The sequence below is a fragment of the Corapipo altera genome, unplaced genomic scaffold (assembly GCF_003945725.1).
Source record: "Corapipo altera isolate COAL_440 unplaced genomic scaffold, ASM394572v1 61411, whole genome shotgun sequence".
Taxonomy (NCBI): domain Eukaryota; kingdom Metazoa; phylum Chordata; class Aves; order Passeriformes; family Pipridae; genus Corapipo; species Corapipo altera.
Genome location: NW_020884875.1, coordinates 15,717,198 through 15,788,884, shown reverse-complemented (window position 1 = coordinate 15,788,884; position 71,687 = coordinate 15,717,198). Strand labels below are relative to the sequence as shown.

Below are 71,687 nucleotides of genomic sequence, written 5' to 3'. Positions count from 1 at the left end.
TCACAGAACCAAATCTCACTGTCTCTTGAAGCTGTGACAGTTGACAAGTACAAAGCCTCGGTTTGAGTGTTAGAATCATCTCCTTAAAGAAAGAGAATGAAATAGTATTAGTTTAAAAATTTGCAATAATTTAAGAAAATAAATAACCTATTTTAACAGTTGAGTGGTAAAGAGTGAAAGCTCTGTCTTAATTGTATGTGAATTTTTCTGGGCTGTGCTGAAGTTGCAGTGGCTCCTTAAAACTGTCATAATTTACGAAGACATTTTGTTCCAGTCTTTTCTGAGGTAAGAACTATCTCTGTCCCTCTCTTTTCTGTGGTCCAAATTCTGAATTTTCTATTACATCAAAGTCATCACTGACTTTCAGCCATATAAATGAAATAACAAAACTGGAATCTGGTTAGAGAACATCCGTGGAAATGCTTATCAGTAAATCTGTGCATCTGATTAAAAGTGTGCAGAACTAGGACTTCAGTGATGAGGTCAAACGTCCTACATATTCAGTTCTGATTTAGCTTGAGCTGTAAGTTAAAACTGATAACATTAACAAGCCCTGTTCCCGTAACCAGAGCCATGTGGGTCATTTCCAAGGCTCTCTGGTAAAGCATCTGTGGCTTTTACGTTTCAACTACCTACCTACTCATCATGGAAAAAAGGTTCTTTCCAGTGTTTCTTAAAAATATGTGATGCTGAGAAATATAAATATTTGTCATCTGACTTACTGCATGTTGCACAAAGCTTTCGGTCATTAAAATGAAGAAGTAAAACAAAACCACAAAGAGCAGCCTCGTCTCCTTTAATTTCTTCATTTCACTAAGTGCACAGAGGAGGCTATGGCCTATATAGTAAAAAAATTCTACAACAGTAATACAAAAAGCCATGGGATGCCAGGGTATCCTCAGATAATGTGCACTGGAATTATGCCTGGACATGCACCAATGCTGTCCTCCAGAATGCTACTTGCTTTAAGCCTGTGTTCATTTGTGTGTGGCATAATGCCACTAAGGTTTCACACCATCACGTGAGAGCCTTTGACTGGAGCAAGTGCTGATTTCTGAAAGGTGAAAGTGTCTTTCTGAAAGTGTCATTTTGACTGTAATATCTAGCGATGGCAGTGGATTAAACATGCAAATATGACAATATAAGATGAATTGGGAATCAGTGAATTCATGCCTTCTTTATCCAATCCCTAGTTTTCACCTACAAAAGTTATTTTTTAAGCTGATGACTTCTTGATGTATTGTTTCAGTAGTCAGAAACATGGGCAGATTCTCAAATAAATCCTGTCCTTGGAAAGGCCCTGACTTGCCTGTTTGTCCAAAAGCTGATACGTATTGTTTCTTCAGGCTGCTTGGCCAGCTGTATCACAATTTTGCTCCATTTTTGCTCACTGGGAGAAATTCATGCATATACCTGGAGCACATTAGGCAGCCTGAGGGCTGACCTCAATAGGCTGTGTTAGGGTCTGCTTGGACTACAAGGAATTACAGCTTAATCCGATACCTCTGTACCTAACACTGGCCACAGCCTCTCTCCTCACAATGCATTAACCTGTCAGATCTTTTATTTATAGGTAACAAAAATTATTTATGTAACTAAATGCTTTAAGAGCTTTCTTATCATATTGCTTTATAGTTTTTTATGGTGATTTCTTTTTTTCAGTTCATTTTTAGTACAGATGCATCCTGACAGTTTTTTACCTTCCTTTTGCAACGTAAAAATTCCTAGGGATTTCTAGGGAAGTCATATGCTCCTAAAATGAGAAGTAGCTCAGCACATGATATAATATTCCAGATAAATGCGGTATCATTTTATTTGTCGTTAAGACCTGGAGCCTAATTCAAAATATAACAGACTATTACCACCAAAATCTTGATGCCTTCCAAAACAATCAGCTTTCTATGTGTATCCTACTCAGCCAAGACTACTAGAACTCCAGTTAGTATACAGAGATGTATACTGAGCTATATATGCAAGTTATCTCAGTAAAAAGGAACCAACATCCATAAATTTTTACATTGCCTGTAAGAAAGTCAAAAACTTTAGATACTATATTTTTAAAAAACTGAGGGAAAAATGAATTTAAATTCAAAACTATCCTCTATTTTGATGTAACATTATCAAGCTGCAATCTACATTTTTTTTTACAATTTTAGATGTAAGAAAGAAAAATCTGTAAGCATAAATACAAAAAACCCTAATGACTTACTGTTCTCATCTTTTGGGTTAGGGTTCAGTTTTCTTTTCCTGCCTGTTAAAGTAAATATATACAAATTTAGCTTAAACATTTCTAGGCCTGAAAGAAACAATACTATTTAAGTAAACTTTAGGTTAAACTGAGCTTTAAACACATTCAAGTTTGCTATTGTCATAGCAAATACATAAATTTTTCTACACTTCTTTTCTTTTACAAATCTTGAGCCAAACTCCGAAGTCATAATGTTAAGACTTTCCTTTCATGACTATAAATACATTTGTCTAAGTTTACTGGAGTCTATTCATATGCAAGAAAATACTAAAATAATAGCCCATTTGCTTTATTGCTTTAGCACTACTGCACTTGCAAACAAGGAAAGAAACACTGTTTGTGATAGTCTAGGATGGCACACCATTTTAGTTACACAGCCTTAATGGAGATGGAAAACAAAAATTCTGTGTCATATGCTGTAGCTACAATGTCTGCATAGCTATGAAGAAAACACCATTCAAGCTATGCTTTTACAGCCCTCCTTATTCAAGGCAAAGCTTGTTTTTACAGAATACTAGATAGTATTTACAGAATACTAGCTGGCCAGTTTAAAAAATGTATCTTTCCATGTACCTTGTCTCACATAGGTAACAAGATGAGGAAAACAAAACCCAACTCAAATGATCCAAGATCTCATTTTAGAACATCCTTGTCATCTAGAAATAAAATGTAACCAAAGTCACACAAGTTTGCCTAGTTACCAAAATTTCCTACATGTTGTTCATAGGAAAAATAAAGAAATAGTGAAAAGATTCACTATCTGAAGTAAAATGTACCTTTTCTGGATTGCCCATTCTTGAATGATTTTCTCTTCTGAAATATTATTAGTGCAGAAAGAAGGACCGCTACAGTCACACATGTGGGGATGATAAATGACATCAGGGATTTTTGTCCACTGTTCTGTGTACTCATTAAAGCTGTCAAAATCATGAAAGGAAAGTAAATTTATAACTTACAAAACAGGCATTGTTTATGAAGTTATTGGTTCTGTTTCTCCAGAGTCTTGTTCTGACTGAGCAAAAGATTCTTTAAATTTATCAATGTAATGTTTTACACTGATTTTATGAATACTTTATACTCCAATATTTTTGTAAAAAGCCCTACAAAAAAAGATTCAAATCTCTCATTTCTATGGCATGCAAGTGAGCTCTACTGCAACTTATCTGTATCCCACTTCACAGACTCACAGAATCACAAAATAGGACGGGAAGGGACGTCTGGAGATCATCCAGTCCAATCCCCTTGCCAAAGCAGGGTCACCTAGAGGAAGTGACACAGGAACACATCCAGGTGAGCTTGGATGCCTCCAGAGAGGGAGAGTCTACAACCTCTCTGGGCAGCCAGTTCCAGTGCTCTGCCACCCTAAAGGTAAAGAAGTTCTTCCTCATGCTGATGTGGATCTTGTTGTGTTTTAGTTTATGGCTGTTACTCCATGTTATGTCACTGGACACCATTGAAATGACTCTGGCACTATAGTCTTGACACCCAGTTTTGAGATATTTTATATGCATTGATGAGATCCCCTCTCACTCTTCTCTTCTCTTCTCTAGACTAAACAGGCTTAGCTCCCTTAGTCTCTCCTCCTAAAAGAGGTGCTCCAATCTCCAACTCAACTTTGCAGCCCTTCGCTGGACCCTCTCCAATAGCTCCTTGTCTCTCTTGTCCTGAGGAGCCCAGAACTGAACACACTCCAGATGTAGCCTCCCTAGGGCTGACTAGAGGGGGAGGATCACCCCCCTCGACCTGCTGGCCACACTCTTTCCGATGCACCTCAGGATACCATTGGCCCTCCTGGCTGCAGGAGCACACTGCTGGCTCATGGACAAGCACACTGCTGGCTCTTGTCACCTACCAAGACTCCCAGGTCCTCAGCAGAGCTGCTCTCTTTGGGCAGCCCCCAAACTGTGCTGGTACTTGGGATTATTCCTCCCCAGGTGCACTTGCCTCTGTTGAACCTCATTAGGTTTCTCTCCACCCAACTCTTCAGCCTACCAAGGTTCCAGTGAATGGCAGTACAGCCTTCAGGTTATCAGCCACTCCTCCCCCCGGTTTAGTGTCATCAGTAAACTTGCCGAGGGTACATTCTATCCCTTCATCCAGGTCATTGATAAACTAGCTGAATAAGACTGGATCCAGTACTGATCCCTGGAGAATGCCACTAACTCCAGGCTTTCAATTGGACTCCACTGATGACAACCCTCTGACCTCTGCCATTCAGCCAGTTCTTAATCCACCTCACTGTCCATTCACTTAATTTACATTTCCTGACCTACGAGGATGTTATGGGAGACATTTCAAGGTAGACAACAAGATAAACCAATTAATTAGGAGTCTATCAAGGAAGACACCCATGCAGCTGAAAAAATTCCCTCTGTACTGGCAGACAAATAAGAGGAGCTACCCTAAAATTAAAATTAGAATATATAGAATACAGACTGGCTTGTTGAACTGTAAACTAGCTGAGACTTCACAGACATCAGTAATATTGACTTGTTTAGTTTCCCGAGCATCAATATTACACTGTTTTCTAGAACTGAATTCCAGTAATGGATTATAGAACATGATATATGTATGAATACTCTCTGATCTATACAGGTTAAAGGTGATGCAAACCTGAAGTGGAAATATGAGCTGAAGTTTCTCCATTCAGTTCTTTATTCCAGAACACACAGCTGTAGTTCTCACTCATATTTGGTTTGAATGTCAGGATGCTGGTGACGTTGTAGAGGCCATCTGCAGTCAATGTATAGGTGGTATTTGCAGGTCCACTGAGATTGAAGTTCTTCTCATTTTGCCAAAAAACCTCCGCCAGAGGAAAGCCTTCTGACTGGCACATAAAAACAAACATGTCTTCACCTGGTTTTCTCATTACTTGAGTGTTTATTCTCTTGTAGGATGCTGCATAAGAAGTTGTTGAGTGAAATTGTTGTATGCAACAATAGTCATTTTCCCACTTCACTTTTCTTCCTTCCCTTTAATGCCACATATTGTCTATGGCTGTATCTGAGGGAAACTTATTTAAAGTGATGAAGGATGTTTTGTATAGCAATGCAGTATTCATTATTCAATCCTTACCATGCCTACAGCAGCAGAATGTACTCCACTACTTTATACAAGGCAGCTGTTGACACTAAATTTATGATTTTTCAATATGGAGGACACAAGTGAGGACTCATAGGACTCTATATTCACTTTTTGAATATGCCACTTCAAGAAAAAGGCTGATTTTAATGTTTGTTTTACCACAGCTTATAAATAGTGTGATATTCTCATTATATTAGAACAAAATTGACTTTTCAGGGAAACCAATTGGGGTTTTAAGAATGACTGTGTCCATTTTTGCATTTGACAAAGGTTGTTATTTAGATGTCTGGGTAGGAAATTAATGCTGCCTTGTGTCACATGGATATGCATGGAAAACACCAGAGGTCTTTCAAAGGACTGGTCTCTCATGCTGTCCAGTAATATCTGCCTTTATTACTAATGTCCATTTGGCTTTGATGAACACAGAAAATCACATGCTCTTGCTCTGGGAGCTGCAGTCACTTAGGGAATTCCCAAGCACTTGGGTAGTTGCAGCAGTGTTCATAAGTGTATTAGAGCACCTCTGAGAAACTTTTGGGAATGGCCCTAGGTAGCCCAACAAGGCAGGAGATCAAATGGGAGGTGATGACACTGGAGAAGAGGATGTGGAAAGAAGGAGGAAGGATGAAGGATAGATGGAGAACACCTCTCTGGCACAGGCTGCTCCTGGAGAAGCTCAGCTGGCCATTGAACCAAAGACTAGTCAGCAACAAAACAACTGCTTTGGTTCAGCTGAGGGCTGAGCACAGGGTCTTTGTGAGAGAATTAGCAACAAATTCCTTCAAAGTAATCAATTTCTACAAGCTTGTAAGAATTTAGTAGACACATCTCAATGAATATGTACTTACATTCAATTCAACCACTAACCTTTTACTTCCAAAGTAATATACTTGTAGTCCACACCCCGGTAGTTAATGAGACAAAGATATGATCCCGCATCTGTGATCTTCACGCTGATGATCTGAAGGATAGCTCGTCCCAGCTTCAATTCACTCTGCAGAAGTGATGCTCTTCCTATGTAATCAGGATGTTGGGATGGAGGGACTGCCTTCCCATTGCGGAGTGTATAAACCTCTTTTGATTTCAACCAGCTGGGCCTTTTCTGCTCCCAAACAACAGTTAGGAGTTCTAGATTTACTGAGCCATTCACAGGGAATCTGCATTCCATAGTCACATTGTTCCCATACTCTGCAATGTAGAGCTGTTGAGGAACTTCAACTGTAAATAAAGCTACAAGAAAAAAAGAAAACCATTTCATTTGTTGTATTAAAATGTGTTCTGATTTTCCTTAAATTTGGGCAATACTCTGTCAGGTAGTCAGGCATATGGTTACCAGTTTGACTGAACACTTTAAATATTTTTTGTTCATACTCACATTAACATTTTTAGTTAATATAATTACCATATAGTAATTATAGCAAATTATCTATATTGGTTACAGAATCTGAAAGATAAGGAGAAAATGAGAAAGTTTTTTATTCACATTTTATAACTAACTTCAAGTTCAGCCAGTGATTACACAGGAAACACTTTTATGATACTATGATGGTCTCTTATATGTCCTAAGATTCTAGTAAAAACAACAATTAATTGTGGGAACAGTAAATTTAATTTCATTATCCTTTACAAAAAGAAATACTAATGTAGTTCCTGTGAAAGATACTTGCACTGGATAAGCTTGTGCTTAGAAGATCTGCTATGTAGCAATTACAGTCTCCTACAAGCCTGAAACCATGTGAATATCATTAGATCCCACGCTATTTCTCAGATACATGCAACAGTATTACAGAAAATATATAAAAATAATCTTTGCCATTCACCCAATATGAAATACATATTTTTATGAATAGTTTACCATTTTAAGGTGTACTTGATAAAGCAGAGTTATTTACAATACATCATTCAAAATACGTTGTTACTACTTTCTGTATTGGATGTACTATATATTGGTAGATTTAATTCAGAAGCACTTGGAAGTATTGATAACATTCCAAAGAGAAGACCATGCAACTGTTTATGCATTCCTTTTATTGTATGTGTTTGTGAAATAGTTGCAGGGAAAACTTCAATTCCTCTTATAAATGTTTGTTTATTCACTCTAATACAACTGTAATGAGGGATAAAATTATATGAAAAATATGAAAAAATGCCAAGACCCTTCTGAGTTTTAGCCAAGCTGCTCCTCCTACAGGCATGCACAGGGGAACATAGGTGGTTTGACTTCACTTTGCCTCACACTGAGGTTGTTCTGTTTCCCAGTGGGTGTGGGTTGCTTTGGTCATTCTCCCTCTCACAGCCATGGCTGCTGATGCTGGACACCTCAGCTGTCAATATGCAATACGTTAAAGAAGCTTGATTGTGGAAAGTGATGGACATCTGTCCTGTGCTCAGTTAGTGCCAGTGCCTTCTGTAAGACATTGGAAAGCAAAGGCTCCAGACATTACTGGCCACTCATGCAAGTATTGTTGGAGGTGCTGAAGCCCACATACTAAGGGCTGCATTGATTCTGCTGATGGAATTGAAAGACAGTATCTCTCTCACCTGAAACCATGGAGAGCTGTGTATCCAGCAACAGAATTGTGAGGATCTGAAACATTTTCTCAGGTGGATCTGAAACAAAAGTAGGATGGCATCAGAACTTGTAACAACTACCTGTTCCTGCTGAAGCAGATCGGAGACATGCTAGCCTTCAAAACCCGTCACATTGCTCATAAACAGCAAAAATAGAACTAAACACTAGGCTACCAGTAGAAACAAGGAAAATCCTGAATAAAGCAATCCATGCACACATGCAGAGTATGAACCAATGGCAATGAACGAGTAGCAACAAGGGCAAATAAAACATTTCCACAACTTCATCCATGATGTTTTCAGAATCTGTAGCTTGCAGGCAGCCTTAAATAGTCTGAGAGGGCAGTGCTTTTACATGTTTTACTGCTCGCGAATAATAAAAATCAATTGCAATTAACATCTCACATGCTGGAGAGCTTCATAAACATGCACAGGGGGATTTTTTAACTGTCTGCTCTAACACCTGATCAGTTTACAAGACCGCTAACCCCAATTTTGTTTCAACTTTGCTTTGCATACTTTTTTTCAAATTCTTATTGTCTGAGTTCTTTAACCTAAAGACCAGCAGATACCTGGAACCTATTGTGAGGTAGTGGAAATCTCAGGATGGATAAATTACAGTTTGCTTCAGAATGGATTGGAATGAAGACTTACTGTTGCTAATTCTTTCACTTTGCACATATCAGTGCCTGATGTGTACAAAGTGCCTTGTGTTACTGATAGTAAACCCACAGGCCTGGAATAATGCAAAAGGACAAAGTACAGTTTTAGAGTGAGTATATTCCTGTTCCAGTAGCAAGCAGACTATTAACTATTTTTCATACTTTTGTATGCAGATCAACATAAGTAAAAGGAAAAAAAAACCGAAATAAACAAAAACCAGAAGAAAAATTTCTAACAAAACTAATGAGATAATAGAAAAGAAGGAAGAACTACTTTGAATAAAGTGTGCTAACATACAGTATAACCTGAAAAAAATAGTGAAGAAGGTCCAGAAATAAGCTGTAAGGAAGTAAAGAAGAGAAGGAACACTTTTAGACTTCCCCAGAGCTAGACTAACTGGAGGAGGGGTTTAAGTTTACTTCAGTGTTCTTTTATGGCTCAGCTGGAAACATCCTTTTTCCAGTCTTATCAGGTGCTGCATTTCTCTCATTGTTTCTGCCTTTGAGCTCTCAGTACCTCAGAAAGTGAGGCTCAAGTTTTAGAAAATTAGCAAAATGATCTAGTTGATCAAGAGAAGGCACTTGATGTAATCTTTTTGGATTTCACTACAGCTTTTGGTATGTGTCTCACAGTATCCTTTTGGACAAAATATCCAGGACACAACTGGATAAAGACATCATGAAGTGGGTGAGCAACTGGCTCATGGGGCAAGCACAGAGGGTAATAGTGAATGAGGTAACATCAGACTGGTGACCTGTCACTAGTGGGGCTCCATCTTGGGCCCTGTGCCCTTCAATATCTTCATAAATTATTTGGATGCAGGATTCAAAGGGATACTAAGCAAGTTTGAAGATGACACAAAACTCAGAGAAGCTGTTGACTCCCTCAAAGGCAGGGAGGCATTGCAGAGAGACCTTGACAAGTTAGAGGACTGGGCAATCATGAAGTGTATGAAGTTTAATAAGGGAAAGTGCTGGATTCTGCACCTGGAATGGGACAATCCTGGATGTCTGTACAGGCTGGGGAATGAGATGCTGGAAAGCTGTGCTGTGGAAAGGGACCTGGGGATCCTGGTCAATGGCAAGTTGAATCTGAGTCAGCAGTGCCCTGGCAGCCAGGAGGGCCAACCTGTCCGGGGGGGGCATCAGGCAAAGCGTCGCCAGTCGGTCGAGGGAGGGGATTGTCCCACTCTGCTCTGCACTGATGCAGCGTCACCTTGAATATTGTGTGCAGTTTGGGGCACCACAATGTAAGGAATATATTAAGCTCTTAGAGAACCTTCAAAGGAGGACAATGAAGATGGTGAAGGGCCTTGAGGGAAAGCTGTCTGAGGAGTGGCTGAGGTCACTTGGTGTGTTCAGTCTGGAGAAGAGGAGACTGAGGGGAGACCTCGTGGCAGTCTACAACTTCCTCATGAGGGGAAGAAGATCTATTCTCTGTGGTGACCAGTGACAGAACCCAAGGGAAAGGCCTGAAACTGTGTCAGGGGAGGTCTAGGTTGGCTATTAGAAAAAAGTTCTTCCCCCAGAGGGTGGTTGGGTACTGGAACAGGCTCCTCAAGGAAATGGTCACAGCACCAGGTGTGTCTGAATTCAAGAAGCATTTGGACAGTGCTCTCAGGCACATGGTGGGATTCTTGGTTATGGTCCTGTGCAGGGCCAGGAGTTCAACTTGATGACCTTTAGGGTCCCTTCCAACTCAGCATATTCAGTGATTCTGTAACTTTTTTGGGAAATTTAGACGTAGTCATTTGATGTCACAGATAAAGGTGGATATGCAAACTACCATAAGCAGACTTATTATTTGTAAATGAAAGCTAGTTACTTTTATCAGAGGACTGACTGAGTTGCCACTACTTAATGTGTGATGAATGGTAATTAGCTGTATGAGAAAGGAGCTAATAAACATTATCAGTATCAGTATCTCAATTTTCTGGATGCAGAAGACTTTACTGCCCTGACAGCCAGGTTAAATTTCACTCATGGAGCCACCATAGGAAACTATGGTTCACACTTAATACTATAAAGAAAATTAATGTCCTCAGTCTCCTGTTATGCTCACTTCTCTATACAGCTTACCTAGAAGCAGGTGGACATAGTGGGAAGAACTGAATGAAGAATGAAACAATATTTCACATCAATATTTAGATCCCTGAAATAGCCTTATGTGAGACATTTGAGGTAATCCACTCCCTTTTCATAGCTTGAAGTACATTGAGAATGCAGAGTGTGTTTATTTCATAATGTAGGGCATAGGACTTTTTTAAGTATACGTATTACTGAGAGTAAAATGATAGAACAAAAAAGAGGGGCAGCATAAACAAAGCCCCAGCAGATAGAAATCATAGTTATTAAATATCAAGTAAATCTTACCTAACCAGACAGATTAGCATGAGAAGAGCATTGCACATAACATAAATAAATAAAAGAACCCAAATGCAAAAACATTTTCATTTGTGATACCAAATGCAGAGTCATGGAGATCAGAAAAGATCTCCATGCTTATGGAGATGCTTATGGAGATCAGAAAAGATCTGTATTAGAATGATCAAGGACCTATTAGCATGGATCTCTATTAGAAGGATCAAGGATCTGTCAGCAAGGATCTATGTTAGAAGACATCCTTCTTTATTTCCATAATCTCACTAGCAGACATCAAGCTGTTTTGCAACCTCAGTGCAATCTACCCATGCAACTTAATCATGTGGCTCTGCTGCCTGACACACATCCATAGAGAAATCTGCACCAGCATCTGGAAAGTGATTTCTTCTGAGCTTGCACTACCAAACCTTCACACTGTTACAGAATAGCCTTCGTTTTCTCTCTGTTTTTTGAAAAACATATGGCATGCCCTGCTATGCAATAGTCCTTGTACACAACTATCCTAACAAGCTTATGCACAGCACATCTTTTTTTTTCCTTTAATCAAAAGGCCATTTCTAAAGCATTTTCATCAGTTTTCATAGGGATATAACAAAGGAATGCTGCAGTATAAAATCAGCACTTAACAGTTCTAGCAGCAAAGTGAGGAATTGAAAATACATATCTGACAACATGAAGAAGTTGCATGACCTTTCAACAGCAATTCAGATCTGATCATCAAATTATTTCTCAGACCAACCTGCAGAAGGAAAAGCAAGTTTTCACACAGTGCTGTGTGATTATGAAAATCAAGCTGAAAAAACTGTGAGGGTTGAGGAGATGAAAAGCATCACATCAACATCTAAAAATCATCATGGCTTTTTATGAGTTGTAATAGTTTCAGTGAAGATGTGGAGCCCAAGACTAATAATTTGAATGGGAACAAAGAAAACAAAAGTATGACTATGAATGGGAGAAAGGAGAAATATAATCTTCTGTCTTTATACAGTTTTTTTGGTTTACTGGAAATACTAAGTTAAAACCCATACTTGACTTTCATTGGCCCACAAGGAACATATCCTGGCAAGTTTTTTTAGTGAATGATGAGTGAAATCTAGATGGCAATGATAAAAAATTGCTAAAGTTCTGCCAAAGAGCTGTTTTAGAAGGATCAAGGAGCCATTAGCATAATACCTGCTAATATATATAATAGCATGATATATGCTAATGTGATATATTAGCATAATAGCACCAAAGGTCAAACCCCACACAATGTATTGTTTTCCTGGTTTTGATTCAGCTGATCATGCCTGTGACTTTAGTCCTGACCCCAGCTCACATACCCACAGGGATTATAACAATCATCTCCAGAAAAAAGTAATTTTTGGTTAGTGGAATGCCTCACTCCACATAAAATCTCAAGTGGTTGCCCGAAATCCTTCTGGTAAGGAGTAAGAAGGATATTTCTTGTTCTCTCAGAAAATTTAGACTCAGCATTCCCATTTCAAATTGCACAAGCTGTATGCTCCAGGCAAAAATATTGTTCCATTTTCAACATAATGTATAGACTTCATTTAATTCTACAGATACAAGTGAAGAGTTGTTTATCCTGACAGAGCTGTATTTTATGAGGATGCTCTCAGGAACTGAAATTGGTAGCAAAATGGGAACATCAAATTCCTATATGCTTAAACCGTGAAGCTCTTGAGCAAAAGCTGGGATAGTTCTTTTAAGTATCTGTGCTTTGTGTAAATCTCTTTAGTATGTGTTTATTGCTATGGCTACTGGATCTTATTTTCAGGGAAGACTCATGTGAACTACAGTGAGTTGTTGAGTGAGGTAGGCACTAGTCTGTCATGGTCATAAGCGTTAGGACTGATTTGGCCTCAGTTAAGGAAAACTCTCACCATGTTGATAATATTAAGTTTACAAGAAGTTTTTTAAAGCAAAGGAACATAAAGATCACAGAATATTTTGCAACCTACTTCCTAATAATAAAGATTGAAAGCCATATCTGAATAATGTGAATTTAATTCTATTCCTTTCATCCATACATCCTGAAAGATAATAATGATTTTCTTAAATAAAAGGAGCATTTTAGTATAAGACCCTCTGGAACCACCTTTGCTTAGTAGCCTTGCTATGATTGCCCCTGCTAACTGTAGGGGGATTGGAATAATTGGCCTTTAAAGGTTCCTTCCAACCCAAATCATTCTATGGTTCTAAAATTGTTCCCAACACGAGAATAACAAAGGATTGTATGCTGAACAAATCTTTATGCTGTCCACTAAACAAACACAACCAGAAGCACAGTCAGTGACTCAGGGACCTTATAGTCTAGCAAATCATGGAAAAACCCTTTCCAGGAAACATCATTTCAGCTATTAAAATATTTGTATTCCAGCAAATGAATAATTAAGAAGAGTAAATTCATTTGGCATTTACATAATGAAACTTAGCAGCATTAAGCAAGGAGGGTTTTGTAGACCAATAACTTCCACCAGAATAATCAGAACTGGTGGAAAAGCTAAACAAGCTTTCAAGCCACCAAATTTTCCCCAGGTTTAAAGCAGAAGACAAATGAACACAGAAGTTCACAAAAATTGCTCAGATTTTGCTCTGAAAGAACAAAGGATTAAAAGACTAATGGAAGGGGTTTTGGTCCTTTTGAAATTTAATGGGTATGGGTATTTTAGACAGACCCTTGTTTGTACTGTATTTCCCTGCAGACTAAGGTATCCCATTGACAGCACTTATAACATGATCATGCTCAGTTTTAGCTAGTATAACACAGGTTATACTGGAAGGAACCAGGGACATTGGCACTTCCACAACTCCCACTGGGAGGAGGATGGTAATGTCACCAGGCTGGCTGGGTGGTCTGTGTCCACCTCCACATTACCTGTCAAGTACACTTTAGCTAACAAGGTTGCAAGTGGTCTGAAACACTGATAAGGAATCCTTAGCTAGCAGACTAGATTTGAAACATCAATATTGCAAATTATTTGTTCATTCCTACATTCAAAATTTTTACTCTACTGCTGACATACATTAGAGAGATCAGCTCAGGTCGCTCTTTTCCTATTCCCTCTCCTTCTAGGTCTTTGTCTTTTATACTGCAAAGGTAGAACCTGTAGAAAACACAGCACAGTGCCCTCTGGAAATATTCCAAAATAACAAACTCATCCAAATACTAGAAGCAATCCAGCTGTGTTAACATGGCATCCTACTTGGCTCCGTATGACTCTTCCTGCATGAAACGGAGCTTTATGTTCACTTAGAAAAGAGACTATCTTGTCATACACCTATGTACACTGCAAAAGATTGAGGGGTCCCAGTCACTGTTTGCTTTGTCTTTCTGTTACTGAAACTCCCTTATCTTCTGTGCATCTTGCAATTTCCAAAGCTCCCTTCCAACACTATCACATGTGCAAAAAGGCACAACATTTTTGACTTCCTCATGAAATGGCTAAACTGATTTTCCTTTCAGTGAAGGATCCAGTTCTAAAAAAGAAAACAAAAAAAAAATAAAAAAAAAAAATCCTAGGTCAAAAAATAAACCACAAAAAAGCAGCATTGGATCCTCATACAAACTACATCTGTTCTGTATCTCACCATCAGAAAGAAGGTACTTTGTGTCTGTGAGGAATTTCATAAAAAACCTAACCATGCATATTAAAATTTGTTCAAAGTCTATTTCTCATGCCCATCTCAGTATATTCTGTGGACATAGTCTTTTGCCCTCATTCCCTCCGACCCACTTCATCCACATACCTTCTCATCTGCTGTTTTTCCTCTGCTTTTCCACACTTGTTGCAGTGTCTCATTGCCCACATCACTCACAGTCAATTTATTATTGGGACCATTACTTTGCTTCTGATGATGACGTATGACAGCCTATTTGCCTCATTTCAGTCTGCTCTCCATCTCACTTCATCTTTCAGTTGAAGAGATAATTTCTTACATCCTCATTAGCTCACACTTTCTGTGAATTCTCACTTTCACTACATTGTTTAACTGTCACCTGTTTTATCTTTTCCACTGTTACTTTTTTTGTTCAAAAACACAATCATTGTCAAACACAATCAGTGTCTAATACAATCTCAAAAAAGTACTTTTTTTCCATAGATGCTAGGATAGGATTGGGATGAAATTTTGTTACAGAAAACATTACATTTAAAATGCATCTGTGTATTCTACAGAACACACACTTTTCAGCTCTTAGCAGCAGCACTGAACAGTACAGGCTAACACTCTGACACTGATATACTGCAAATTTTCCTTCATTTCTTCAGCTTCTACAGAAAGAAAGACTTTTCAGAGAGGCACAAGAAATTCTCCTCTTCATAGCCTGTGCCCCTCCTGAGATGCAGAAGGTGAAAATCTCCAGACTAGCTGTACAACCAAAACAACCCACTGTTTGCAGGTAGTGGGTTAAAAACAATCAAAAGAAAGTAAACAGGAACACAAAGATATAAATATATACAGAGGTTTTTTTCTCCATTTGACTCTTCCCTGAAATTCAGAACGAAATATTTACTTAACAGCTATGTCCTGGTGCATAAGCTGAAGAGTTCAGCAGCACCGCTTCTGCATTTGCCTGTGACAGAAGATTCAATTGCAAGACGGGTTCAGCTTCTCAAACTAGGTTTTAGTTGTACTGAAGTTGTATGGACCTGTGTTTCAGAATCTGGGACTTAGCAATCTCTGGTTCAGAATCAGTCTACACCCCAGAAATAACTGGAAAATAACTTAACTTAAGCAAATCTTAAGAAACTAGGAAAAAAATCTGCAATCCATCAGTTAGAAATACATTAAATATCAATCTGCATTTTATCATTGCTATACTCACATCAGATCTTTATGCTGTCATTGGAGAATCCAGTTCATGCAGTTAAGATTTTCAAAGTTATACAAAGTATCTCTATCCTATTTGCACAATAGCAGGAACCACCCAAGTCTCATGACCAGTGCATATGCAACATGCACCAACAGCACAGCTTGTAGGCTGATCTTATTCCTGCTTTATGTCACGAAACAACTGACTTTTAAAAGGAAATCACCAAGATTGTTAGGATGTTGTTAGCGGTTCCAGTTTCGTTTTGACGTTTCATGCTGAATATACTCTGAGGTCAGGTCTCTGCATTGCTGAGAATGTGCATCCAAAAAAATTACACAAAGCATTCTATAAAATTTATATGCTCAAATTCTGCTTTTAATTACACTCTTAACTTTTTGCTGGGTTTATACCCCTTTAGAGAACTATACAGCCTTTGCATTTGAACTTGCATTTGCTAGGACTGTTCTGCATTCATGAAACTATCAAAGTAGATTTTCTTAGTTTTCATCAGACTAATTTTACAAGAATTCCTCTAGTGATTACCTAGCATTTGCAGCACATATTTTGTGTTTTCATATATACCGATATTATTACAAAACAAAACAAAACAAGAGGATAATCAAACACTCCAAAGAGGCTGTGAATCTCCATCCTTATCTTACAAATATATCAAACTTGACAGGACAAAGCCTGAACATTTGGATTTAAGCTGGCACCACTTTGAGTGTGAGGTTGGACTCAGTGACTGACATCTTCTTTCCAACATAAAAGTTTCTATTCTATTAAACAGCCTTATCAAGGGATGTATCTTTTCATTTTTCATCACTTTATCCTTTAATTTGTGATGACATCATGATTGGGAGACATAAAAGAGGATACAAAGTCTTCTTAGGTTTCTTGATGCATTGGTGTTACAGGTCGGATACACATACTCTTTTGTCTCCAGTTAGCTCCTTATCACTTGGGAGAATTGTGCTCTACCTCCACACAAATAATGATTGTGGCTTTAGTCCTGTGAATCCTGTCTGGTTTGGAATGATGTGTGATGATTGCCTGCCTCACAGTTCCAGACTGAGTCAGACTGTGAAATCATGTCTACTGCTACCTAGTGCAGAGCAATCCACCTTTTTTTCCTTAGTATACTTATCCTGTGTAGCCCTGTCACATAAAGTAACTCCAAGTTACTTTATAAAGTAGCTCCATAAAGTCTCCCCTTTCCCCAGAAAAGCTCCAATGACCTCTTTGGCAGCTGTTAGAAGTCAAGGATTTGGATGACTGGACACTTGAAGAGGAGAGAAAAGCCCACAAGATTAGGGTTGAGATTGATCTATGATTTACAATTAAAATCAGGTTAGGCCTTATGATGGCCTAATACTTTCAGTAAAAGCAAAAGGTAAAAGATGGCAGAAAACTGAGATCTGTGCTCTTTTTGTAAGTATGGGAGAGCGAGGGAATTGAATCTTCTTAGGGCTCTTCTTCCTGGCTGATGCTTGCCTGCCTACTGTTTCTCTTAACTCCATCTTCACCCTCCACCTGCTGCCAATTCTCAAAGGCCTTGTCTGTTTTGTGGCCTTCTACAAGACAAATAGCCTATTCAGGGAGAAGTATTTATGCAAACACACCTTTCAATTAATAACTTTTTTAAAAGGATTTATTAATGGTAAAAATGAAGAAATAAGGCAAAAAAAAATACAGGATGTGCAGGTCATGCAGATCCCTTGAGCATTCTGAGATAGTAAAGGCTCTGCCAGAGCCACTGTAAAAGACGGATATCCCAGCTCAAGTCATGGCACTTCCCAGTAAATGTTGTTGCAGAATACCAGGGTCCTACCATGTGACACTCTCTGCATGAAGAAGCCTTGTTTTGTCAATTGCATTGTTTTGTTCCTTCTCTTTTAATTAGCCCTTATCTTGCCTACTCCCTCCACAACTTCCTCACTTGATTATAGAGGAATCTCTACCTCCCCTGCATCCAAGTGTCTAGTTTCTCAGCAGTTACTATGACTTTTAAAAGGAAAACAAAAGTGTTCCTTGTTCTCTTTCCACCTGACAGAAAAGGACCCCCAAAGTTGCTTCACAATCACCATCACTGCCTTCTACTCATTCTAAGGCAATACAACAGGTTTTCTTTGTGGGTTCCCATTTTGGGATAGGGAGAAAGCTCAGTGCAATTGCCCAAGAGTCAGTGATCTGCCTTGTGCACGTCATGAACCCAGCAGTATCTTACAGGTACTTGACTGGGATAATATTTGCAGGACCAGAGAAATATAGAGAAGAAGACTGGGAATTAGGGGGAAGATGCTGTAGAACTAGAAGTCCTACTGCTAACATCTGCAAAAGCAAGAATTCTAGTGTTAATATCTCTGCTACTTTGCTGGTTAGCCTATACTAATGATGCACCATTGGTATGTGTCCTTCAAGGATGTTAAGGTTACTTTTTTGGCCAAAGGGAAAAGGGACACACATCCTGCTGGTTCTGCTCCAGGAAAAGCCCTGCAGGTCAATAGCAATGTTTCTGTTTTTTTTAATATCGGTTGTTTGATGTGATTGTTATTAGCAAACGCATTCATATTCTACAAAATTAAGTGCCACATCACAAAACAGGCCACCAGACTGGTTCATAGTCACATTTTTCAAATGAATGAATCCTGAACTCAAATACCAATAAGCCAATTTAGACTGTGCATATGAACCAGGCTTTTGAACACTTTTGGAAATCTGATAAAGCCTGGCCATTAGGAAGCAAAATGCAGCTTACTGAAGCTAAACCTGGTCTAGCTTCCTGCTGGATGTTATTTTCCAGATATCCAGAAACACTGAAGTAGCACAAAAACATTTTTAACTGAAGAAAAAATACTATTACACATACAGTGCTTAACTACATTTTTATGTTAGGATAGGAAGGATTTCCTCTTATCTAGTTCTCATGACATACATTTGTTGTACTTTCACTTATGTGTATATTCTCCCTCTGTCATGAGTGGAAAATAACTGAGCTGAAAGCTCTCATGGCATTGGAGGATAAACATGTGGGCCTGTCTCCCCATATTCATAATAACAAAGCCGAGGGACTTGGCTTATCCTAGAAGCTTAATTTGGAAAGTTACTAAAATTAGATTGGACAAGGTCTGGTTCATATTCCAGAGAAGTATAAAGTACAGCTTATTTAGAGAGGACAGCTCTTTTCACCTTATCTGTTATTCACCACACATACTGCTTTTCTAGGGAAGGAGCAAAATTTCACACTTCCTATCAACCACTCAGGAACTCAACCACTGTTATTTTAGATGTTGGGGTTTAGCTACAGAATTTAAAGCTATATTTTTGTCCCCTCATTTCATTATCTTATTCATCTGATATACAGCATTTTCAACAGTAACTTACCCTTTCTCCTGCAGGGAAAAGAGAAATGCAACAGTTCTTTTTGTTTGGTGGAGTTTGATAAAGACATAAAATTCAGTTCCATGACACTATGTTCCATGTTCACATGGAACATGACACTATGTTGCAGTTCCATGCACTAACAGCACTTCTTTGCAAAGGCTGATAATAACTAAAAGGAGCAGACTTCTACTTTATTATGCACACAGCTATTGCAATCTCAAAGAGGAAGTAGAAAATTAAGGGGTTAGGTTGTCTGGAAGGAAAATCAATTATGTGGTGATGTGATTCTACATTTGTGTATTGAGAAGAGTCAGTGCTTTGTATACAAATGGCCCTGATATTTCCAAAACCAGTTTTGCACTCTGTGGATAATTGAAAATTGGCTATCACCTTCAGTGACACCCAGACTACGGCCTCAAAAAGTGTGTGGGGAAACAGGAGGGGGTGTTCAATGGCAAGAATTAGTATATCAATATGCAAGTTCTGCAATGAATTAAGGAAATTACTTTATAGTAATTGTTTTTCTTAACTGGGGTCTACCAACTCCACTATGGTTATATGATGCATTTTTCTATCATACTATATATCCTACAGCTCGCTGAGATATAGTAAACACAACTTTACATTAGCTAGATTGAATAGTGCCAGCAGTGAAACCCTGGGCTGAGGACTGCGTTCACATTCTTAGGACTGCACAACAAACTTATTTTAAACAGAAAAATAATAGCCAAATCCAATGAGATTCCAGTTCTCCATCATCTCTTCTTTGTGGAAGCCATAAGCAGGATGACACGGGTGTAGACACTCTTCTACACTCAAATCTTGCATTTTTATTTTCACAGAAAAAGTGCAAGAGTGCTTACTCTACGTACTTGCAAGTCAAGGAGAGCAGGGAAAAACAGAAGAAAAACAAAACTTGTTTTATTAAAAAAAATATAATTCTGAATATCATTATAATAAATAATTTTCACCTCTGTATGACCGTCCCAAAAAAGCTATGTATCTAGAAAAATGTAACATAACCATAACTTAAGAAATGGGATCCAGGAGCATGTTTCCAAAGCCTCCAAAACAAGAGCTCTTCTTTCTGAAGGTCTAAACAGTTGCATTATCCCCAAATTGTAAATCAGGAAAGTAATGAGCAGTAACCAAGTAGTGCCAGATATATTACAAGGAAATTTAATTACCAAAACACTTCTAAGAGGAAGAGATCAAAAAGCTCAGTATTATTTAATTTCTAAACCATAGTTGCCAAGAGGGTTACAGCACTTTTTTAGGCTTAGTTGTGAGTAAGCTGGTATTTTAAGGACAGAAAATGCCCTGTATGTATGGCACCTTGTCTTGTTGTACCATTATCTTTTATGAGGATCACAGTATTGAAAAAATTCTTTAAAAGCTGGAAAACAAAATCTCTGCAGGAAATTGAGAGCTCAGGTGAGGAAGGAAAAAAAAAACGTCCAGAAGATGACCTATCAAGAACTAGCTATGAAGTTCATGATGGTCATAGACCTAAATTGCTTTACCTTAAAGACATTTTCAATGAAACTTGTAAGGTAGAAACTTGGATATTTAAATAAATACCTCAATATCTAGTTCCATATACAGACAGCTGAATGCAAGGACTTTTTATGTTATAAGTATTTTAACTTCATTGCATTTTTCCCAAGTTACAACAATTAGAAGATTGCCATCACACAATAAAAACAAAAAATTAATATCCCCTTCAATAGATAGAACATAGAATATCTGAGCTGTCAAGTCTTCACCACACAGGAAAAAAATCTTCCCCTGCTTTCTCTGTCTAGGTCTTCTCGATTTGCATATCTGTAAAAGGAAGAATTACATAATATAATTATCAAATTACTGAATGATGAAGTCACAAAACAATTCATGGGTTTGGGCCCCTTTCCTAGAGTTTGGAGGTACCAAAAAAAATGTCCTTCATTGTCTAAATTAAAGACCTAAATGAAATTAATTAAGTGATCAAACAGAAGAAGAAGATGATCGTGGGAGGAAATGAAGTGGTGGGAAGTGCTCTTTAGTAAATACAGTGAAATTGCTATTGCTTAGGTTCCCCTTTCTTTTAAGAGCTTTTCAAATTCTTTCAAATGCATTCAGTGCTTTATCTCTCAATATCAGTAGCAGCATATACCTGGGCCCTAACTCTTTGACTTGGAGATCTATACCTGCAGGACCAGCAGACTTATCTGTAAGTTTACTACAGCGAAGTAGCAGGGAAGGATTTGGGATGTAATTAATGCAAGTGCTTTAGAAATCAGCAAGAACATAAAAGAAAAACCTCAATAATTTCACTCATACCATTGTTCCATACCAAAGTATGTTTCAGAGATTTCAGAAATATGGTCATACATTTTCTTGCTTTGCCAAGACATAATCTCGCAGTTTGAGACTTGCTCAAGTGGCTGTGACAGGTTACTGTCTCCTTCCCCACTGTGTGTAAACAACTGTTTCTATAGCAAAAGCATAAACTAGAAAAATAGACTGATTTTGGTTAAAACTCCACATCACATTTCCTTTGTATATCCTTTCTATTTTAAAAACCAGATTCATTATTTGATGTAACAAACAGTACACAATGAGTTATGACAGTGAGTTTGTAAGACAGAGAATGGGAGGTTGTATTTCTCTTGAAGGTTCTGTCTTTTGAAACAAGGGAGTAAATATATCAGCCATGAATCAAGGCTCCAATGACCATGGATGATTTGTGCTGTGTATAATTTGCTATTTTTTCCCTTTATCATTTATACTTACATTGCAGCTCTCTGTCTTCAAAAGAAGCATCTCTGCAGTCATGTGTATCCTTATCTTTTGACAGATCTTTAAGCAAACAACATACATACAGACAGTGAGCATAGCTTAAACTTTTCAGATAGTGATAAATCTTTCCTAAAACTACCATCTCAGGTTGCCCAGGAACTGAGTGACTTAAATGCAGAGCAGGAGAACAGATTAACACCAAAAGCTGTGTCTGTTTGGGCAAGTATTCTCAGGAGAGGTTTTCTTAGGAAAAACCCAAACTGCCAGTATGGATTAATTTTCACACAGCAGTCTAATTTGAGGTGGTCTCCAAATAAAAGCATGCAACAAATTAAAAATAAATCAACCAATAGCCATCATGAGAGACAACAAAATTATTTTAATAACTTCTCTCCCACCATAATCTCTTCACTCTTTCCTTCATTTCTCACTGTCACAGTGCTACCAGCCTTTAATTGAACTTCAATCATAAATAGCACCAGTATCCCAATATGAGAAAAAAGAAACTGTTAGGGAAGCTAAAGCTTTTTCTGGTGTTTCTCTCAACAGGGCCAAATCCTCTGTCACGAATGTTGTGACAAAGACCTTCAAATGCACACTATAATAATGCAGAAAACACAGGACCATGCCAACATGGTTCAAATTGCAGACAGGGTTTGCACATCAGGATGTGACACCATCCTGAGGTATAAGTTCCAGGGAGCATGTCCCATCCTACTGCAGACTTTCCAAAGCAGAGCATACCATTCTGTCCTTTTCTTGTTCATATCAGGAGTGCATCTGCTCCTGGAATAAGTATGCTTTTCTTTCACATTTTCCTTTCAATAAGCTGACATAGTAATGAAAAGCCACTCTTCACTTGTAATTTATAATTGTTACATAAATAGTGGAAAAGTAAAATCAAAGTTGAATTTAAATCTCCATTTGGTTTTCACCATTACAAAGTACATTCTCAAGCAATTATTTCCACAAGAATCACACTGAGACAGATTTATGCCATATGTACATACTTGTTATTGATGAACTCAGCACAGGTATTCTGTTGTCCTTATTTGCTCTAGCTGAAAGAAAATAAAAGAGAAAAAAATTCAATAAGAAAACAAAATACTTACTTTAGATCTAATGGAGGGCTTAAGCACACTGGTGGGAGGGGCACATTTAACACAGTGTAATCATTGTTTCTCAAAACACTAAATTTCTTCAAAGACTTTGAAATAAATTCTTTAGTGGCCCCAGTCTGTCCATTTCCTTTCCTAGTTCCTAAGCCAGAACTCCATTGATTCTATACATTTACATCACTGGAAAATACTTGTTCAAAACCTAGCAAGTGACACGAAGCCTGAGACGGAATATTCCCTCTTGTGAAAAAATCTTTCATACTTAACACCTTGGACATATAGCTTCCTATGCAGTCCACAGTTTTTACAGTATTTTGGCCAGAATAAAGACATATGCAGAATTCCTAACAATTGGATCACTTGAAAAAACACTCACAGTTCAATGAAATTTTTCAGAGAATGCAGGGGAAAAAAAACCTAAAAACTCTCCAGTGCCCTGCTTGCTAACAGCATTCTGATCCCCAGTCAAGAGGGGGGACCCAGAATAGGAAACTTCCATTTTCAGTGGGTGAATAAACTGCACTTCAAAGTTTGAATAGATTAGACATTAAACTTACTGCTCTACATCATCTATAAGAAAAATTAACAGGACAAGTGGTTTGTGAAGAGCTGATAACCTGTTCCATTCTGTTAACTTGCTAGTATTTAACTAAGTCCAATAAAAAAAGAGAAATAGTTTATGTGGTAAAAAATTTAGTGATTTCTGGACAAAAGATCTAAGGCAGACTTTCATTCTCTCATTCCACCTCAGTGAGGATGAATTAACAGAACAGATTGATAATAGCTGAGATGTTCTAAAATAAATAATTTGAATACCTTTTCTTATGCAGAACATAAATAGAAGCCCTGATCCAACAAAAGTAGTAGTAATGAGAGTTGCTCCAACAAACCGTCTGCTCTCAGTCCACAGAATGCCATCAGGTGTGTCTTTAAGAAAAAGAAGTGGGGGATAAGACATTACATAATTGCATGAGCTCCTCCCTTTTGCTTTCATTTTCACCATATTAATTTTGCTATGAGCAATTCAGATATGATAACAGCATTATAGACTGTGTCTATGGTCAGGTGCTCATGACACACTTAAGCACACTTTTGTTCAAATAAAGGAAAAAAAAAATATGGAACATGTTAATACTTATCTTTGTTCCCGGCATTCCATGTGATGGTGCCTTTGATTCTCATCACACATCTTGCTTGTCAGCAAGGATCTGTTATATTTAGTTTAGTTTCCCATCAGGACTAAAGGAAAAAGCTAATTGAGAAAGAGAACAGAAAGTCCCTTTCATCTGGTAAGGCTCTGAATGCAAAGGAAAAGTGGTTTCCTTGAATCCCAAAGGCTTTTCTTGTTAAAAACAAACTTGCCCATTGAAAGGATAACTTGGCTTTCTCACTCTTGCCTGCCTGTTTTCAACCCTTGTCAGGCCCAAAAAGCGTGCCAGCACAGGTGTTATTAAAACTAGGTTATGAACAGGACCAGGGGAACGACCTGACAGTAACAGTCTGATAAACAGAAATATTGTTGTTTGAGTCTCCAATCTGGCTGAAAGCACATGAGGCTACAATGCAGAGAAGAATAATCAAAAGCAAAAGCAGTAGGGATGCAGCCCAGGTAAAAGGTCTAATGAGAAACTGTATAGGTCTTGTCCATTCATGCATTTTCCTTCAATACAGACTTTAGAGGAAAAAAAATCTGTGTACAGTTAGTTAGTTACATTTAAATATGCTCAAAGCAAAGGCTGTAATGGCAAGAAAAGATCATATTGTTCTAATTTATTTGACAGTAATCATCAGCAAAATAGAATATTCTTGGAAGATGAGTTTAATTTATATGAGAGAGTTTTATTTCCAGTCTCTGAGCTGTATGTCTCTCAAATAATGAAACTTTTTTAACATTTAGACTGGATTTTCATATAACTGCAGGTCATGCAAAATTCCTGTCCTTCAATTCTGACCACACATTCATGACGAACATGTCAGTATGATGGAAGTGTATATTAATAACAAAACAACACAGGTATTTCTCTTTAGACTTTTCAAAATTAGATAGGAAAGAGAAACAAATTATGGCTGATTCAACTGGGACAAAATTACATAGCACCTTGAAGTGTATTACTATTAATGAAATTTAGAAATGTACCTGCTATGTGTAAAATGGCAGATGTATTTTCTTGCAGCTCTTTATTCCAGAATATACAGTAAAATATATCATCAATTCCACTTTTGATTGTAAGGGTACTTGTCACATGATACAACTGGTCCCTTCCAGTTTGATAACTTGTGTTTGCCTTATCAGTCAAATCTTCATAGTCTCCATTTTGCCATATCACTTCAGCTTCTGGGTATCCTTCAGACTGGCATGTCAACTTCCATTCATTGTGTCCTGTGCTCACCACTCTTTGGGTTATAGTTCTGTAAGGAGCTAAACAGATGGAAGAAAATGATTACTAGAAGGAAGCTAGAAGAACAGCATATATTAAATGCAAGACACCTTTTCCGTATCCCCAACCCCCAGGGTCAAGTTTCAGCATGGATTTTGCAAATAATACCCTTGACACGAAAAGTAAATATCATTACTGTGTCTGTAACTGGAGGTACAGGATTTATTACAATTTTGATGCTGTTTAGAAAAGTGCACTAGATTTATGGTCTTTGTACTATCTAAATGGTTTTGAAACACCATTCCTCATTGGGGAAATAAAGGACAGAGTGTGGATTCAACCTAAACAGAAATACTGTTATATTTTATTATAATATAATGTATATATATGTATATACATATAATATGTATATAATTATACAGCTGCATAAGCACTATTAGGCAACTAACTCCTGTCTCTGGAGAGGGTTCTTTTAACTACTAAACCGGATGTGTCTTACTTCAGGGTCTCCTCTGAAATCTTTTAGCAGTATCAGACAGTATTGAACCTCTGGTAGTAGTACACTCACCCTTAACTTTCAGGTGGATTGTCTTGTAGTCAGCTCCCCTATAGCCAATAATACAGTGATAAGTCCCTGCATCTCTGAGCTTCACATCAGTGATCTGAAGGAGAGACTGTCCCAAGTTCAGATTCTCTTTCAGCAATTTTATTCTTCCCTTAAAGTCACTGTGCTGACCTTTCAAGTCTTCCTTTCCTCTGACAAGTACATAAACCAGCTTCTTTAACTCATCTTTCTTTTCCCAGCTGACATTTAAATCTCCAAACTTTAATTTCCCATTCACTGGAAATGTGCATTCCATGGTCACATTGTTCCCCTGTTCCACAATGTAGAGTGACTGAGGAGCTTCAACAGTGAATAAAGCTAAAAAATAAAATTTGGAAGAAAAATTAATTTTTCAATAATAAGCCTAATCTTTGAAGTCATGTTTTACCATATCCACAGGAAATTTTAAGGACCAAAGTATCTGCTCTGTTCTGAAAAGTTAAACATTTTGGCATGCACTTGTATAAGTCTGGGACAAATTGGGCTACTTATACCTTCAGACACCTGCTTTGTGCACAAACACAGTGTGATGCTTTACTAAAAATAGTTGACTGTGTGTACAGAGTCCCTCAGCTGTTGCTTTCAGAACATTGCCATTGTAACAGGCAACCATTAGTGCCTAGGAATGTTATACACAAATGTTTTTGGTTTTACACACAATGCTAAAGAATACGCAGCAATTCCCAGGTTTTACGGTGCCAATAATACCTTTTGTGTAATGCAAAAGGTGCCTTGTCTGAAATAGTGTCTATGCTGGATCACTGACAGAGATTTCAACCTGGCCCCATATGAAAATGCATATATCTAGTTTAACGTAAAAGCATGCTGAGATCTTTTTATTTAAAATATTAAGGAAAAAAAGCCAAATGCTGAAGGAACACTGAGGGATTAACATTTCTGTGCTTATACATGGAAGGAAAACATAGTCAAACAGTTCTACAACTTGGCTTCTTACCACTGAGGAAATTCCAGTAGAATAAAAATATATACAAAAGTAAAGGCCGTTTCATGATGTAGATGGAACCTAAAATGAGAAAATAATAGACACAGACAAATATAAATACCTATTCATTTTCTAACTTGCGCTGTAAAATACACTTGATAGTCAGTCCACACAAAGAACTGGGCAGAAGGCACTGAATTCCACTTTAGTTGAAAACAGGACAAAATTGCACCCAGTAGGTAATCAGGCAGAAAGCTTCCTGCTGCATGGGTCCAAAACCCATGTGAAAACCAACTTATTTTATTTGCTTTAAACATCTGTCCTTCAATATGGCAAAACATATGTTTTATCACTACCTGTCAAATAGTAAATACGTACTTACAAATATCCAATTTTTTCCCTAACTGTAGCAGGGAGTGTTGCTCCTAGCAGGAGGAGAATGAAGGAATTTTCTATATGCATTCAGTGGAGAAAATAGAACTTGGTTCCTCCCCACCTCTTTGCCTTATTTTAACATACTGTGAACACACCCTGCTTTCTACCCTGGTCTCACAGTACTTACCATTAGGCTTGCAAAATTACATATACTGTGAAAATAATTAATGCAGTAGTTAATAACACGTATTTACACAATAGCGCCTTTGTAAAACAGTGACAAAAAGAGTCAGCCTACAAGCAGAATCTATTTTATTGAATTTCTGCTGCTTTACCTCTGAACATGTAAATTATTTCAATTTTCTGTCAGAAGTTTTCCCCCTCTTTACTGACATAGGTTTTATACGCCTATACAACACTTTCATATTATAAAATGTTTGTTAATGTCAATTCATACACTTAACCTTCGCACAACCACTGATTTTGATAAATATGTATTTTAAGTCAGAACAATACTAGTATCCAGCACTGCCATAATTTTACAAATTTACTGCCAAGAAAAATTCAAACTCACTGTAATGGAAATCTTTCATGAATACAGAAAACTGTAGGATTTTATCTAAATAAAGTCCTAATTTTGGATACCCAGACAGCTACAAAAATAAGGAAAGATTGGCTTCAACTGTTTTCTAGTGGTAGTTTCAGAATTTGTATAAGAAATTAGACAACTGCATGCTCATCACATTTCCTAACCAATGAAATTCTATCTGCGCCAAGACTCTTAGCCATAACCATTTTTGATAAGATAGTTGATCTTCTTTCTCTGATTGTCAACTTTAAGATGATTATAAGGTGACAATATTGTCCTGAATCATAAGACACCTGTCCCTTTACAATGTTGTGGCTTAAGGGAATTAGAGTCCTCATAAGAATTTGATTCAAGCTACTTCTTCTCTCATTACTGCTGTCTGATCCCAATAGCTAGTTTGCAGAAGGCAGAATATAAGGAGCTGAGGAAGGGACTCTATCTAACACATTGTTAGGCAGATATGAGCATTTACAAAAGCATGAATAAAGCAAAAATACAAAGATTCTCAGGGTGAAAGATCCAATTCATCAATAAATCTTAGGCTTTGTAGTGTGGTTAGCTACCAAATTCATTCCTAAGCCATTAGTGATGTCCTTGAAAGCACTAGCAAACTGCTCCTTAATTCTATGGGTTCCCAAGAGTTTCTGGGAGTCTACACTGGAGTTTACACAAGAGCTTACACTGGAATTCCTCCGTCATGATGCCACTGCGTGAGTCACAAGCACTCCAGACCACCAACTAGGCTCCAAAGTAAAGCTTCTCATACAAGATAGAGGCATACTGATCTCACAGATGTGCCATGGTCACACTTACTCTGGAGACATGCCTGCAGAAGACTAAGTCACTGGTATTGGGTATTCGTGTGCATTCCAGATGTTGGAATAACCAAAGCTGTAGCACACTCAGACCCAAAATACTTTCTACTTTTTTTTTTCTTCTTTTTTAGGTAGAGGCTGTAGACTGCAAAGAACAACGTAGACTTCTCAAAACAGTAGACTGCTTGTAACAAACATCATGTGCACTACATTCATGATATCTACACCCACACATACAACCTAAATCCACCTTTTTGTCAGGAAATCTGAATGCTGGCATGAACTTCAGGGGAGGTGTTTTGATTAACTCATGGAAGACATATGACAGGTTAGCTTTTATGGTTCTAAGACCCATGTTTACGTCTTGCAATTGCTGAAATTTAATTATTGTGCTTTCTTTCACTGTAGAGAAAAACAAGCCTTACAAGACAAAAAAGAAGTATGACTATTACTTACAAATTTCCTCAAGACTGAGAAAGTCTGCTGCTGTACTCAATTTTTCCCTTTCAGAGGGAAAAAAGTAGGTCCAGGTAAAATCCAGATGCGCATGAAAAAAACCTCCCTGCAATAACCATTACAAAACCTTCTACAGAACAATACTGAGGCAGAAAGATCCTCTGACTGGATGGGTTGAAGCAGTTTGAAAACTTGATGCCAATCAAAGCTCTCTGCCAAAGCTATCAGCTTGCTATTTTTCTTCCAGAACCTACCACAATTCCCCTTTTCTCCTCCTGGAGCTTCCAACACCTGTGTCAAATAGTTTGATAAAAGCAAAATGTATTCACTGTGCAAAATGCCCTTCCGTATTGCTGCTGTATGTTTCCTTCACAATCAAGTAAAGAAGACAGGAAAAACAGAACTACTAGTCAAAAGACTTAATGTGAGAGAACTTAAATGTTTATGTAACTCCACCTACTTCTTTAAGAAACTTCCCCATTATTGGAAAATTCCCCACAAGGGAAAATTCTGTATTGCTAACAGTGACTCTTTGTAACCAGAGACAGTAATGTTAGGAAAATTAGTACCTAAAATACAGTATTAATCTCAAGCAGTGGCAAACAGCTGCTAACAATGACTAGAAATTTCTACAGAACTTACTCATGTCTTTAAAGGTCATAGGAATAAGAATAATGTAGGACGAATAGGAACATTGGGAAGAGCATTTGCCTGCTCTCCTCTGGTGAGGACAGATACTCTCTCCCCAGGACTTGAGCACAGTGAAGGCCCCTTGCCTTGCTACTGTGTAGTGAAAGGAAAGTTGTTAAGCCTATGCACCAGCTTAGCAAAAAGCAGGGAGCACTGTCTTTTTAATTATCTTGGTTCTAGAAGTCATTTGAGAATATAGAAAAATCCCAGGTATCAGAAGCCAAAGGAGGTACTCACATTACCTTGTGGACTGCAGTGGGAGAACCAGGTGCACAAAATACAACTTCAAACTTATGCTTCAGTGTAAGCTCACTCACTTAGATTCTCCTCGCATATCTCAAAAAAGGGTTGAGGTTCTCAGGAGAGTTAAAATACTGTGAAATGACTGCTTAAAAGTGTTTTCTTCTTTATACTTGACAGCCCACTCACTGTATCTGTCATGGAAGCAAAAACACGTAATACACAAAACTGGTTAGAGTTAACCTTTTTAATTGATGTGTGAGATGAACATGGAAACAGTGGTACATAAAATAGCTCAATGTAACATTTAGGTTCTCACAACCTGAAACTACCTTAGGAGGTTGAGGGGGTGGATTTCCACAATAGGTGAGACCGATGAATATTAATTTCCACTGATATTTGTGTGTGTGTGTGTGTGCTTAAAAATAGGCTTAATGAAATTGTCTCAGAAAAAAAAACATGCAACAAAGAGACAAGGAAACACATTTGTAAAATAGTGTGAGACCACAGAAGCCACTAATGTAGCTACCTTTCAATGTTGGGAATTTAGTTTCTGCTTTTTCTTTACTTGCCTTGAGGTCATGGAGTTGCTTTTTCCACTTAAGTGTTTAGTAGTAAATAAAAGACCGGGGCAGATGGGGTTTTTGTTTAATTTTGCTTCATACGCACACACTCATACACATACACACATACATCTACGTGCACACAAACACATTTTACAGCACCGTTCTGTACAGCAGCTGGTGAGGTTTGGTTTGGGGGTTTTTTTTACCTGTTCTGCAAAACGTTTCCCAGAGAGCTACCTCAGTCCTGCCTGTCACCGGGCATTCCCAAGCAAAGCAAAGGCTTTCGGGGAGAACGTGCGGGGGAAGGATCCGGCGGCCTTGGGCGCCTCACGGAGGGATCCGCTTCGTACAGCACCGGGATAGGGCTCCCACTGCCGACAGCCCTGCGATTCCCTGAGCTGCGGGCCGGCTTCTCGCTGACTGGCGGCTCCTCCTATGTGGCAGCTCCCTCGGCCCAGCCTCCGGTGGGTCACACCCCGGCCCCGAGCCGGGTCTTCCCTGGCCGCCCGCGGTACGAGTTCAGCGCCGGCTGCGGCCCTTCGCGGAAAGCCGCCCCGAAAAACCCCGGCGCTGTGTTCCTAAACCTCGCTTCAGCCGGGGCGGGACACGGAGTGCGGGCGATTTGTCCATTCCTGAGAGAGGGGGGTTGTAGGAAACAAAACCAAAAGCAGCACCGACACCGTTTCCCGGCTTGTTCCTTTCTCTTCCCTTATCGGGAAGAGACGTACTTGGGAGCGAGCCGCATGGCTCATCAGTCAGGCACCTAGCTGCGTGCTTTTGGTTTTTCTTTCTTTCTTTTTAGCATGGTGAAATCATATTGTTCACTTCCCAAATGGATGGCTTGCTACTTAGGTGGCGGATGACTGCGTCAAAGGATGGGAATGTGACTGATGATACAGCATCCGGGATACCTCTAAAGTCCAGGAGCTATGTCCTGCTTCTCCAGGGTCAAAGAAGCAATTCAACTTTATTTAAATAGCTCTGTTCTCGTCCACTTAAAGATCCTACTGGGGGATAAAACTTCAGTTTAATAACCTGATAATACAATCTGGGAATATAGTGTGGTATAGGGTTTCTTTTCTGAGATAATACTTCTCATGTTATAATTCTAATAAGGTCTCTGCCATAACTTTTCCAAAAGAAAGCAACCCTGAAATAAGAATATTGCTCAGAACATTACCAAAGAACCAAGGAGCCATTGTGAGAAGTTTACTCGTGAGTATATTTACAGAGTGGAATATAAAGCAAATACAAATTTGTAATGCATGGCAGCATGCAAGAGGCAGAGGTGTGTACTGAAAGAGGGGAAGGACGTCCAAACCCTTATGCTTTCTGTGCCCTAAGTATTAGGAAGGACATCTAAACCCCCCGGTCTCTATACCCTAAGTATCAGGTACTGCCACCTGCAACATGTAATTAATGGTTTTATAGGCTACAAGTGAGACGGTGGTTGAGAAGCCACTGAAATCCCTACCTTGAAATCGTCTGGTTTTTTGTTAATACAGACAATGCTGTCGAGGTGTTTGACAAAGATTGGTTTGATTGGGTTCAAATCTTCCAAACCATATAACATGAGCCCCTCAGAGAGAAGGATGTGGAATGTTAGGTAATGCAATACAAGCTCCTCTGCACCCAGAGAGACAATGGGGTCCTGCTGCCCCAGCTGCTCCCAGGCAGGGGATATCAGCACAACAATGACCCATCTCTACAAGTGCAGAGAAGCACAGAAGCCTCAAGGCAGGTGGGAACCCAAATAAAGGACTCAAAGGAAGCTCATATTTTAATAAGCTTCAAATTTTTGAGCAATAAACATGACATTTGTAAATGGTAAATTCACTTATAAAGTTACTTCTAATACATAAAGTTACAAAACAGTCACAAACCCAGACAAAACAGTCACAAACCAGACTGAGAAGTTTCTTTACAGTAATAACAAACAATTACTGCAAAAACATTCCCAGAATGAAGAGGAAGCCTCTAGTTTATGATTAATGCTTTAGTTAAGAAGATTAGATTACATGAGGACTTCCCCTGTAGCAAACAAAAAATGCTCTGTCAAAGCTAAAGGTTTATCTTTGTCCTTGTAGGTGCTTGGATTTTCAAAGTTTATGTCTAACTATATTCACACATTTCCTATTTTCAGAAGTTGAATAGTAAAACAAACCGTAAAAATCGTCAAGGAAGCAATCACCTTTTTTTTTTTTTTAATGAACATAAGATATTAGAAATCTGGTTTGTTTTGCTGAACACTTATTTCTAAAATAAAAGTTATTGTCACAAGTTAAAAAAAATAATTATCATGGGGTTAAAAATGTATTACAGTCATTTTTTTGTTTACAGTCAATAGACTTTTAGAATACTCAAGTGAATATGCTATGGTAAAACAAGGAAATTGGCTTGCTAAATACTATGAGTTTAGGGCACTGATCTTCATTTCTTTCAAACTATTTAACTGTTTTGATTGTTAGATTTTGGAATTTAATTTTGTATATAATATTTTCAGTTCAATGGAATCAATCAGGCAAACTGATACAGGTGTAACCTATTTTCCATATTTTAATTCTACAGGCTATCTCTAGCATGATACTCTCTCTTCTTAATATGGATTTTGAAACTGAAGCAGATAATGAATTGTCTTATACCTAAATCATTATGGTAAAATTCAAAATGATGCATCCAAGTGTACTACATATAAAGATAAGAGGAAGAGTGCTTGTTTTCTTTCAAACATTTCTTCTGGTTCTTATTCTATGTTCCTTTTTCTTTCTTGTAATGTAAAAATCACATTTAACTTATCCAATAGACACCTGCATTGGCACAAATTATAATTATTTCCATTTTCAGTTTACTCTATTTTTTTGGTTAAGTGCCACATCCAAAATTTTCAAGACTTATTTATTTTTGGACCAACTTTTGTGGAGAAAATACATCTTATAATTTAAGTACTTTTTAAAAGGATGGCAAGAACAAAGGAGACATGACTGCCTGGCTAATGGCTGGCAGCTTGGCATTAGTACAAAATGTCTTTACAACGGCACATGGGTCTTCTGTAACAGCAGCACTACCTACAGCCTTCTGAAGTAATGAAATACCGCTTGCCTTCAGAAATGCCAGCAATTTAACAGCACCATGTGTGCAGCAACATGTGATGCTGCCTGATTTTTTTCTGTAATCTCCATATTATGACCTGACCAACTGGGAACTGGAACAGGACAGGCAATGTTCCGCAGTGTGATGCCATGAATATTGACAACATAAGTGAAACAAGTAACTCAGTTCATGTCTGAAGCAGCAAGTGAGTATCAGCAAGGAGAGACAAAACCTGCAGCCCCTGTTGCAGATGGACTCCTCCCCAGTGTCTGTAGTCTGGTGTGGCTCAAACCTGTCTCCCTTCTACATGCATAAACCACAGTAGCTTCTTATGCCCTATCGAAACTAGTTTCCGTTCTCCTATGCTACTTCTTAAACCCTTAATCCTTTCTCAAGAAACCAGTCCCATTTCCCTAGCAATCAGCCACAGTTCCTGCCCCCTCACTCCCCCTTCTCTATTCTTGTATTATTGAAACCTTCTGCCCCATTATCACAGAATCACAGAATATGCTGAGTTGGAAGGGACCCAAAAGGATCATCAAGTCCAACTCCTAGCACTACAGCCATCCCCAGGAATCATACCCTGTGCCCTAGAGTATCATCCATATGCTTCTCAAACTCTGTCAGGCTTGGTGGTCCTTCCCCAATGAGCCTGCTCCAGTGCCCAATCACCCTCTAGGGGGAAGAATCTTTTTCTAATAGCCAACCTAAAGCTCCCATGACACAACTTCAGGCCATTTCCTTGGGTCCTGTCACTTGTCACCACAGAGAAGAGAACAATGCCTGCCTCTTTTCTTCCTCTCAGGAGGAAGATGTAGATGGCCATGAGGTCTCCCCTTAGTCTTCTCTAGACTGAACAGACCAAGTGACCTCACTATGTTAACCCCGCCACAGAAACGAGACCTCTGCAATACAGAGTCTACCAGAGCTGCAATATAGAGGTCTACTGCACTCTGAAATACTCTTTTGCTCAGTGGGTAGAGGTGGATGGTAACTTTGGTAACCTGCTTTGAAGGAAAATTTCATTCTCACAGATTTATCAGTGAGAGACCCAAAAATCACAGTTTTCTCTGATGAAGTCTAATTGGAAATGTGGGGAACAATAAAAAGAGTTTTTTCAAATACATTAATGGCAATAGGCATTATAGAAATATCATTGGTCCATTACAGGATGAAGATGGTCACTTCACAAACAGGAACAGACACAAGAGAGAGGCGTTTAACACTCTCTTTGCCTCCATCTTCAACACGGATGATGGACCAAGGGTGTCTCATTGCCGAGTTGGAGGACCGTGACTGTGAGAACAATCAACTCCCAATCGACCCTGAAGTTGTGTGGGATCTGCTGCTCCAGCTTGATCCCTAGATCCCTGGATCTATGGAGCCTGATGGGATTCATCCCAGAATCATCAAAGATCTGGCTGATATCATTGCAAAACCTCTCTTGATAATTTTTTAGTAGTCTTGGGAATTGGACAGGTCCCAGATGACTGAAAGCTGGTGAACATTGTCCAGTCATGAAGGGCAAGAAGAAGGACCCTGGAAATTACATGCCTGTCAGTATCGCTTCAGTGACTGGTAAAGCTATGGAGAAGATTGTTCTGGGAAGTATTGAAAAACTCCTGAAAGACAATGCAGTCACTTGTCACAGCCACCACAGCTTCATGAGAGGAAATTCCTGCTTATCAGACCTGATTTCCTGTTATAACAAGATAACTTCCCTCCTTGATCAAGGGAAGGCAGTTGATGTAATCTTTTTGGATTTCACTACAGCTTTTGGTATGTGTCTCACAATATCCTTTCGGACAAAATATCCAGCACACAGCTGGATAAACACATCTCCTGATGGGTGAGCAATTGGCTCATGAGTCGAGTACAGAGGGTAATAGTGAATGGGGTGACATCAGACTGGTGACCTGTCACTAGTGGGGTTCCACAGGGCTCCATCTTAGGCCCTGTGCTCTTCAATATCATAAATGACTTGCACACAGGACAGGAAGGGATACTAAACAAGTTTGCAGATGGCATAAAATTCAGAGGAGCTGGTGACTCCCTCAAAGGCAGGAAGGCCCTGCAGAGAGACCTTGACAAGTTAGTGGACCGGGCAATCACGAACTGTTTGAAATTTAACAAGGGAAACTGCTGGATTCTGCACCTGGAATGGGACAATCCTGGATGTTTGTACAGGTTGGGGAATGAGATGTTGAAAAGCAGTCCCACAGGAAGGGACCTGAGGGTCCTGGTCAATGGCAAGTTGAATCTGAGTCAGCAGTGCCCTGGCAGCCAGGAGGGCCAACTGTGTCCTGGGGGGCATCAGGCAAAGTATTGCCAGCCAGTCAAAGGAGGGGATTGTCCCAGTCTGCTTTGCACTGGGGCGACCTCACCTTGAATGTTGTGTGCAGCTTTGGGCACCACAATATAAGAAAGACATTAAGCTATTAGAGACCATCCAAAGGAGGGCAATGAAGATGGTGAAGGGCCTTGAGAGGAAGGCGTGTGAGAAGCAGCTGAGGTCATTTGGTGTGTTCAGCCTGAAGAAGAGGAGACTGAGGGGAGACCTCATTGTAGTTTGCAACTTCCTCCTGAGGGGAAGAGGAGAGGCAGGCACTGATCTCTTCTCTGTGGTGACCAGTGACAGGACCCAAGGGAATGGCCTGAAGTTGTGTCAGGGGAGCTTTAGGCTGGCTATTAGAAAAAGGTTCTTCCCCCTGATGGTGATTGGGCACTGGAACAGGCTCATCAGGGAAGCGGTCACAGCACCAAGCCTGACAGAGTTTGAGAAGCATTTAGAATATACTCCCAGGCATATGGTGTGACTTTTGGGAATGGCTGCAGGGCAAAGAGTTGAACTCGGTGATCCTTTTGGGTCCCTTCCAACTCAGCATATTCTGTGATTCTGTGATTTTTAAAGAAATATCTGTCAGCGGCTGCCAGTGCAGTACTGCCATCTTACGCGGAACAGGAGTATAGCAAGACATTTCTCCCCTGGAACTTTGCTGCATGAGAGACCCCCGGAGAAATTAAATTCTTTTTCAATACTGTAAAAAGTCACAGGCATTTTCAAAATATCACTAAAAAAGTTCAAGTTCTTGGAAAGACTTGAAGTAAAAATGTTCAGAAATTTTCCACAATAGAAAAACTATTACTTTTTCCTTACTTTTCTCTCAGTTTTGCTGTGCTGGTGGAAAAAAAAAAAAAAAAAGTAGGGAAAATGGGAAGATAGCTGTCTTCTCAGTCTCTCTCTTTTTTTTTTTTTTTTTCAAAACCAGAACTTTTTCCAAAATGTTTGCATTTAGAAAATAGGTATTAACAAGAACAATATTTGGAAGTCAAGACATCAGCAGATGTAAGTATTTAAGTCATACTCACTACATCTGAATCTTGAACGAGAAGACATTGTTTCTGGAAAAACATTAATTCTTGTGGTAAGGTGAGATGTCAGATTTCTCTGTGAGGTGGTGTTTGAGGTTCCATATATCTTCATAGATTCGTGTTTGAAACTTTAATACGACACTCTTTAGTGCCAAAAGAATTCTGCGAATTCTATCCCTTATTAGTATCACTGCTTTAGAGTCAATTGACAGAGCATAATTTCTGACTCAACACTTTTACATTATGAAAATTTAATTTCTTTGGATATCAAAACCAGCCTTTAGTTATGGATGATGATGCCATGAAAACATTCTGACACATGATGAAAGGCAGAGCAAGATAAGAAGCATGCCAAAGGCATTTTCAATTCCTCTCCTTGCTGATTTATACTTAGTACCCAGATGCATCACTCCCGCGTTGTGAGCCTGTCAGAGCCTGTGTGTACATTTATGTGGAAAGAATTCCTCCGCTTTCTTGAGACAGTCTGTCTACACACGAAAAAAAAAAAAAAAGAAGAAAAAAAAAAAGGGCCCTGTGCCCGCAGGGCGGGACCTGGGGAAGGCTCCTCCCGGGAGAGTCTTTCCCCCGCCTCCCTCGCCTTTCCCGGCACACTGGCGTCATCTGTGCAGTGTCTGTTCCGCTCCAGGGCACTATGGGGTTCATCTTCTCGAAGGCCATGAACGACAGCCTGAAAGGGCAGCAGGAGTTTATGCGGCTGCAGGTAACAGAGAGGCCGGCGGCGGTGCGGGGGAAGGTCAGGAAGGTCACCGCGGCTCGCTGCCTGCGCAGAGCCGTGCTTGCAGCTTCGCCGGCTGAGCTTTGCTCTCCTGCCAGGGTTCAGGGTGCTCCAGTTCCGCTGTGCTTACCTAATGCAGCAGGTTCAGGTGTGTAAAGCGCCTGTTCTCTGGATTCAACAACTTCCTCAGCAGTCTCTGTTAACAAATCGTAGAAGTGGAAACTATCCTTACGGTAACCACATCCTAAAAACACAGTTTTGGAAACCTACTTTGAAAAGTACACTTACCCTGAAATTGTGCTTATGCTGAAGCACAGCTGGGATACTCAGTTTTAAGCAACATGTAGATGTTAAAGTGAATCAGTAACAATGTGGTTACTAAAACATAGATACTATAATCTTAAAATACATGTTTCAACTCTTCCACTATGAAAAAAAATCTTTCAAACAGCTCTTTCTTTAGGTTCAGTTGGCTAACTGGAGCTATTTGTTGTTCTAGAAGCCTCACACTAAATGGAGCATAGGGGATGTTTTAGTCCCGGTCATAAAATAATAAAATATCAGCAGAGAAGAAGGAAGACCAATTCGATCAGAAAGTTGCACTGACTAGTCATAGCTTTCTGATTACTTCATAGGTATCTTGTGATTTGTAACTTATTTGTAACATTTATATAGTAAATGCTGGAATGCAATCTGAAGGATTTAGCTTGAATTTGTCCCTTTGGTGACGGATGAACTTCCAATTTATTAAATTGCCGCTAGATGTCATATTCTAGTTTTCAAAGCAGCAGATAGATGGTAGGTTTTGTAGGATCACATGTAAAGTGAACTCTGGAGGTGAGCCTGGAAATGTCTAAGAAGAAAGATAGCATAAGGAAAGATTATATAATAAAATATTGGATAGCTCTTCACTGTTTAAAGAAAAGCAAAGTTTTGCAAGGTTTGTAGACATCATTTGCTGGGTTATATGTTTCTCAGATGCAACCACAAATTTGTGTACAAGCCTTTTTATTTTTTCCCCCATGTACAGAAGTGCTCCTCCCGTCCCCAGAGTTTTTGGAAATGCAGATGACAAGAAGGTTTTCAATTTTACAAATTGATGATGAACTTAAAGCGATCTGCCTCTCTGTTGTGCAGAAAGGAAGACAGAGCTGAGGAAACAGCTTGGATTCAGGCTAGCATTTGTAGGCTGCTGCAGACTTTGAATGGCAGTCTTTAGCTTGGTGCCAGATGCCTAATAGCTCTAGTTCTAACCCAAATGCTCAGGCATTTATAAAAAATAAACTTTCAGGGCAGTTACAGAAAAGCCCTTTCACAATTGGATATAAAATTTTTGCAAGTTGCTGTGTTGTATTTCTTCTTTTTGACAATAGTACATTTCTTTCTAACACTACCAACACCTGATCATATCTTATTCCTACTGTATTTGCAGAAATACCTGCCATGTTAGAACCTCCCCATCTTTTAAAAGTGCGCAATGTGCCCAGTTATGTCAGGTGTAAAAGATGCAGTGCGGGCAAGGGCATGACTAAATTTTAATCTGCACTGTGCCATAACCTTCTACCTTTTGCTTCTTATCACTGTAACACTACATATAGAGTATAAAATGTTAGTTTAGTATTTTTTCTATTATTTGAAGACAAGGTACTTATGCACTAATCAAACTTCAGCTGGTCTCAGCGCAATAAGGTCTTTAGCAAGCATCACAGTGTGTGAAGTCAGTTTCCTATTAAGAAAACACCCTGTTGGTCAAGGAACGTCACTGTCTAGAAATATTTTTTTAAAAGTTATATTTAAAGAGTTCTAATCCATACTGAGGAAAGAATAATTAGCCACAAACATGCCTGCATTCCTAGTTGCCAGCTTCAAATATGTAGCTTTTTTCAGGTTACCTTTTACATCTTAAAATGGCTTTCTTAGTAAATAGTTAGTGAAATAGCTCTCTCAAGATGTAGATTCGGATTGTTTAAAAAAATGGCAAGGAATAAAAGTCTAACCAGAGTAGAAAGTACAGAACACAGCACATCAACAAAAGAATCTGGATCCCTTTCCCCACCCACGGTGTGGGGCGGCCCAGTTCTAGTTCCGTTTCCATCTGAAGAACCATTGCGACGCTTTGAGGGATGGGGAAAGGGAACTCCAGGGGCTTCTCAGGGGTCTTTTCAGGCCCTGAGCCTGGAGGGGAAAGGTGCTCCCCCTCCCCCCCACACACGTGGCCCCATGGCCGGCAGGGAGACAGGACACAGGACACCGGGTGTGGAGAGGAGGCAAGAGAGAGTTTATTGTTGGGGATGTTACATTTATAGGGTTTAGGAGGATTCACAGAGTAACCAATTAGAAGTCTCAAGGGGTTTACAGGAACACCCAATCACAGGAAGGGCTCAGGACACCTTCCCAGGACATTCCTGCATGGATAACATGGGGGGTGCTGGGAGGAAGAAGCATGTGTTTGCAAAGAGGACCACCAAAAGCCATTTTAAGACATGTTTAAACCACAGTTTTCCCATATAATGCAGGTTTAGTGCTACAAAAGAACTACATGAAATTTCTGCATTTGTGTAAAGAGCACCCACAGAGCTCATGAAATAAACTAGAGCTTGTTTAGAGAGGACAGGTCTTTTCTCCTTGTCTGTTATTCACCACACATCCTGCTTTTCTAGGGAAGGAGCGAAATTTCACACTTCCTATCAACCACTCAGGAATTCAAACACTGTCATTTTAGATGTTAGGGTTCAGTTACAGAATTTAAAACTATATATAGAGAGAGACATACAGATATATATGACTTCTGAGTGTTCTTTCAGAGTGCCTATGATTAAAATGTTGAAGGAATAGGTTACAGTTGCTACTCCAAAGCCAATTCATGTGGGTCAAGAAGTCATCAAGATTGTTTCTCCTAGAATGCCTTTCCTACTAACAATGGTGGTATGACACTGCTCAGAAATAGACTAGTAAGTCTTTGGGTTGACCTGGAGCAAAACACAGCAGGCCTCTCCTGCTCTTTTTAGATGAGGAGGAGTCATAAAATTACTATAAAGTGCTTGGAACATGATTTTTGTGCTATCCATTTCCATGACAGAATACTTTTTTTTTAAGTAAGAAAAAATAGGTGTATGCTCTTCTCTGAATAGAGAGAAGATACAGAGCTGTTTACTGATTGACTTATGCCCTGTGGAGGATTGTAGGTTGGAAAGAGACTATTGCAAAAATAGGAAGGCAATATCATGACAGAAGTTGATAAAGACCTCCAAATCCCAAACCTTGGTGCATGCTAAAGCTCAGTCACTTCAGAGTCACTCCGGTGTGTGCTGGACAGCCAAACCAGATCGACTACTTCAGAATAAGAGAATGTTAAAAGATGCTTTAAAGTTGTGTGCATATTTTTTTTCTTTATAGCTTTCTTAAGATAACTCTGAAAAGAAGAGATTGGGGCCTTGTAAATTGTACCTTAATGTGTTTTTGGAAGAGTAATAAAAACTCAACTGTTTGCCTTGATGTTGAAGGACTTGCCAATTGTTTGTATTGTCTTGGTATGGCTCCAGAATGAAATACCAGTCTGTGTCAAGTGGAGACTGTTTATGGTAGAAGTTTGTTGAGGCTTCATTTTTATCATGAGCCTGCTCCTTAAAGTGTAGCTTGCAAATTCTTTCCAAACACTTAATATATCAGATCTACAGCTGAAGCCTAGTATATGGCCTTGCTAAGCACTTTTAGTGCAGCTGAATTGGTTAGAGGAGGTCTCTGCTCCAGGTCACACACAGCAGTTATAGCTTCTCTAGTGCAAAGTTAGTAAGTTTTGCTTTATGTATTCCTAGAATCAAATTCCAAACATCCCCCTCTTCCTCCTTCTTCCCCCCACTTTATGTACTGAGCATGATGTCATATGGTCTGTGGGTCACCTGTCTCAGCTGTGTCTTCTGCCAGCCTCCCATGCACCCCCAACTTCCTCACCAGTGTGGCAGTATGAAAAGCAGAAAAGGCCTTGGCTCTGTGCAAGCACTGCTCAGCAATAACAAAAACATTTCTATATTATCAACTTGGTGTTCAGCACGAATTCAAAACACAGCCCCGTTCCAGCCACTGCGAAGAAAGTTAACTCTACCCCAGCCAAAACCAGCACACATTTAAAATCTATCATAACTGTTTCCTGTTATATCTTTACCTAAAAGGTGTTTTTCATTGGAACTCCACAAATAATTGCTGATACACTGAATCTTTGAATGACTAACCTTTTTACTCTTTCATATATTAACTTGCAACATCATTAATAATGAGATCTGAATCAATTACTAGTTTATAGTTGTTTTTTTTTTCTAACATGAGATGACCAAAATTGGAAGGCAGTATCTGACTGATTTGTTTGTGGTATTTTTACATATAACATTCATACCTAAGGGATTAAGTTCTTCTCTTGATGTTGTCTAGCTATTGAAGTTTTCTCCTAGATATATTTCTGGGAAAACTGAAAAACAAAACAAAAAACAAACAAACAAACAAACAAAACAAACAAACAAAAAAAAAAACAAAAAACAAAACAGTGAGAAGAGAGAGAAACACTGATACTGGTCAGAGAATGGAAGAGAAAAGTGTGTTGTATAGCGGCCTGGCTAGTGAAATGAAGTCAATGGGGCAAGTCAGCTCAAAAAAGTGACAATGGTGTATCCAGAGACTAAGCCACATGGAAAAGATTAATTCCTAGCTTTATTGAATTGCTAAATGTGATACCAAACAAGTTCTAAACAATTAACTTCTTTCTTCAATAGTTTAGAGCATAAGGAATTCTCTAAACTATTTCAGAGGATTTTACTCTGCTTTTGAAAAAAAAGCCCCAAAACCCAGAAAATCATAAAATTAAAACCCTTTGTGTTTTCTCCAAAAAAACATTCTGCCATCCTAAAAAAAAAAAAAATTGTTCCTACTAGAGCAGCACAGTAGGAGCCTTTTGCTGTTGTAGCAGACGTTAAGTAAACAAGTCTAGACCTGGTCCTTGCAAAAGCTTTTATGAGACGACGTGCTGGGAGTTTCTGCAGTGGTGATGGTTCTGGAGGCAAGAGGCCTGTATGTGCTCAGACATACATGTATACAGCCTGAGAAACCAGCAAGAAAAAAAGAGCTGTTTCTAGTCACGAAACTGCAACGTCGTGGGAATGACAGATGTGGTAGGACAGCTCACGCAACTGGAAATCTATAATGGAGAGATACAAGCTCTTCAGGAAAGACAGGTAGGAAAGAAAAGGAGTGGGGATACATATGATGTTAAGGTGTAGCTTTTGGGTTAAAGAAGAAGCCATAAAACATGACACTGTGGTGGGAGTATGCTGCAGATCACTGATTGGAGTGACGGTATATGAAGCCTTTAAACAACTGCAGAAAGCCTCTGGATTACTGACTGATTGTCATGAGACCGTAGGCTCCCTAACATCTGCTGGAAGTGCCATAAATAGGACATAAGCAATTGAATATATTTCTGCAAAATGTCAGCAATAACTGTTTGATACAGGTAGGTACTAGGTGGGCCATCCAGGGCTCATGCACAGCAGAATTTGTTACTTAAAAATAGGGAAGAACTCATTTGGGGATGTAATATCAATGGCAGACTTGGTTATAGCAAGATCAGTTGCAGGGGAGAGCAGATTTTGTCTTATTCAGGGAACTGTAGGCAGGTCTGGAGGATAAAGTAGGAAAGCTGACATGATCTAAGTGTCAGCTAAGTGTCCCTGGCAACAACACAGGCTGGGAGCTGACAACTGGGGAGCAATTCTGTAGAGTTGAAGGGGACACTGGAAGACAGCAACCAGAGTGTAAGTCAGCACTGTGCCCTGATGGAAGAGAAAGTCAAAAGGACCAACATAGGTTTTATAAGCAGTAGTGAACCCAGTAGGTTGGCAAAAATTCCTGTTGTCTTCTGTTCAGTGCTTTGTTAAATGCATTTAAATACTGCGTCCAGGTTTTCTCCCCCTTCTCCTCCTGCAGTGCAAGAAAAATGTAGATGAAAAAGAGCACCTTTGCAGCAGACTATCAAGATGGTCAAGGACTGGAGCACTTCTTGAAAGGAGGCCAAGTGAGCTGTACTTACTTAGTCTGGAGAAGGATGCCTTCTGGGGTGCAGGATCCAATAGCAGCCCCCCAGCAACTGTGAGTAGGTTATCAAGAAAGCAGAGCCAGGGTGTTCACAGTGGTGGATTGCAGGAAGCCAGGAGGTAATGGGTATACATTGAAGCAGGATAGGGGAAGCAATTCAGCCTGAATGTAAGGAGAAGCCTTTTCCCCTGCAAGGATGATCCAGCAGTGGAGCAGAGGCCCAGTGGAGCCTCTGTCTTTGGAGGTTTTCAAGACCTGATAGGATAAAGCCCTCAGTAGCCTGGTCTGATCAGATAGCTGACCCTGTTCTGAACAGGAGCTGCTGAGGTTCAACCCCAGTTATTTTATGATGCTCTGACCCGCATGGAAGCAGACACAACCCACTGTATTTTGTAGATCCCACGAGGTAGTATTTCCTCACATCTGTTTCTTCACAGACTAGGGATTATGAAGAGTTACTTCTTGATGTCTGCACCACACGCGCAGCAGTGTCTGTTGAAACGAGGTGTGACCTCGTCTAACTTTAACTGACAGTGGCCAGATAGACTTTAGGTATGTGTGAGTGATAATGGTGCAGAAGTAACGTCACAAGGAAGGAAATTGATAATTAAAACCTCAGTGTGCCCTGCATGTCGGATTGCAAAACCAAAGCAAAAATCTTGTACGTGGGAATAATTTGCCTGAAAAGAATTGTGCAATCTCCTGTATATTTTGAAAATTATCATAGAATCATAAAATCAGCTGGGTTGGAAGGGACCTTCGAGGTCATCAAGTCCAACCCTTGATCCACTACCACTGCGGTTACTAGACCATGACACTAAGTGCCACATCCAGTCTCTTTTTAAAAATCTCCAGGGATGGAGAATCCACTACTTCCCTGGGCAGCCCATTCCAATGTCTGACCACCTTCTCTGTAAAGAAATTCTTTCTAATATCTAACCTAAACCTCCCCTGGCACAACTTGAGACCATGCCCTCTTGTCTTGCTGATAGTTGCCTGGGAAAAGAGACCAACCCCCACCTGGCTACAACCTCCTTTCAGGGAGTTGTAGAGAGTGATGAGGTCTCCCCTGAGCCTCCTCTTCTCCAGATGAACAACCCCAGCTCCCTCAGCCTCTCCTCAGAGGACTTGTGCTCAAGTCCCTTCACCAGCCTTGTTGCTCTCCTCTGGACCTGCTCCAGCACCTCAATATCCTTCCTGAACTGAGGGGGCCCAGAACTGGACACAGTACTTGAGGTGTGGCCTCACCAGTGCTGAGTACAGGGGAAGAATCACTTCCCTGGTCCTGCTGACCACACTGTTCCTGATCCAGGCCAGGATGCCATTGGTCTTCTTGGCCACCTGGGCACACTGCTGGCTCACGTTCAGCTTCTTGTCAATCCAAACTCCCAGGTCCCTTTCTGCCTGGCTGCTCTCCAGCCACTCTGTCCCCAGCCTGTAGCACTGCAGGGGGTTGTTGTGGCCAAAGTGCAGGACCCAGCACTTGGCCTTGTTGAACCTCATCCCATTGGAATCAGCCCAACTCTCCAACCTATCCAGGGCCCTCTGCAGAGCCCTCCTGCTTTCTAGCTGATCAACACTCCCCCCGAGCTTAGTGTCATCTGCAAATTTGCTGATGATGGACTCAATCCCCTCATCTAAATCATCAATAAAGATATTAAATAGAACTAGGCCCAACACTGATCCCTGGGGGACACCACTAGTGAGCAGCTGCCAACTGGATGCAGCACCATTCACCACCATTCTCTGGGCCTGGCCCTCCAGCCAGTTCCTGACTCAGCAGAGTGCCCCTGTCCAAACCATGGGCTGCCAGCTTTTTCAGGAGTATGCTGTGGGAGACGGTGTCAAAGGCTTTGCTGAAGTCCAGGTAGACACATCCATAGCCTTTCCCTCAATGACCAGGTGGGTCACCTGATCATAAAAGGAGATCAATTTGGTCAGACAGGACCTGCACCTCCTAAACCTGTGCTGGCTGGGTCTGATCCCTTGTCCATCCTGTAGGTGCTGTGTGATTGCACTGAGGATGATCTGCTCCATAACCTAGCCAGGCACTGAGGTCAGGCTGACAGGCCTGTAGTTTCCCGGGTCCTCCTTCTGGCCCTTTTTGTGGATGGGAGTGACATTTGCCAACTTCCAATCATCTGGGACCTCCCCAGTGAGCCAGGACTGTTGGTAGATGATGGAGAGTGGCTTGGTGAGCTCTTCTACCAGCTCCCTCATCACCCTTGGGTGGATCCCATCTGGTCCCATAGACTTGTGGGGATCCAAGCAGCTCAGTAGGTCACTAACTGTTTCCTTCTGGATTACAGGGGGGCTGTTCAAATTCTTATCTCTTTCTACAAGCTCCAGAAGCCAGCTGTCCTCAGGACAACCTGTCTTACTGTTGAAAACTGGGACAAAGAAGGTGTTAAATACCTCAGCCTTTTCCTCATCTTTGATAACTGTATTCCCAACCATGTCCAGTAAAGAGTGGAGGTTTTCCTTGCCCCTCCTTTTGCTATTGATGCATCTGTAGAAGGACTTTTTGTTATATATATATAACTTTTGAAATATATATGACTTTTGAAATATATATTGCTGTATTCACAGTTAAGTTTCTCCTACACTGCTTAGCATTATTGTATCCAGCACTAGCACATACATAAGTCAGGCAAAATTAGCAATTTCGGTAAAAAGCTATAACCACTATTTAAGCAAAACTAGTTGCAAAAGTCTTGCTTTAAGACTTTTGGTCTTAAAGGTTGGCTCTGCCAGTCTTTCTGGGTCAGATCAGACTGAAAAAGTGGAAGACTAGAGGACTGAAATTCTTGAAAAATGTAAGTTTTACGAACAAGTTGTACAGGAGGAGTTAAAAATCACTGAAAATACTGGAAAGAAAAGAGGACTAGTTAGTGCTTAGGGCATATCATTGTTTTCTGTGGCTAACAAGATTTTTTTGTTGTTGTTTTGGAATAGCAGTTCAGAGTGATTTCAAGGGGTTTTTTTTAGACTTTTGGGTTGATTTTTTTTTTCCCCAGCAAGAGGATTCCTTATCAGACAAAAGGATAATCTTCTCAGTGGGAAAGCATAATTGCTTTCAGGAGTCATAGATATTCCTTCAAATTAATCTTTGGTGGGAGTTACTTAACCTTTGAGAAAATACACAGGCTAGGAAAATAATATAGTTCTGACAGATCTTGTATTTACCAATGATAAAAATGTTTTATTTTAACCTGTATGCAATATGAATGTCTGGATAGTTTCATTCCCATTCTGTTGCCATCCTACTCTCTTCCTATTTTATTATGTCAGACTCTAAAGTGCATTCTTCTCCCCAGGTAATGTTGGATAGCAGATCCAGTATCAGGAAAAAGCCATACATCTGCTTTCATAGTAGTGAGTCTTTGAGAGTTTATAGACTTGTCCCCTGTATGCTCCCTGTATGGACATGGAAAAGGTTCTATACTCCTTGGTAAGAAGAAAAGTCAAGATCAAGTAAAGCTGAAAAAGTAAGGAGGGGCTCTTTTTCTATTTTGGACAATGCAGTGCAAGTACTTTTTTCCTTGAAAACTTGCCAACTTTTCCTTGTTTTTGAAATATTTTCCTTCTTTTTGGGTCCTAAACATGATCTAGGTTTATTTTGAGCCGTGAGAAAACTACATTATCCTACTCCAATAAGGGCCAGATAGTGGTGTGAAAGATCCTCTGCAGCTCTGTACCTAAATGGATACTTTTATGCTTGCTTGCTTTCTCTTTTTTTTTTTTTTTTCCCTAAGTGGTCTTTTTTTTTTTCTTGCTTTGTTTAAACAGCTAATTTGGGCAGTGGTGCAAATTAATAAGGGAAATACAAACTAGAGGCATTTTCCCTAATTAGTAAAAATTGTTGAGTAACTGGGCAGATAGTATAAACCAAAGCTAGGGAAACTCAGTGCAATAATGCATAGTCTGCCTTTTCAGAGATGAAAAATAAAATAGCAGTTTTTTCTGTACGAAAAATTCTTTTGACACAACACAGAAATGCCAGAAATATATTTGGCTCTAGCAGAAAAAATACCTTATTTAGTTCATTCAAATTATAAATCACAAGATTTCTACTTCTGAACATGACTTTAAAGTGTTCTGCGCTTTTATCTGTTCTCCAGCTCTTGCCTATGGAGAAACGTGTGCATTTTACACTGTATGTACAAGCTATGAGACAGGCATTCGCAAATCAGCAGTTGAATATTTTCCATATCCACAAATGGCTCTAAAGCTCTCAGTTTCATAACAAAATGCTTTGAAATGTTATTTCGTCGTATATGTTAATGTCTAAATATTAATTTCATGTGACTGTAATTTGATGTTACAAAAGATGTGTAACAAAAGTATCAGTATCTAGAAAAAACTATCAAAAACTTACTGAAAATATGGATAAATACAACTTAATATCATATATTTTCTTTCCTTTACATTGTCGGTTCTTGGTTAGAGGCAAACCATAGCATGATTGTATTCCTTTCCTGCCAGGATTGTATTGCCTTAAGCGTTTTGCATTGAATGGTAATAAATGAAAGTAACAAGGCAGTTTTCTCTTCATGTTCAACAATTTGTCCTTAAATCTGAAATGAAAGTATAGAAGTATCCTATAGCATGCTTATTAATTGACCATATCCTATGACCAAATTATATTGAGATTTCTTTCTAAATTAAAGAAATAGTAACAGTAAAAAAATAAAATGAGACCTATTATAAGTGATGGAAAAGGACTATAACATTTCAGTTTATATTCAGACACTCGTGTTTTTTTAAAAAAAAATCTGTCTGTAATTCAGTGAAATGTTGTTTTTGTAAAATGTTATATTAGAGGCTTGGTTTAGTATTCTGAACGTCTTGGTGAATTGGATAATGCCTGAAGTAATATGCAATGGTGCGTAATAGGTATATCTGGCCTTGCACCTCATAAGCTTATCATTTGTTTTTGCTAGGGACTTAGTGTCTTACACTTGTCCCAGCCCTTTATCTTAGGATGCTTTTTGAGTAATGAGCTAAAATTAGGAATGGAAAAGAGAGTATAAGAAAGCATTAGTAAGGGCAGGGGAAGATGACCTCTTTTTTTTTGAAGATGATTATATTTACAAATACAATTTTGGAATTCTGTTGTTTTTTCTTATTAAATTCATTTAACTCATTACTCAGTCAAAATAGTACTGATTGTTTATCAGTTGATCTTAAAATGAAGTGGTGTTTGAAAGGCATATGTGTGCTATGTTTTGACTCTTGGCAGGAAGAATGGCTAATGTTAATATGCCAAGGAGTTTCTGAACAAGTAAACTTTTTCCATGGTTTTTCACTTTCATTCACAAAAAAAGAAAGTACTGACACAGTCTTCTGCATAGGCTGATTTCTATAAAGTCCTTCCTGTGTCTAAGGAAAATTTTGTGTGATGACATTTTCTCCATTTACAGATTTGTCACCTTATCTTTTTTAGTAAAAGATCAACCACCTCCATGACGATACCTGAAAAATTTAATTTTTCTTAATGTCTCAGACACTGAGTCATTTTCTGCAGTGTTTTGTAAGTCCCTAACCTTTTCCTCTCTAAAGTTTTCACTGAGATATAGTCAAAAGGATTTTTTTAAGAGTTCTGTTGAAACGAAAACAATTGTTCCCTTTTTTTCTTGTGAAGTAAAATGTACGCAAGCTTTGCCTTTCCTGACTACTACCATCTTTTTCCCTGTGGGGAGGGAAACAGCTAGATTTGTTTTCTATAGACAAGATACTAGTAGCGCTTATGACATCTCTAATGCATTTGTCTTGAAGCATTACAAAAATTGTTTTGTCCCTTAGGTGATCTGGGCTTAATTCAGGAAATAAATGCTCTCCGGTGACAATTCTATATCCTTATTAGTTTCTGTGCATCAAATGGAACAGGACAAGATGAATGCTATCTGTACTGAGGAAGATTAGAACCATCTATCCTGCAGGAAAAAAACCAGTTTGGTTGGTAGTAGCTGAGAGACTCTATACTCTGCCTGATCACTGTAAAGAAATAAATACTGTGGTTTACAAAGGACAGCTTTTAATAGCTATTTTTAACATGCAATGACTACCAGCAGAAGATGCAAAACAGACTGGGTGCTGCACTAGTAGTGAGACAAATATTAATTCAATTTGTGCAGTTGTAGCAGTCCTTTTGCTGGAGAGTATCTGTGACTAGTACATACGGTTGTGAATGCAACTTGCAACTTTGGTCTTGTTTGGAGGTGCACCCTCAGCTTACCCTGACATGTTTGGTCTCAGTTTGTTGGGGGAATTTAATTAACTGCAAAGAGAAATTCTGAATCTCATAGCATTACTCCTGTAACACTATGAATTTTCTATAATTCCTTCCTCCTTAGCAGAGCAAACCTACCATTTCAGTCTTCTGTGAAGTCCATTGAAGTGAAATTTGGCCTTTTACTTGTTTTCTATGAAATACTGTTTCCTGAACGCTAAGTTTTAAAAAAAAATAAAAAGGGGAGGAAGGGGGAAAGCTCTGCGTTCAGTAGAACTCATAAATGCCCAGGAGGTACAATGGATATGTCAAGAAAACTTATACTTATTTTAATTCCGTAATAAAAATGGTGTAAAGAGAGACGCAGTAATTTTGCAAGTCAGAATTTGAAACAGAGAGGAAGAAATATTGTATTTGCAGATTTTATTGATATTATGACAGCTTTTCACTCCACAGTATAATTTTACAGTTATTTCTTGTGGGTTTCATTTTTTATGTAGTGGTAGAAGTCCTTTTTAGTTTGTTTGTTTTTCAAAAAAACCCAGGCTTTTGAGGCATATGAGGCATACAAAGAACATACATAGAGGCATTAGTGGGGGATAGAAATAACAAGCTGAATAGTTCTTATTCTGTTATTAGTCAGATCTCGAAATTACTTGACATTGTAATGTTAACTCTTTGTCTTACACTTCTTGATCTATTTTACTATTTCTACCGCATGGATACCTGTTTTTTACGTAACTGGCTGTCCAGTGACTTTGGTTTGTCTTTATAGAGCTTGTATAAAACTCTTGAGAATTCTGAACACTGTTAACAGTACCTTAAAACTTTGCTTACTCTTATAGGTAACTTTATTAAATGCAGGGGATGGACACCCTTCTTCACTCTGCAGCATGTCCATTGCTTAAAGGCTATACAGCAGAATCACAGGAATGCTTGGTTACTGCCAAGAAATGTTACTTTCATGCTTTTGTCTGTTGGATCAAATCTCTCCTCTTCACACCTCAAAATGGCACATGGATTTTGATAGATGCTTTTGATATTATTTTCTTTTCATATGGCATGTAATTCCAGTAAGTTATTGACAACAACAGGAATATAAAGGGTATGATGCTGATAAACACGAAGGTCACAGGTTCGATCCCCATATAGGGCATTCACTGAGGAGCTGGACTTGATTTTTGTGATCCCTTCCAACTCAGAATATTCTGTGATTCTGTGTGACTCTTTTTCAGTATGGTTTACATTCTGACTTGTAGCTAATACTGTGAGACTCTTTTTATGACAGCACTTTGCTTGTAAATAATTTTCAATCTATCTTTGCAGGGAAGGTTTAAAAAATCAGTTTTCTTTTTAAGGAGTATATTTTCTTTCAGTGCTAATAATTTTAAGTGCTCTGTGTACTTGATGGGAAAAATATTTGCAAACAAGCTTTGCAAACCAGCTTAAAGCATTTAGGCCTTATTTATTTTAACCATTTGATCTAGAGGCCCATTTCCTGACACATCTATGTGCATGCTGGTCATAGAACCAAGCAGACACCACATAATTATTACAGGTTATCATCTCTGAATTGCAGTATGGTGGCTTACAATGGAGGTGCAAACACAGGTATCACTGTTCTGGTTTCCATTTGTTTTTACCAAACAACCATTTGCAGCACCTTCTGGTTTTGCCCATTGATTAGGAAGGATAGGTCACATAAGCCTTTAATCTCTTGTCTGACTGTGAATGCCAGGTGCATTGCTGCTGCAAGGAGTTAGTGCAGTTATGTAACTCTACTACCTGCACACCAACTTTCATGTGTTTTGTAAATGATTTGCAGATTTTTGTATGTGTGATTTTCACATTTTTTGAAAACTTAAGCCATATTTTTGCATTGCAGCTCTGAGTGCTCAGAAGTTGGAAGTTAGTAGTTGTTTAAATAACACTTTCAGAATCTCTGACCACTGAAAAACTGTAAGTGAAAATAACCTTGTATTATGTGCCCTATAACAGATGTGTTAGCCTGTGACAAAACTAGAGACTCTTTTAACATGAACGTAAGGATATTCCAACAGTTTCTTCAAGTTTCGCTTTTCCTAGGTTTAGATACTGAGTTTCAGACCTTAAGCAGTGATGGTGTTCAGCTGATCATTCCTTATAAGGTAGATAATTCCTTTCCTGTCTGAATATCTGTTTTCCAGGCTGTCAGTATAATTATATCTTAATGATGGTGTCATGAAATACCATTCTCCATATAGGTTACTGGTATGACTGATCTCAAGGTAAGGTTTGTCCTAGCCACTGTTTTTAACAGATTGGGGGAAAGAGCATTTCTCCCAGGAGAGCCATTAAATATATAAGGTTGCAAATTGAAAAGGACTGGTTACTATGTCTTTGTCCCCCTACATACGTCTCAACTTGTACAAAATACACCAGAAAAATTGTGTTTAATACATAGGGACAATGAAGAAAAGAGCATTTTGCACTGGCTCTACTTTCCATTTCTGTTGAGCCTTTTTACATCACCTTGCATCTCATTTAGGGGTACAAAACCAAAGTAGCATTTCCACCTACAGCATCTGAACATGAAATAGAAAGGCAGAAGAAAGATAGAAAAAAAGCTAAGAGTCTAAAGTATGAGAAATTTCCAGTCTATCTACCAGTGAAGATGTGGTGTGTAGTCCAGAGAGGACTGGATTTTTTTTTCAAGTTGTCAAAGTTGATTAAATTATTTCAGATGAGAATTTTCTCCCACTGGATTTTAATCAATGAAATGATGGTATAAATGCTCTTTTATGTGGTTTGACATCATTGTGGCAGTCTGAAGAACAGAAATGATAAGGATGGTTACCACTGACTAGTTTATTAGCATTATCAGTTTCACAGTAACTGACCTTTTCCCTCTCCGCCTCACTTCTCTTCATCTGTCATGATTCATTTTGTAACATTGATTTCCTTTTACTGTATGAGTTTGTATGTGACAGACTTCAAATCCCAGTTTTCTCAGCCTTACAGTGTCTCACACAGTGTTGAGAAACTACTAGCTGTATTTAAAGAAAAATAGGAAAGTTATTTCTAATTGAGTCCTCTTGAGAGTGTTATAAAATATAAAATGTTACTTACTACTAATAACCATTTTGAAATACTAAACTTAAATTTTAAAATTATGCAATCAATATTTTTTACCAATTTATAAGTTGCTACTGTCACTTAAAAAATCTGTTTGTTATGGAATTGAGCTCCCAGAATTCTACGTAAATTCTTTTTTTATATTATTATATTAACTGTGTCTCTAAAACATGGTCTGATTGCTATAGGACACGATTTCTTAACAGTAATAGAAAAGCATGCTTGGATGTGTACCCATGCATTCACATCGGAGTTTCAGTTCTCTTGTGCTATGCACAGCAACTTGGGTAGGAAAGCTACAGCATCTCTTCCTCCTGTGGTAAATCTGCACTTCAGACCCTTTATCTATAGTTTTTATACAAGCATAGTCATGTAAATCATCCCTGCTGAAGTTTTTATGGCTGTATAGATGGGAGATTTATGTATTTAAAATAAAATAGAATTTATTCCCTAAGACATGGCACTTGGATGGTGAACTGTTTTTCATATGTATGATGTGCGCCTCTGGCTTGTTTCCTCAATAATCAACTTTTCCTGTCAGTAAGACTATTTTAAATAAATTATAGCACACCTCTGCTAAGTCCGAATAATATACTTTTTTTGTCTTATTATTACCTATAAAGTTCTACATGTGACGTTATGGTTTGCAGTTAAAATTAATACTTTTTAATTCTTACTTCTGCTCTGCCAAAATGGGAAAAGAGGTAATCTTAAACATCATTGTAAAGTAAGTCCCAAGGGAGTAAGACTTGGCCTTTATCATAAAATCTGCATGTTAATAGATCAAAAGTCTTTCACTATCCCAGTGTGACTGGCATTTTCAATAGGACACATGTGGAGGAAAATAAAACACAATTACTAAGAAATTAACAGCTGAAAATGGGATATTGATTTGAACTGCAGTCAAACATGATTTGGTTTTCTTTCATCTAATTTAAAATCATCTTTTGTGGTGGACTCCTGAGTCTTTCCTTATATTATATATGTTTTCAAATCCTAATTTCCCTAAGGTTACTGTAATCTTAATGTAATAGTTTTGCCTTAAGATCTACTGACAGTTGTTTACCAGTGTAAGGTCAGCATATCAGAGTATCTTGATTATTCAAAACTATCCAAGCTCAAGATGCTTCATTTAAGATTGGCATGTTAAATGAATAAGCACAAGGATACTGCGCCTGAATTTTTTAAATTTTTGAAAGACTGAGATACAGAGGAGTTGCCTGAGTGCCCAGGTAGGTGCTTAATTTTGACACTTAGAGCATCCAGATTTCATCTAAATGCATATACACTTTTAGGGTAATTGCTCATAAACCTATTTAGGTGATCAGACGTCAGGTCTGGATACGCTAAAGCAGTCTTTGATGGCACAGGGTAGGCAGTTGCCCTGTCTTTTGTCTCCTCTGTCAGAGTATGCCAGAGGGGTGTTTCCTGCTGTGCAGCACCGAGACTACACTGCTCCATGAAAAGAATCATAGAATCATAGAATCATAGAATAGATTGGGTTGGAAAAGGCCTCCAAGATCATCAAGTCCAACCCCTGATCCAACTCCAATTACTATATCATGGCACTAAGGGCCACGTCCAATCTCTTTTTAAAAACCTCCAGGGATGGTGAATCCACCACCTCTCTGGGTAGGCCGTTCCAATGCCTGATAACCCTCTCTGTAAAGAATTTCTTCCTAACATCTAACCTAAACCTCCCCTGGCAGAGCTTGAGCCCATGTCCCCTTGTCCTGTTGTTGGTTGCCTGGGAGAAGAGACCAACCCCCACCTGGCTATAACCTCCCTTCAGGGAGCTGAAGAGAGTGATGAGGTCTCCCCTGAGCCTTCTCTTCTCCAGACTAAACAACCCCAGCTCCCTCAGCCTCTCCTCATAGGACTTGTGCTCAGGTTTCTCCAAACTGGTTTTCCTGCAGTTATTCCAGTAAGTTTAAATTGCCTGATGAAGTAGTATGTAACAGGACAACTTTGGCCATAACCTTTGCTCAGTTTTCCCTTTCCCTTAAGGAGAGCTTGAAATGCAGTGAAGTCAGTGTGGAATTGCCTTGGAACACTAAGATTAAGCCTCTTGGTTATGTAGAGTCCCGTTGCAATCCTAACAGCTACAGCACTACAGTCTTTTGTTTTGCAAGGTGAAACTATGCCAAGTGACAAAACTGACCTTGGAAATGGAAAACGTGAATGAAGATTTTTTCAGAATAAAGGAGGACAGAACAAAGGGAATTTCTGGCCTTTGAGAGGGGTAATCCTGGGTTTGACATAGTATTGCATAGACTCAGAGAGATTTTGGAACATGTTTGTGTATTGTTACTAGATTTTCTCAATATAACTTATGAGTAAATAAAAATTGATTTAAAACCAAACCTCTGCATCAGTATTATAGATTATTTAGCATCCCCAAACACATCCCAGGCCTTCCTTGATACTACATTGTAAGTTTATGGACAAAATAGATCTTGTAAACTCTTCATTGTAACATCATGAAACTTCAGTAATAGCAAGAATTAAATTATTTTTTCAGCTAAATGTCACTAGATCTACTTTTTACTGCCTTCTGTGCATCAGTACTCCACCACAGTAGCTGCTGTCTTTAATATACAAAACAAGTTGTTTTCATAACTACTTGTAGATATACATGAAAGTACACTTGTGCTTCTGAAATTTGATATGACAGTCTCTACAGAAAGGTGTTTGTTAGACCCTAGTGTTTGTTTTACTTTAGTGTCTGTGACTTATCTTTTTCTTTCAGCACTTGGGTTTTAAAGAGCTGTCGAAGTATAACATTTTTAAGGGGCTTTTTGTTTGTTTTTGTTTGGTTTGGTTTGTTTTTGGTTTGTTTGTTTTGTGTGTGTGTGTGTGTGTGTTTTGTTTTTAGAGAAATCATGTTAGGATCCTTACAGCCTTCTTTTTATGCCATACTTACATTTTTCTAAGCCCTGTGCATATTAAACTGTCTGTTTTTCTTCTCCATTGTTTTTTTTCAGCAAGAGCCATATTTCATCAGCATACCCTTGTCCCACTTCCTTACCATGTGCTTCTTCAAATTGAAGCTCATTTTGCATCTTGGAAGCCTAGGCTCCTTATCTGTCCTGACAGGCAAACAAAGGATCCCTTAATAATTTTCACAAATGTGCAAACTACACCTATAATCACACTGAAGAGGAAAATAGAGTCATTAAATTGATATTACATGTCATTATTTTATCTTATCATGTCAGCCCCCAGCAATTTACCAGGCTTAGGATATTGGGAAACAAAAATGGGCAGTGTGCTTGTTTATTTTAGAATTTCCAAGTATCTTGTAGGTGACAAAATAAAATCTAATTATTTTGATATTTTATTAAGTGTCGTGTTAGCCATTATATAATTACTTCTTATGAAAAAAAAAGACTGTCTGAAAATTATGGCTATCAGGAAGATAAAGCCAGTTGATATTTTTTTTGCGAGAACAACAATTGCAATGTAAGTCTTGAGGAAAGAGAAACAGATGAAACAGTACTGTGAGACTACAGTGAATGTTGTTTTTCCTACTGTGTACAATTATATGTAATTAGATATGTCCTTTTTTCATTATGCTGTCTCAAAAATTAATTCTACCTATCTAGGTACTGAATGAACTGGTAAATAAGATAGCAAGACCAACATGGTCTGAAGAAATAATTAGTAACAATTTAACAGATATTGTTCTGTTTGGGCTAAATCAATAGTAATGGAGATGAATAAATGGGTGGAAACCTTAAGTAATTACAAATCCTTTAAATTATTCTTGAATTAGAAAGCAGGAAAAAAGAACATATTTAATTACTTTTACAGATTCATTAGAAGAGAACTTTCTGAACTCGTTCTTTGTTCTTTCTTCCCTAGAATACACTTTTTTAGGCAGCTCGTATTCTGTTTCCTGTACCTTGTTGGACTTTTCATGCAATTTGGTTAGCTAGGCTAGACATAGCAATCCAGATACTCTGGTTTTTTCCCCAAAAGATGAGTTATAAATATTACTGTGAAAAAGAGATTTCTTATTGTGTTAACTAACTTCTCTACTCTGGTTTAAGACTGTTTATTTTTTTCACAGTTCTTGTTTTTGCATCACTCTAAGAAGGAAATATTACTGTTCTTTTTGATGTTCTGTACAGTCAAGAGGAACTTTTAAGAAATTCTGAATTTACCTTTACTTAGTGGAAATGTATTGGTATGTTTATATGGGGCATGTAATGGAAAAAAAAATCAAATAATCTGCTTTTTTATTCTTGTGCATTGTAGAAAGTTCTCTTTTTTTATTCTGGTGTACCATAGAAAGTTCTATTTTAATGTATGAATATACTGTCTAGATTGTACTTTTTCCATTACTGTTTTTAGTTCTAGTTACAGAAGTATTTTCTCATGGACTTCTGATATGTGATCCAGTATTTTTAAAAGATCTGGAATCTTCACAATGTTTTTTCTATATCTGTAAACTGTGGTGTTGCAGAAGAGTTATTATGCCTTATGGTGCATCTTGAGGAAGAGAAATCCTCAAAGAGCAAAGAGGTGTCAAGAGTGACTCTGAAGTTACTATCACCTAAATTAAAGTTAATTAGAATGAATTGGAAAGCAACTAGATGGTACAGTATGGATCACCATGTAAATGCAAAGGTCAGAGAACCTTAAATTAGGGAGTACTGATGAGACTTGTGGAGGTCTCAAAACATCAGACTGGTATTTTGCTTTTTTTTTTAACTTTGAGAAGCAGCATTAGAGAGATTCTGCATTAAAGCATTTGCTAATTGATTTCTTGGTATAAACTATGCTGAGTTGTTACTGAAGAAGACCATTCACAATCAAAAACAACGAATTACTGCCATATCAGTTAGTGCTTTGGATTTATAGGTGAGAGATTGACTCAGTCTTTAAAATAAATAGATGACAACTTTATTTAACCTCTCTCCCATCTTTAGCTGGAAAGGCAACTGGTGCTGCAGAACCTGATGAGAGAGAGACAAGCAGCCATGCAGATCGCTTCGACGCGGGAATTTCTCAAATATTTTGGGACGTTTTTTGGACTTTCTGCTGTAGTTTTAACAGCTGGGTAAGAAGTTTATTTCCTAACAGAAAATATAAATATATTACATGTGTATTTCTATATTGCTGGGTTTTCCTTTTGCATTACAACAAGTAGTTATTTTTATCCGGTAATTGCTCAGAAGTTGATCACATGACAGAGACACTGAATTCTGTCTGCTTCTGGATGTGTTGTGGTTATGTCTGTACTGAAGACTTATTTAAAAGCAGAGACATGTGAGCTGACAATAAAATAATACATCTGAAGTAGCAAAAGTTCAGAGAAAAGTAAAAGTTGTGTGTGGAAGAGGAGATATTTTTTTAAAGCCAAGATATTTTCTTGTCTGTATTGTGATTTAATGTACTATTAATGAGCAACAAATTTTCTATCTATGTTTTTTAATCCAGTGAACAAGTGGACGTATTGTGAAGTCTACTTACATAAATTTGAATCAACTGACTCAAGGGAAAAAAAAACCACCTGGCTAGTAAAGCTGTATTGCATAGGGAAGAACATGCCTTACCTTACTTTTGTTTGGTAACATGTTTTCCTTGTGATGTAACATGATTAGAGGGAATGCAAGAAATATTTATGGTTTTGTGTACATAGTACAGATTAAATGCACCTTATGCATTATGCATTCTCTTTTGACTCAGATGCATTTGGAACTGAGCACAGTTATCTACACTGTTACATATTACGTGTGGCTGGGTGTGCATGTGCACATGCAAGCCACATGAGTTAGATAATCCCATTTTTGTTAGGTTTATTCAAAACTCACTTTAAGCATTTTTTTAAATATCCTTGGGCTGAGCAAGAAGGCAACCAGAAGACAAATGCTTCTGAGGAAATTAGGAGGATAAAAGGAGGATATCAAAGTCCTAGACAGTCAAGGTAAACCTATACTAACAGTGCTGACATGTTGAATATCCTAAATAATATTTTTCTTTTTTTTATTTTAAACACAGAGCAATGAAAAAGAAGAACCCAGCATTTTTAATGCCAGTAGTTCCATTGGGCTTTGTATTTGCCTATAATTGTGATATGGGCTATGGGACACTGTTGCAAAGGGTCAAAGGTATGTAAGTGTGTCCTGTTCACACATAGAACCAAGCTTCAGATAACCTGCTAAGTGTTTTTAAAATGACTGGGAGAAAACTTGTAATAGATTTTTTTTTTGACAAAACTCTTATCTCTCATTTTTTTCTCTTCTCTGTTAAAAACCAGATATTTTCCCAGTAAAGAGTACTCACTCTACTTTTACCGCCTTTCCCTTCAGTTAAGACTGTTTTCTCCTCTTGTTTCAAAAAATTTGAACTCTAAGGCTATAAATACAGCTGAAGTAAGCATTGCATAATTGCGAGAAATGACAGATCTAGTGATTTCCTTCTGTATTCCACTCTGATGCTGCTGTTTTGGCAGGGGTTAAGGATTATAAGAATAGATAAAGGGATACAGACAGGAATCATGTCCTTATACTTTAATGACCAAACACATCAGCTGATGATCTTTTTGCATTGTCCTGCCAAGATTAAGAAAGGTTAGTCCCAGAAAGTGGGATCTTGCCTCATAGTTGCCACTGATTTAGTTACTCTGATTCCTGGTGAAGCAGACATGCTCAGTGAGTGTTCATTGTAAGTGAAGACAGTACTGGCCCATGGTTTGTCATCTTCACAAATCATCTTAGTTACCTTGATTTTGTTATCTGTTACTGGCACAAGTATACTAAAACAAAATAAAAATCCGTTTCAGCTCTTGGTCTTTAGCCTTCAGATCTAACAGCTAGGTTTCCTAACTCTGTATGCTTCATTGAAAATAATGGTCGGTTAATTAGACAAAATCTGTGGTAGTTCCTTTTTCATACAGGTGCAAATGTATTTAGGTGATGCAGGAACATATATCTGTGAACATTTCCTCAACCTCACGAAATAAATTTCTTTGGATTTTAATATGAAGAGGCAGCTAAGCACAGGGAGGAAACATTGGTTGGTTCTTGGAAATCAGAGTGTTGAAAAGGAGAGTAGCACACACACTGCAGAAGGAGCACTTGGAATTTAGGATTTATATATAATGTGTTTACAATGCACCATGTGGTCCTATATAGGTTGAAGAGGGGCAATGTGGTTTCCTATTGCTTTCCAAATAGGAAAAGTCATCTTCATCACTTCAGATCCATTAGGGGAACTTCAGCAGTATGCAAGGCTTGTGAAAAGGTTTTGGAGAAAAGCTATGGAGCCAAATGGAGAATAAGCTAAAATTAAGTATGCCAAACTAATTATATCTTTTCCAGGAAGATTTTTTTTTTTTTTTTTCAAAAGAACTATGGTAGATCTACTATAAACTCATGAAAGCATTTGGTGTGGTATCACGTGAAGATTAAGTTATGTGAAGGACATGGAAATTAGTAGACAGGTAAGCATGGGAGTAAAGAGAAGATCTCAAAGGTTTGTGTTTAAAAAGGAGGGTTAGACTTTAGCAGGGTTACTAACAATATTCCTCAAGATTTGGTCTGGATCTGCTTTTGGTTTGTATTTTTAAATTATGAGTACATTATACTAATCAAATGTGTGGGTGACAAACTTGATTAGTTTCATCAACAGAGACGAAATAACCTGTAGTACAAGAAGAACTGAATGGCCTGAAGAAATGAGACAATAAAATAGGATTCCATTTGATAAGGTCAACTTATCAATTGACCTTCTAGCTTCAAGAAGCTAGAAACTAATAGGGATTTCTACCATCAGTATTTACCAGCTGGAAATGAAAGAAAAGAAAATTATTAAAAAACTTGAATACATTAAAAGATCACGGAATGAGTATAAACCAGTAGTGTTATGAAATTGAGAGTTGACCAAAGTCTAGAAACATCAAGTGAGGTTTCCTAGTATCACAGCATGGTTGAGGTTGGAAGGGACCTCTGGAGGTTGTCTGGTCCAACCCCCATGCTCAAGGAGGATCATCTACATCCAATTGCCCAGGAAGATGTCCAGAAGGCTTTTAATACCTCCAGGGATGGATGTTCCACGACCTTAGTAAAAATAGAGCACAGATGAGATGATATTGATGCAGGAAAATACCTTCTGTGGAAATTTACATGTAATTTGGACCATTTCTATAAAAAGAATCTGAAATTATACTGAAGAGCTGAAATTATTATGGAATGCCAAGCTCCCTTGCAAGAGAAAACAAAGTGATTGGTTTATTTAGCCTTGTAAAGAGACATGAGAGATTTGGATCTACAGATCCTACTTACAAGGTAGAATAAAGGAAAGTAAGAGAAGGAAATTAAACTAATTACCAATATCAATAGTAGAATAAAAGGAAGTGGACTAGCCTAAATGAATCTGGTTTGGAAATCAGGAGTTCATTTATACTTTAAGATTAAAATTATGTAGTTGAAGAGAAGGTTTTATGACAGAATTGACCTGCAGCCATAATCCTGGCTTTCAATACTCAGCTGATCGCTTTGTCCACTCCTGTACCTTCTAAACCACTTCTCTGCTTGTCTGTCTGTTCTCTTTGTGTATGCCATGCTTCATCCTTCTGGTGTAATAATGAATGTATTCTCTTTATTGTTCCTCCTTTAACTGGTGTCTTTCCCCCACGGTATGCCTGTCTTCAGCCTCAGCCAATTCCCTCTCCTAAGATAATATGCAGGTTTTTTTGTGCTGCACAGTGAACTTTGTATTTAAACCACCTTGATCACATAGGTCTATATCTGCTGTCCTTCATCCTTTGGAATCATTTTACACCCCTGGAAGGTTTCTTTGTTTCTTTTTACCAGGCATTTTGTCTCTGATATTCCTTACAGTTAATTTTTTCTTCTGTCTTTAGCCTACGTGTCCAAACATTATCTCATGACTCGAGTATTCTTCCACGTTGAAATCAAAAGGGTATTTTTTCCTGCTTTACAGCTTGGGCTAATTAAAGCCCCAAACCTGAGGACATAGGGGGAAACACTTGCTTTGAGTTCTGCTTGTGCTGTTGAAAAGCCCAAAGTGTGCCACAGTCATATATCAGAATCTTTGGGGGATGGCAGGGTTACAGAACAGCCCCTAGATGCACTATCTTTTCTGATGTCTGAGGACAGAACAGAATCAGTGTTCTTGGCCTTGCTGTTTTGTTTTTCCTCCCAGTCCAGGCACAAACTGCTTGTGTTTTTCAGACAAATGATTAGAGGAGGGGAGAGATTATATAGCCAGCCTCCAACCAAACAGAACTTCACTAAGCAGTGGAACTCTGGCTATCTTTTCCAAGATTTAGGTAGCTCTGTCCTCGTATCCTGAGCCATGTGAGAAGGATGGTGGCTGGGCAATGTGCTCTAGTGGATATGAGTCGCATGCATAGAGATATGCCTATCTACATCTCTCTGTCACCTAAGGTATCTTGCTGTTTCATAATCAGATGCTATATGCAACTGACTGACGCTGTGTTATTACGAGTTACTGGAGTGGTAACCGGTGTTGGATATTACTGATGTGCAGAGATCCCAGGCACTGCAGTACTATTGAAACTGCAGTTGGAAGATTTTGGCATTCAGACCTGTTTTGAAGAATGGCCACAATCTTGACTGCATTGCAATATTCAGTCAGGCTTACTGAATATAAATACAGTTTCAAATCACTGCTGCAAGGATCATCAAAGCAAGGAGTTAAGCCATAGGTAAACAAGATCATTGGCATTGTACCAAACGGGCATCAGCCAAAACAAATGTATTCTTTGCCTAATCTTCATAATTTCTTAGATAAAATCAGATCACCACAACTTATGTGTGATGTTCCATCTGTGTCTTAGTTTTTTGGATTCTCTGTCCTAGATGTTTTCATTCCAGCCTTATTGAGAGTGTTCTGTGCCCTACAACTTTTCCCTACTATGCTGTTAAGACTGCATGTTTAGATAACTGTCTTGGCAAATCTTTTTGTGAGCAGTGTGCTTTGACCAATGCTTCTGCAAGTCCTGTGCTGCCCACTTTCTGGCTTTACCCTGACATTTTTTAGTCGAGGCCTGAAGACAAGAAGAAAAGTTGTGCCCTAATATGGCACATCTACAATACTGTACAGATTTACTTGTTAAAGCTTACATATGCCTTTATGTACATGTCTGTCTCAGACTCCTAATTAGCCCACCTGTCCACAATTCCTTAGAGACAACCTTACTGTTATATTGACATCAGTTTGTTTTGTTTGTAAAATATACAGCTGTGATCTGCTATGTTGTTATTCTGGTCCAAACAAGAATAGCTAAATCAGTTTCTTAATTTTTTTTCCTTCCTTTGCTTTCTCACTGTAAGATTGACAAAATTTACTCAACTTTTTTTGGTTTGTTTGGTTTGGTTTTTTTAAGGTGAAGCAGAGAACATACTTGACACACAGAGTACTTTGTTAGAATTGCCAAAAGGACCTGTCACTTTTGAAGATCTGGAGAAAATCAGATCTCAGGCAAAATTCTTCAGAGAAAAATAAGAAGATGTTAAAGTTTCATTAAAGTTGCATATCTGAAATGTGATTATAATACTGGATTTGGACATAAATTAATAATGAAAAATTTGAGAAAATTATGAGCTTTTATACAATCAAAATTTAATTCATTTTTTAAATCAGTACTTTCTAGAGCAATGGTTTTCATATTATATGTATCTCTTCAACATATTTATTGTTGCTGTAATATATTTTTCTTGTTTATAATGAAATACTGAATTTCCATTGTCTGTTCAGAGTCTGAAAATAACTTTCACCTGTAGTAAAAATGTCTGGTACTGACTAAACTCAGTATCATCAATAAAGATAAGTTAATTGGTAGTTATAAATTTTTATAAATATGGTCACAATTTTCAAATACATTTCAAGATGCACAGCTCAATTTGAAGTCAGGAACATTCAATTTCTTTGAAAAATATGACACTTTTTATTAGCTGTTCTTTAGGCAGTAAACTCACCATCTCTGCTTCAAATTCTGGAATAAACAGCTTTTATCAGAAGCAGGTTCAGAAGTAAACACGTCACTTGCTAACTGTGTGTTTTAGGGGAAACTGTGTTAAAAGTATGAGCAGAGATAGTTTCTCAAAAAGAGAAAACAAATTATGTAGTTATTTCCTGAATCTTTTTCATGCTTGTTTGACATTTTGAAACTCGGGATAATTTGTTTACATGAAATCAGAGTTTCTCTGCTAAGATGAATATTAACTTAGGCTAACAGCAAGCAAAATTATTAATGTGTGGTTTTGTAATGAGTAGATCCAAGTGGCCTTACAAGTACTGAAAAACTGAGGGATTTTTTGCATGCCTTTACTTTAGCATGGTATATACTAAGAATATAGTTTTAGTATATTTTAATGTTCTGATATCACACTTCGAAAAAATGCATCTTTCTGTATTACAAATCTTGTTTAAAAACAGATGATTGTGTGTCTTGGATGGAAATTCTTCTAGCATTAGTCTAATTGTGGAATGAAAAACAAATGCTCAAAAATTAGGCCTAAGTCTGTACTGACAAATTATTGACTTAAAGTCCAGCTAGACATAATGCCCCAAGTATGATTTTGAAGACTACTTGACTAAAATTAGAATATTTTTACAATAAGACAGGTAAATATATAATGAACCAAAAGCTTCTCAGTGTAGAAGTTAATTGCACAGTTTGTGTGGCTGTGTAAGTTTGATTTCTGAAAGTGCATTCACTTCTGCATTCAGTTACTTCTGTAATTGGTTCTGTCATTTGCATGTTAACAACGTACAATCTGTAACATTTCAAATGTAATGTGTTTTAATGTGCAGTGGAATAAAATGGGTTATAATGGCTTGTTTGGTTATAATAACTTGGTCTACACTTCAGCTGTTCAAGATTTAAGGCAGTGGTATTGTCTAGGAAGGTGTGCCTCAACTCAGCCTGTGGTGCTACACATGTTCTGTGAGCTCACAAAACACAGCTCAAGACTACTTCACATTTTTGCCTGTCTTATAGTCCCTCACCAATTGCTGCTGTATTATGTGCTACTCATAGAACATAAGCACTCTAGTTATTTGTTTTGCTTTTAATAATAGATCATCTGCTGTGTTTCCTCCAAGTTCTGAAGTCCACCAGCTTTAATTTTGAAGAAGATCTGTTTCATTTTGATCTCTGTCATCTATTGATACTCTTTCTTCCAAGAAAGTAAAACAATTAAACCACCTTGTTTTGGTATTTGTATGTCTCTGTCTGTGCCTTTTAACTCATCTTTTAAACCTATGAAAGACATTTCCACAAGAGAGCAGTTTTAATAGCCCATGCAATAGTTTTACTTACAATTCCTAGAAAATTAGGAAATACCCTAATTATATGCACTGTGAATTAGGAATCAATATCTGTGTGTTTGTGACATATTGCTGGCTATGGTGCTGGATCAAAAGGTGGTGTTAAACGAAGAAGGCTAAGCAAAATAATGGCCTAGACAGCAGTTCTAGGAAATAATGGGGTCACTATTTATTACTCCATCCTAGCCAAATTTGATTTTATTTTTTTCTCCCGAAGTCTGAACTTAGATCAGTAGTGTTAATCCATTGCAAGACTCCACACTAAAAAGTGACAGAAATGGGGCAAGTTTAATTCAGCATTACACAGTAGGTATCAGTGAAAGTTACCAAATTTGTAAGGGAAAAAATACAGGCTCTAAGCAGGCCAGTATAATGCAAATCCAAAAATGGATTTAAATGGGCTACATAGAATGTGCCAAAGATCATCAAGAAGTTAAGGGTTAGTCACCTTTATTGCCTTTATTTTTTTTACTGTTAGCTTTGCTTTTTTTCCTTGATAAATGCATGCTTTTGTTTTGAAGATGCCCATTCTTCGTTACAGGGTGTTTATTCTACTGCCAGTGTATTAATCAAAATGTTTGCATGTGCCATGCCCAGTCATATCAGTCACATAGTGACAGGAACAGAGTGGTTTAATGATATGATTTCCTTCAGAGAACAATGAAAGAAAGCAGGAAAGCTTACGTGTGACTAGGTTTACTAAAGGGAAATAGATGTTTACAGCACAAGTTGCCCATAATCATCATACCTGTTAGGGAAATAAATAAAACACCTAAAACGTCCTGCTCCTTTCTGTCATTTGGGCTTAACCGGCCTCAGCTGTTAGACTTACTTTAATATATCACAGCAACTGTCTCTGTTTCCATGAATCACTGGGGAAAAAAAGGAGAGTAACTCCAGGGGGACCTTGTTCTGGCCTGAAGGCACTAGTTTTAGCACCTTAATCCTGTTGGTTTTCCTGATTATAATGTCTGATAACCACGTATCCTGAGTCAGTATCACTTGGAGCAGGATTATTCCAGGAAACTGACAGGTCAGTCATGATTAGGATGTCAAAACTCCTTGTGTTCTAATTATGGATATATTTTATTTACAGAACCCAATAAAGTGCATGCCATCTGTGAGCCCCAAGTGCCTGCCCCACACTTCTCTTGTTAATCTGATTTTGATGGGATACATGAGTATTGAGGAGAAAAAAACAAAGCCAGTTGGGAATCCAGTTTGGTACCCTTCCTTACAATAGGGAAAGTTGAAAATTCCAGCCCCTTTCTAAATGTTTTGAAGTTATTTTATGGTTGTGACCGCACATCACTGCTTTTAAAAGTAGAAAAGGAAAGCACTTACATGGACATATACAAAAAAGATTGTTTCTGCATTATTATTTATTTGCAAGACTAATCAGTCTTAGTTTTCATTATGCAATAATGCATGGATTTCTTAATTTTTTAATTATAAGCCTTCTTAAGGTTGAATTTCTTTCTAAACCCCACAATGAGGATAACTGGATAATGCTGGTACTTGATCACCAATCACATGGATATAGTGGTATTTTTCCTTTCCTACAGAATCCTGTGTGGTGCTAAGCAAATAAGAAATAATTTAAGAAATATTTTAAATTCATGTTTGAGCAGCTTTCAAAAACTAAGTAGTTCTTGCAGTAGTGAATTGCATGAATTTGAAACAAAGTCTCTGGAAAAAATCTAATTAAGTCTGTACATTTCTGTCCTAGCACTGATTTTCTGTGTAGATTGTCTGTCATTTAACGTGGGAATAAGTCTTCAAGGTATTCAAGGCTACTGAGGTATTGTTAAAGCCATTTAATTTAGCCAGCAGTTTTTGTGAAACATCTTCTACCCTCTATAAAGTTTGCTATTGCACAACAGATTAATAGTACAATTATTTTTACCTTGGTTTAGGAAACTGAAAGATACAAAATACTTGCATTGAGCCAGTACATTGGATGTACTTGTCTTGTAGCATCCTACAGATCATGAATGGAAATTCATTTCTTTGCTCTGCTGCTGTCTTTTCTTCTTTATAAAACAGGCAGTAAGAATATGTATAGTTACTTCAGATTTTTTGTATTTAAATTATTAATTTTCTTCTGCATGTTTTGTTTTAAATAGAAGTAGTTTTTCTAGCTATGATGAACAGATACACACACCTAGCCTATGACTTCATTCAATTTCATGGCAAAGTACTGAGAGATTGCCAGTTAGGCTTTTCTGTACAGAATCCTCTATGATTTGAAGTTATATCACTAACATAGCAAGTTTCTTTGTAAGCTACTCACAGTAAATGGAGTTAAAAGCCCTAGATGCAAAGGCAGTGTTGCTAAAATATGGCTGGAGGGAAAATACCGCGCAATACACGAGCACCCTACTAATGAAACTGCATTAAGCATAGTAATATTAGGCAATGTCAAGCTACTGCCAGCTCGTTCAGATATGATCCTTAATGAAACTCATTAACTCGGTGCCTGGTGTTGCAGTCTTTAATACTAAGAAGAGAGCATTCACAGCCTATGCTTTTCAGCAAGAGTGATGAAGAATGCTTCAGTGAGGCTTCCTTGAGGCATTAGGAATGTCTTGAAAAGGTATTCCCTCCAAGGTCTCTTTGACAACTCGTGCTCTATCAAATACCAACAAGCTTAACGGAAAGCACAGAAAGTATTGTCTTTTACATTCAGTAGCCCTGGTGAAGAAGCAGTGAGGTCAGAACAATAGCTATTGTGAACTATTTGTTTTCCAGTCTCTTAAGTGCTTGCATTTAGCAGCTGCCATTAGAGGTTATGTTCTTCAGATAGTCGCAAAAGTGGTGTTCTTAAAAAAAAACCATCATAATGTCTGCCTTTGCACAGGGGGAGCTAGATGGGATGCCACAGTAACTAATGGTCCAGTTAAATTTGAAACTGAAGCATATGGAGAGTCAGGAATTTTCCAGCTAGACTGACAAATCAGCCTGCTATCTGGGAACTTCTCTTGAAATTTCCTGGTAAAAACTCTGAGATAGACACATTTGACATTTTACTGCTTTTAGAGACTGGAAAAAATATTGGGCATGGGCATCAACGTAGGGTATAAAATCAATTATATTAGTTTACAAGCTAAGTGAGTCATCAGGCCAGTCACTGCCCCGCTCAGGAGGCACTTTCCTTATTGCCTTGTCCTGGTAGTGCTTTTGCATGACTTCAGGTTTCCAGTCACTGAAAACAATTCCCTTATCTAGAACACTGCTTACAATCAATAAGTAAGTTCACTAATGGGATGGGTATTTTCAGAAAAAGTCACAAAACAAAATCAAGGTACTGCTCTCTCAAAATGCAAGGTGTGGTTATCTCCGCACAACTTGTCTGTAATAGAATAGTAGGTAAGGCTTCAACTGAGGGGAAAAACAGGTCGAGGTGTTTTTCTTCAGGAATTCCAGATTAGCAGTCTCCACTTCTGCAGATTGCATCCTACTAACATCTGGATGATGGTGCCTACTGTTGAAGACGTACCACTGTCTAAACACTTAAGACTGGACTAAAAAGGAAGGTCAAATGTAGACAACTGTGCTAGTTTTGGCTGGGGTAGAGTTGATTTTCTTCACAATGGCTGGTATGGGGCTGTGTTTTGGATTTGTGCTGAACACTGGGTTGATAATACGGAGATGTTTTTGTTATTGCTGAGCAGTGCTTGCACAGAACCAAGGCCTTTTCTGCTTTCCATGCTGCCACACTGGTGAGAAAGTTGGGACTTCATGGGAGGTTGGAAGGAGACACAGCCAAGACAGGTGATCCCAAACTGACCAGAGGGATATTCCAGACCATATGACATCATGCTCAGTATATAAAGTGGGGAGGAAGAAGAAGGAAGGGGGGAGATGTTTGGAATGATGGTGTTTGTCTTCCCAAGTGACTGTTAGGTGCAATGGGGCCCTGCTTTCCTGGAGATGGCTCAACACCTGCCTGCCCATGGGAAGCAGTGAATTACTTCCTTGTTTTGCTTTGCTTGTGTGTATGACTTCTTCTTTCCCTATTAAACTGTCTTTATCTGAACTCATAAGTTTTCTGGCTTTTACCCTTCCGATTCTCTTCCTGATCCCGCTGGTGGGGGAGTGAGTGAGTGGCTGTATGGGGCTTGGTGGGTGGCTGGGGTTTAAGCACAATAACAACTTCACAGGTTGCTCCCAATTTTAGACCTGCACAGCCTCATTCTAGATCCAACTGAGTGTAAAACACCAAGTCCTCCTTGAAGAGGTGATTGGAGACTGTCTTCACTGCCAGCACAAGTGAATCAGTCGCCTTTGTACACACAGTAGGAGTCTGCAGATGTAGGTCTTCTCTTTGCCTTCCTTCTAGATTGAGTTTTGAGGGGTTTTCTTTCTATATGCTAACAGTACTCTGGGGATAGAAAGCATAGCCCTTATGCAAAAGGATCTACAGAAAACAGCTTCAAAATATTTTTAAGAGAGATAAACTTTCCTGGTTCTCCACAGTATGACTTTTTATAAAAGCAGTCACTTCATATCCTATTGTGCTGGGGGAAAAAAAACAAATCCCAAAGCAAGGTTTACTTTCACAGGGTGCATAGTTTCTGCCTGGTGGTCTGAAGAACACCACCCTTGCCAGTGAGAGCCTGCTGGGGCCTGCTGGTGAGACACACAGCTGTGGAACTCCACATCCCCAGGACACACATGTTGGAGCCAAGGAATCTCTGACACTTGGGTGCCTATGGCTGCCACTCAGGCCTCCAGAACAACAGACTTGAGAGGAATCCAGGCTATGAAATCCCACTTCAAGTATCCACAGCTAAAGTAATCCTGTGGAAGACCATTTATTTTGCTTTACTTGCTTCTTTTTGCGTCAGGCATTTTTAGGATGTAGAAGTAGTTACGAGACCTGCTAGGGAAAAAAACAGCTGAGCTGATGTTTTTCACATTTTCAGAACAATTCGAGAGGGCATTGGCAACTACCACCTGACCACAAACAGGAAAAACTGAGGTGCAGACCAAGCGGAGGGGATAGAGTGTGTCTCCGGGTCGGTGGGGGGCCGGGAGCCCGAGGCGGGAGGCCGAAGGTGAGGTGCTGCGTGAAGAGCCGCGACAGCTAGCAAGGGGCAGGAACACGGAGGAGCGCTTCCCGAGGGCTCCTCGACGCCGGCTTCAGGCACGGTGACCACCTGACGAGAGACGGCAGCGGCGGGACCAGGGAAGGGGAGGGGGCACGGAGCCGGGGCCGGGGCGGTGACTCAGCGCCACCCGCAGCGCATAAAAGGCGGGCAGCGGGCAGAGGGTCTGGGCTGGACGCCGCGGTCGCGGGAGTGGGGGCGGGCGTTGGTTCTGCTGGGAACGCGCCCGCGGGACGGGGACGGCGCGATGGGGGCGGCCAGGCTGCGACTGCTGTGCGCCGCGGTGGCGCTGGTGTGCGCGGCACCGCCGGGGCGTCCCGGCGCCGCGCTGCCCGCGGGCGAGGGGGACGCGTACGGGGTGAAACTGTGCGGCCGGGAGTTCATCCGCGCCGTCATCTTCACCTGCGGCGGGTCCCGCTGGAAGCGGCTCTCCCTGCTGGCGGCGGATCCGGCGCCCGCGGCCGGTGAGTGTCCCGAGAGCGGGGGCGAGGGGCGAGCGGACGGGCGGCGGCGGCGGCTGTCGGGGCGCTTCGACAGCTCGCTCCCGAGCCAGGGCCTGTGAGAAGAAACGGGCAGGATGGGAGGGAGCGGGGAAGGGCGAGCGCCCATCGGTGCCGCTCGCTCTTCCCGCCCTGAGCCGCGGAGCGTCCCCGTCCCTCTCTCGCTTTACTTGTCGTTCCTGGTCGGCATTTTCCGTGAATTCTGGAAGGACACCCTCGTGATTCAGAGAGAAAGGCACGGGAGGCGCCGAGGCGTTATTAGCCGGGATAACCCGCAAAGTTTTTGGTCAGTTCGGATACCACGCTCCTGCTCAGGGCTGCTGGCGGCCAAAGCGCTTGTACTTTAAAATCCCACAAAATCACACATTTCCCCTCTCTTGGCCGTGCAGGGAGGGCTGATGCGCCCTGGGGGGCGGTGGGGA

At 39.0% G+C, this 71,687-nt stretch overlaps 4 protein-coding genes across 6 annotated transcripts in view; 2 read left to right on the top strand and 2 right to left on the bottom strand.

Annotated features, from left to right (window-relative positions):
- LOC113943498 (programmed cell death 1 ligand 2-like) overlaps positions 1-15,912 on the bottom strand; it is a 16,816-nt gene extending 904 nt beyond the window's left edge. Inside the window, exons 1-8 of one of the 2 annotated variants that reach the window (XM_027635351.1) lie at positions 15,603-15,614; positions 15,138-15,224; positions 7,874-7,942; positions 6,200-6,562; positions 4,862-5,146; positions 3,025-3,165; positions 2,210-2,251; positions 1-82 (exon numbers count right to left, since the gene is read on the bottom strand). The exon at positions 1-82 is cut by the window's left edge and continues 904 nt beyond it. In XM_027635351.1, the coding sequence (XP_027491152.1) occupies positions 1-82; positions 2,210-2,251; positions 3,025-3,165; positions 4,862-5,146; positions 6,200-6,562; positions 7,874-7,928 (968 nt within the window). In that variant the 5' untranslated portion in view covers positions 7,929-7,942; positions 15,138-15,224; positions 15,603-15,614. Of the gene's footprint in view, positions 83-2,209; positions 2,252-3,024; positions 3,166-4,861; positions 5,147-6,199; positions 6,563-7,873; positions 7,943-15,137; positions 15,225-15,602; positions 15,615-15,778 lie in introns of those variants that run through there. The other variant, XM_027635350.1, reaches the window with a different exon arrangement.
- Positions 15,913-20,667: 4,755 nt separating this feature from the next.
- Positions 20,668-31,053, bottom strand: CD274 (CD274 molecule). Its single transcript, XM_027635024.1, has 10 exons — positions 30,909-31,053; positions 30,134-30,330; positions 29,207-29,253; positions 26,984-27,052; positions 25,993-26,346; positions 25,184-25,465; positions 23,863-23,973; positions 22,939-22,989; positions 21,923-21,988; positions 20,668-20,974 (listed from the first exon to the last, which is right to left on the bottom strand). Coding segments are annotated over exons 2-10 (1,005 nt in total). The 5' UTR covers positions 30,136-30,330; positions 30,909-31,053; the 3' UTR covers positions 20,668-20,951.
- A 6,685-nt stretch (positions 31,054-37,738) lies between these two features.
- Positions 37,739-65,546, top strand: PLGRKT (plasminogen receptor with a C-terminal lysine). Of its 2 annotated transcripts, XM_027635104.1 has the most exons (5): positions 37,739-37,885; positions 58,262-58,392; positions 59,334-59,443; positions 63,182-63,261; positions 63,709-63,818. In XM_027635104.1, exons 1-4 carry the CDS (start codon positions 37,817-37,819, stop codon positions 63,259-63,261), a joined length of 390 nt encoding a protein of 129 aa, XP_027490905.1. In that variant the 5' UTR covers positions 37,739-37,816; the 3' UTR covers positions 63,709-63,818. The 2 variants fall into 2 exon arrangements, with proteins under 2 accessions (XP_027490905.1, XP_027490904.1); XM_027635103.1 differs by lacking the exon at positions 63,182-63,261 and having other exon boundaries at positions 37,742-37,885; positions 63,709-65,546.
- A 5,439-nt stretch (positions 65,547-70,985) lies between these two features.
- The window catches only part of LOC113943519 (relaxin-3-like), a 3,159-nt gene continuing 2,457 nt past the window's right edge, over positions 70,986-71,687 (top strand). The window contains exon 1 of the mRNA XM_027635375.1: positions 70,986-71,229. Coding sequence (XP_027491176.1) covers positions 71,013-71,229 — 217 coding nt within the window. The 5' untranslated portion in view covers positions 70,986-71,012. The remainder of the gene's footprint in view (positions 71,230-71,687) is intronic.

Excerpts from the sequence above, each read along its gene's own strand:
- CD274 (XM_027635024.1), bottom strand. Across the intron at positions 27,053-29,206 it reads TCTCAGTCTTGAGGAAATTT|GTTCCATCTACATCATGAAA; the intron begins GTAAGTAATAGT and ends TTCTCATTTTAG. Across the intron at positions 23,974-25,183 it reads TGCCATTTTACACATAGCAG|ACACACCTGATGGCATTCTG; the intron begins GTACATTTCTAA and ends TTTTTCTTAAAG.
- PLGRKT (XM_027635103.1), top strand. The coding sequence starts at position 37,817 with ATGGGGTTCATCTTCTCGAAGGCCATGAACGACAGCCTGAAAGGGCAG. Across the intron at positions 58,393-59,333 it reads GCTGTAGTTTTAACAGCTGG|AGCAATGAAAAAGAAGAACC; the intron begins GTAAGAAGTTTA and ends TTTTAAACACAG. Across the intron at positions 59,444-63,708 it reads ACTGTTGCAAAGGGTCAAAG|GTGAAGCAGAGAACATACTT; the intron begins GTATGTAAGTGT and ends GGTTTTTTTAAG.